Here is a 67,223-nt window from a genome sequence, read left to right as displayed (position 1 = left end):
ACCGCAAGTTGAAGATGAAGAAAGAAAAGAGAAGCAGCGAACCAGAAGAAGGAAGCCATGGATGGAGCGGAAAACGCGAGAAAAAAAACGCACAGCACCAGAGAACGAAGAAGGTAAACCAGAAAAGGAAACTCTCCTTAGGGTTTCAAATTTGGGAATTTTCCCAAATTAGGGTTACAAAGACATTCAAATTGGAAATTCTGGATGTTAATTTTCCTTTTCAAACCGTAGAATTAATGCACAAAATTGATTATAGATTTATAATTCGTAATCAATTTCAAATTCCCAAATTTGGTTTATGCAATTTAATCATAAATTAACATGCTCTGATACCAATTGTTAGAATTTATGATTCAGAGATTCACAATAAAGAGCAATAAACCACATGCATTAAATTCTACAATCAAAGCAGTTCCCAATATTTCTATAATAATAGAACGGAAATTGGATATTGGGAATAATTAATCAACCTGAAAATGGTCTCTGATCTTCCCTCTATAGAGCACCCTTAGTTCCCTCTAAATTTTCTCTTCTGGTGGGGATAAAGAGAAAGAAACAGGAATATATCTTATGCTCTCAGATGGGGACCATGACCCCATAATAAACTTCTAACGGTTTCTTTAGTTTTAATAATTATAAATTGGCCCCTTCAACAAATTATAATTATTACTGGTCTCTACACAATATACCTTTCATAACAAACATACCCTTAGCCATATTTATTTTAATTAGATCACTTTATGAAATTGGCTAATATAATATAATGGCCCTAACACATTTAATAATTACTTATATATATACAAGTGACCCAAATTGCTAACAGTGCTAACCAGGTTTTCAACATTTGTGCTCCAATCACAAATGAACAACAATCTGTATCTGTTGAGCAGATCGTGAATAACATGAATCATGCAAAGGCAGAAGGTGCTGACACAGTAGAGGTTTGCTAACAGGTAATTCATCTCAACTCTCTTATTATTATGTTTGTTTTGTTGGGAATATAAGAAGGAGTCTAATTCACATATTTAGTAGAAATAAAGAAAAATTCTATAAATTTATTAAGATTTTGAATTTGAGATGATGTAGATCCTTTATGTGAGTTTGAGTGGTGGTGCATCTCTTAGAACTCACATAAGCTATAGCCGTTTTTGCTTTTTCTTTTTCTGTTTTCGAATCTGACAATGGGTGAAACAATATGTTTAACGAATATTTGAATAACGAGTGGAACAATGAATGAACAAACAAGAAATTTTTTAGGATAGATCGTAACTTATGATTTTGATATCATGTTAAGAATTTACTTTAAATCTAATTTAATTTCATAAAACCGACTTGTAAGATGATATTTGTATTCACATACTCATATATACTCTAAATTAGTGTTAGTACTTGGAAGAGAGAGTGTATGAATTCCCTTAAAGAACCAATCATCTATTGATAATTTTTTGTCTTAGCATGATAGGATTATCACTGGTGACATAACTCACCTTTGCAGTGCTTAAAGTGATAGTCCAAAATTTAAATTTTAGATTACTGATTAAGTTGAAACATTATCAGTTTCATGTTTAAAATTGAAACTTGAGACAACTGATTAAGTGGGAACAGTCTCACGCTAGATCATTTATTTTCATCGCCTCTTTTTTAACTTCACAACAAACTTATCCTCCTATTATTATATCTTACTCCCTTTGTATTCAATGTGTTTGTTCTATTTACTTAGGAAAAAAAGGGGATGGTAGTTTATCCAAAGGCGATGACAACATGCTACTGGAAGCATTGCAATTAGTTCTGGAATTGGGGGCTGATTTCATAGAGGTTGAGCTGAAGGTATCACTTATAAATTTTTCTTACAATATCTCGTTAATGTAATTCTAATTTTCATCCATATAATCGCAGATATGTATTTATATGTTTGAAGAACTTTCATACATTTGTAAAAAAATATATATATCACGTATTGCATCATGTTATTTTTGAAATAAGCTTATCACATGCATTTGCTTATCATAAATAGCCACTGAATGATGCATTCTTACAGAGTGAAATCCCACTTGGATGCTTATCATTACATTGTATGGTTGTTCAGGAAGCTTCTTGTCTTCCTACATTGCTGGAACATAAGAGAAATCATAACAGTCATGGAAAAATAATCGTTTCTTGCTATGTGGATAAAATCACCCCTCCGCAAGAAGAACTCCTTCAACTTGTTGCACGCACATGATGAAACAATTTCTTCCTTTTGGCGTATTCCACCTCCCTACCTCAAACAAAAGACCAACAAAAGTGATTCAAAGAAAACAACACATTTTAACACTGCAACAACACCAGATTCAAGTTCTAATATTTCTTTGATTCATTATTCAAGTTCTAATATTTCTATCTCTTCATATGTTTAGGATTCAAATTACATCTTTGTTGTATGTAAAACACTAATGATGTCACGTTATAAACATACATCAGAATTTCAGGATTAGCGAAGTCAATAAGGCAGTACACAAAATTGTCGCTCAAACAGTACACAACTTCATTCCTTCACATAATCAAATATAATGAGTACAGTCCTAACAAAACCACCAACACTACTACATTATGGATTTATCATCCATATTGAAATAACAATAACATTAAGTATACAAATCAAAAATACCATTCCTATCAACACCTTCATCCATTTCTCCACAACCTTAACATATTTATACAAATCACTCATCATCTTCGTTCCACCTCCCATTTCTCTTGTCTTTTACACACACTCATGCTTTTCTTCTCACTTCACATTCATATAATTTCTCCTGTCTTTTACACACACTCATGCTTTTCTTCTCACTTCACATTCGTATAGCTTTTCTCACTACCATCGTCACAGTACCATTTGAAGAAATTACAACCACCTTCATGTCCATTCTGCAAAAAAAAAAAAACAAAAAACAAATTAAACGACTTTCTAGTAAAACAAAAAACTACTCATCAATATTTTTTTACCTTGTACATAGGACAATCCCAAAATTGCTTCCCTATATTCTTCACAATTCGAACTGTTCTTACCACTATTTTCTCTCCGCACAAGCAAAGGGATGATCCACCACTACGAAAAACGACATTACAGTTCTCATTGCGCCACCCATTGCATGTTGAAGATGAACAAGAATGAGACTTCTACAATTCATTATCCATCTCTTCAAATCAACAGAATGTGTTTTCCCTTTCAAAGCTTGCAATCGAACAAGGAACGCGATTTCACCTTCGAAGAATTCCTAATAACACCAACCCTAACTTCACCTTCAGAGAGATCCTGACATGAACCCTAACACTATTTCGCCTAATTCATTTCTTTTCCCTCAATTAAAGGTCACAACACAATTATAAAAGACTAACTTTCATTTTTGCCCTTATTTAAATTACGTATCAGCTATGGTCATTTTAAAAAAAATTAATTAAATTTCCACGTGTCAATCTTGCAGGCCACGTAAGCAAATATTTAACTTTCGTCGGTAGTCCTCTAATTGAATCAAATTTACACTAGGGACCCAATTGATACGCGAAAAAGAAAAAGAACCTATTTAAGATTTTGAAAAAAATAAGGATTGCTGATAAGATTAAACCAAATTCTTAATATTCTTTTTAGTTTTTATACTAGAAGTATTTTTCATATAAAACTAAAAGCTCTTAAATAAATGTTCTCAGCGGTTTGTAGTACTAATCTTATCATAATAAAATAAAAATGTCCGCTCGTAGGATAAAATTATGATGAAGTTATTATTGGTTTTATGTTTATGTCTTCAATACTATATTACTGATACAAATGTATTATGTGATTTTAATTTGATTAATTTAAAAAGACAATTTTTGAGAATAAAACTAATGTAAATATTTGATTAAATTTATAACAATTAATGTTTTATTTAGAAATAACAACTACAGTTAAAAAGTAATAGATGATTGTTATACATTTATCATTATATATTATACACAGTATAATAGTAATATACGTAATGAAAATATGTTTTCTTAACTCTTAAACCAACAATAAAATAATAAAATTCTAAATGTTCATTGCTCATCAAATAGTATCTATCCCGCCATAAACAATCGTATTTTTTTTTCTGAACTTTGAATCTAAAGACGTTTACGTCGCAATCTGTGAAATGCCTGGATCATGTTATAGCGCGTGTCTTAGTGGACAATGGCTCCTCTTTGAATGTCATGTCGAAAGCAACTTTGGAAAAGTTACCTTGCGAAGGAATGCATATGAAGTCAAGTTCAATGATTGTGAGGGCGTTTGACGGTAGCAAAAGAGAAGTGATGGGGGAAGTGGAATTACCAGTGCAAGTTGGCCCGTGTGTCTTTCAAATAACATTCCAGGTTATGGATATCCTGCCAGCTTATAGTTGTCTGTTGGGGCGCCCATGGATCCATTCGGCTGGAGTTGTGCCTTCTACGCTACACCAGAAACTGAAATATGTGATGGGGGATAAGCTGGTGATAGTATCAGGAGAAGAGGATCTTCTTGTGAGTGGGCCATCATCCACGCGCTACATAGAGGCGGCTGAAGAAGCTCTTGAGACAGCCTTCCAATCGTTGGAGATTGTAGGAAATGCATGTGTGGAGCCGTTTCCAGTAAACCCTCATTTATCATGTGCTTCCATTATGATGGCCAAAATTATGCTGAAAAAGGGCTATATATATGGGGAAGGTTTGGGCAAATATCGGCAGGGGCGAGCATTCCCTCTAGAAATCGTTGAAAACAAGAACAGATATGGCTTGGGGTACAAGCCTACCAAGGAAGATAGAAAGAGGATGATTGAAGAAAGAAGAGAACGCAGTCTAGCCGGAAGGAAAGACGAGAGCCCAGAGAGAGCAAAATCCACATTGGTGACATCAAGGAAAACTTCTGCAGTGCTGGATGGATCAACACTGGCCAGATAGCAGCCGTGGAGGATGAAGACAAGCCTCAAAGCTCGAGTTTTGTGTGGGCTTGCTCCCCTGATACTCAACTCAGCAATTGGGAAACACTGGATTTACCTGTGATGCTTAATGTGAATAAAATGTAATAGTTTTAATTCAGCCTATAGTTTCGCTTGGGGCTTTAGAACTGAGGTTTTGCAGATTGACTTTTTTTACTTTTCACTCAGCGTGATTATAAAGTTGCATTTCATCATCATTTGGCATTTTTCTTTGTTTTTCTTATTTATTTATACTCTTTCATAAATTTAAATGATGCAGATGTGACAACGATTGTTTTGAAAATAACGATATCAATGTTCCTAATTTTGAGCACCCTATCGATAATACGGAAGATGATTTCGAAGAAGATGTGGAACCCCCTCTAGAATTGTTGAGATTAGTAGAACAAGAATCTAAGGAGATAAAACCCCATCAGGAGGAGATTGAAATACTCAACTTGGGAGAGAAGGATGAGATAAAGGAGGTGAAAATCGATACTAGTATGAAAACAGGAGTGAGAGAAAGATTGCGTGCCTTATTGAAGGAGTTCAAAGATGTGTTTGCGTGGTCTTACAATGACATACCGGGTCTGGATACTGATATTGTGCAGCATAAGCTCCCACTCAAGCCAGAATGCCCTCTAGTCAAGCAAAAATTAAGAAGAATGAAACCGGAAATGTCCCTAAAAGTTAAAGAGGAGGCCCAAAAGCAATTTGACGCAGGATTTTTGGCTGTGGCAAGATACCCACAATGGGTAGCGAATGTTGTACCAGTGCCCAAGAAGGATGGAAAAGTTCGAATGTGTGTTGACTATCGTGATTTGAATCGTGCAAGTCCGAAGGATAATTTCCCGTTACCACACATTGATACTTTAGTTGATAATACGGCCAAATTTTCGTTATTTTCGTTCATGGATGGATTCTCGGGATATAATCAAATTAAAATGGCACCGGAAGATATGGAGAAGACGACCTTTATCACGTTATGGGGAACATTTTGTTATAAGGTGATGTCTTTCGGGCTCAAGAATGCTGGAGCAACGTATCAAAGGGCAATGGTGGCACTTTTTCATGATATGATGCATAAGGAGATTGAAGTTTACGTGGATGACATGATTGCAAAGTCTGAGTCGGAAGAGGAGCATATTTCCAACTTGAGGAAATTATTTGAGAGACTGAGAAAGTACAAGCTCAGGTTAAATCCTGCCAAATGCACGTTTGGAGTAAAGTCTGGAAAATTGTTGGGTTTTATTGTCAGCCAAAGAGGGATAGAGGTTGATCCTGACAAAGTAAGAGCGATAACAGAAATGCCTGCGCCCAGAACAGAAAAAGAGGTTCGAGGTTTTCTGGGTAGATTGAACTACATTGCTAGGTTCATCTCCCAATTAACTGCTACTTGTGAACCAATGTTCAAGTTGTTACGGAAAAATCAGGCTGTAGTCTGGAATGAAGATTGTCAAGCTGCTTTCGAAAAGGTCAAACAGTATCTGCAAGATCCTCCCGTATTGCGTCCACCTGTGCCAGGAAGACCGCTCATTTTGTATTTGACCGTATTGGATAATTCAATGGGTTGTGTATTGGGTCAGCATGATGAAGACGGGAAAAGAGAGCATGCTATATATTACTTGAGCAAGAAATTCACAGATTGCGAACAACGATATTCGTAGTTAAAACGAACTTGTTGTGCATTGGCGTGGGCTACTCATCGTTTAAGACAATACATGTTGAGTCACTCTACATGGTTGATATCTAAAATGGATCCTATCAAGTACATTTTCGAAAAGCCTGCTCTCACTGGAAGAATAGCTCGATGGCAAATGCTACTATCCGAGTACGACATTGTATATGTTACTCAGAAATCTATCAAGGGTAGCGCTTTAGCGAAATATCTAGCCCATCAACCCATTAGTGATTATCAGCCAATGCAACCCGAGTTTCCTGATGAAGATATCATGGCTTTATTTGCTGAGAACAAAGAGGTCAAAAATGAAAAAGCCTGGACGGTATTATTCGATGGAGCCTCGAATGTAATGGGACATGGAATAGGGGCAGTGCTTATCTCTCCTAAGAATCAATATATACCAATGACTGCAAGGTTGTGTTTTAATTGCACGAATAACATCGCAGAATATGAAGCCTGTGCTATGGGTATTTGAGCAGCAATAGAGTCTAAAGCAAAAATTCTGGATGTGTATGGAGATTCAGCTTTGGTTATCCATCAGTTGAAGGGAGAATGGGAGACTAGGGATACAAAATTAATTCCATACCAAGCTTACATCAGGGGATTAACTGAGTATTTCGATTCCATCACGTTTAATCATATACCGCGAGAAGATAATCAATTAGCAGACGCGTTGGCTACTTTGTCGTCGATGTTTGAAGTTGATCAAGATGCAGAGTTGCCAATGATCGAAATGAAGAGCCATGCAAAGCCAGCATATTGTCATTTTATCGAGGAGGAGGTAGATGGTAAACCTTGGTACTTTGATATCAAGTATTATCTTAAGACCCGAGAATATCCAGAGAAGGCATTTGAAAACGATAAAAGGGCGTTAAGGAGGTTGGCTGGTAGCTTCATCTTAAATGGGGATATCCTATACAAGAGAAATCATGACCTGGTCCTTCTCAGATGTGTGGACACCAAGGAAGTTGAATTGATACTAAAAGAAGTGCACGAGGGTACATTTGGCACGCACATGAATGGGCACTCAATGGCCAGGAAGATACTGAGAGCGGGGTATTTTTGGTTGACTATGGAAAATGATTGTTGTACACATGTGAGAAAGTGTGAGAAATGTCAGGTGTACGCAGATAATATCAATGTGCCGCCCACAACCCTGAACGTATTGTCTGCACCATGGCCTTTTTCGATGTGGGGAATAGATGTCATCGGAGCTATAGAGCCAAAGGCGTCAAATGGACACCGTTTCATATTAGTCGCAATTGATTACTTCACCAAGTGGGTTGAGGCTGCTTCTTATGCTAATGTGACTAGAAAAGTGGTGACCAAGTTCATAAAAAGGGAGTTGATTTGCAGATACGGGCTCCCTAACAGGATTATCACTAATAATGCCACTAACTTGAACAACCAGATGATGACAGAGTTATGTGAGGAGTTCAAAATTCATCATATTAATTCTTCTCCTTATCGTCCAAAGATGAATGGGGCAGTAGAAGCTGCTAACAAAAATATTAAGAAGATTGTCCAGAAGATGGTGGTCACATATAAGGATTGGCATGAAATGCTTCCTTTTGCTTTACATGGTTATCGCACTTCGATACGAACGTCGACTGGAGAAACGCCTTTCTCGCTTGTGTATGGAATGGAGGCAGTACTTCCGTTTGAAGTGGAAATTCCGTCTTTACGAGTTTTAATGGAAACCCAATTAGAAGAGGCTGAATGGGTTCAAGCTCGTTTCGACCAGCTTAATCTTATCGATGAAAAAAGATTAACGGCAGTATGCCATGGACAATTGTACCAAAGAAGAATGAAGAAGGCATTTGACAAAAGGGTACGTCCAAGAGAATTTCATGAAGGCGAGCTGGTGTTAAAGAAGATTCTACCTATACAAAAGGATCATATGGGCAAATGGACTCCAAATTATGAAGGGCCATTTGTAGTGAAGAAAGCATTTTCTGGTGGGGCACTAATTCTCACAAGAATGGATGGAGAGGAGTTACCATTGTCAGTTAATTCTGATGTAGTAAAAAAGTTTTACGCATAATGATTCCGTGATAGTGGTTGCCATTAAGGGGATGTTGATATTATCTTTAAAGCTTATTGTACTCTGTGTTTCTTCACTGAATAAAGTCCACATGATTTCATTCATATTTTGGTTGTTTGCATTCCATNTGAAATATTGCATGTCACGCTGAGCTGTTAAGTAAATAAGGAAAAATGAAAATGAAAATAAACGCGTGTTGATAAAAGCATCACAGGCATATCCGGTTGGCGAACTCGGTCCTGGAGGATGTCGTGAAAAAAAAAACGTAAAAAGAAGTGAAAAAGAAAGTCACATGTTGAGTTTGTTGTTAATAAAGTTGTCAAGGGCATAGTATTTTCGAAATGAAAAAAAAAAGAGAAAGAAAATTTTGTTAGTGAGTCCTTTCCTGATTCAAGGTTTTGGGGGGTAACCGGTGTTCTTTTCTTGATAAAGCATATGCATTCACATTACTTGAATCCTAACTTTTTCGTTTCCCTTAAGACAATGGATTGCCATACGTGTAATATTGGGGCATTTTTCATCATGTTATATATCACCAATAATATGTTGATCAGGGAGATATAAAAAAAAAAAAAAGAAGGAAGCAAAGCAAAGGAAAAATGAAGTTGATGTGTCAAACACTACAGAGTTTTGTTTCAGATTTAAAGTCGCAAGAAAGTCAGGCAAACAAGATTCAGAGTGACGTGTGGCCATTTTTCGTTATCCAAACGTCAAAAGAAGTTTATCCAATTGCACCACTTTTGAGCCAAAATTCATAATTGTTTTTCATCACCCTAGACAAGAATCATTGGCATGTCGATGTCAACTTAAAAGGGTACATCATAAGCATCCAAAGTTGAGGAGGAAATTTCTAAAAGAAAGAAAAAATAGAAGTGAAAAAGGAAAGTATCATAAAGGGCCACAACAGGGGCAACGAAAAGAATGATCCAAAATAAAAAAAAAAAAGAGAAAAAAGAAAAAAGGAAAAAACGACAATGATAAAATAAAGGATGCCTGAGGTTCAAATCCCTTAAGACAGTTGACTGGACACCTTGCAAATGATTCTTGTTTAAAGCACTTTAACCGTCAAATACTAATTTGGGCCTTCATTATCCCTTCTTTCAAAACCCTTTGACCTTTAGCCACGGTACAAGCCAATAAAAGTCCACGCTGACTGAAGACTGCTCATCATAATCTTTCTCACGATTTTAACTTTGAAATAGAATGATGTGGTGAATGACACAGTCAGTTTCATTTTTTAAAAAAAAAAAGAAAGAAAGAAAGAAAAAAGATAAAAAGATGTGATGTCTCCCTGTCAATCGAAGATCATCCAATTTGGGGCAATCCTTCTTACCCAAACCTTTTCACTTTTCCAAAGCATACTTATTGTGCAAAATTGGGGTAGTATTGGAGCCCAACATGTTAATAGTACTTTCCCCCAGAGGAGGGACACATATACGTAAATATCTGCTCACAAACAATCATTAGTCATCTGCTTTTCATAATCATTTCCCCATACCCTCCAGGGTTCAAGTTAATTTGGATTGCAAAAAGCGATAAAAAGAATTTTAACTCAGGGTTACTCTTTCTTCCTACTCATCAAAGGGTTCTATACCTCTCAACGTTGTTTTCAAGGAATGTGTTTTGAATGTACATCGTGCCTGATGACAATATTAACAATGGATTCTAAGCATGGAATTTTCAAAAAAAAAAAGAAAAACAAAAAAAAGAAGAAAAAGAGAGGAAAATGAAAAAACGAGAGTAAAAGAAAAGAATGAAGTGAAAGCCTCATGTGTCTATGCATTCATGCACCATCATGGCATAACATCATCTCAGAGAAAGCGAGGAAAATTGTTTGCAAAATCTTCATGTTTTACTCGGTATTTATCAACTTTTCAAAGCTGCAAATCCATGTTTTATTTTTCTGTTATCGACCCTCTGCATGGCAATGGTCAGATTTATTTTTTTTGTTCTGCGAGTTTGGCCCTCTGCGAGGCAATGGTCAAATCCAAGTTTTAGTTTTCTGTTATCGACTCTCTGCGTGGCAATGGTCAGATTTAAATTTCTGTTCTGTGAGTTTGGCCCTCTGCGAGGCAATGGTCAAATCCAGGTTTTATTTTTCTATTATCGACCCTCTGCGTGGCAATGGTCAGATTTAAATTTTTGTTCTGTGAGTTTGGCCCTCTGCGAGGCAATGGTCAAATCCAGGTTTTATTTTTCTGTTATCGNTGGCCCTCTGCGAGGCAATGGTCAAATCCAGGTTTTATTTTTCTGTTATCGACCCTCTGCGTGGCAATGGTCAGATTTAAATTTCTGTTCTGTGATTTTGAGGCCTCAGCTTTGCATTGGTCTTTTGGCATCGCGACTTGATTCATTTTTGTTTGTCTTCTTTCATAATTGAAACCCAGACGAAATTAGTGTTTCTATCTTTACTTAACTTTTATTCAGATAATACGAAAATATCACATTTTCATATTATCCAATAAAATCTAAGTAAAGAGGGACAACTGTCAACACCCAATTTTGTCCGGGTAACTAGATAATAAAACTAGTTTTTATTTTTTAACTCATTTTATTTTTTATTTTTTATTTTTATTTTTTATTATTTTATTTTTGTTTTATTAATTTTTGGTTTTACTATTTGATTTAATTAAAAAAAAAGAAAAAAGAAAAAAAAACGTGTTAAAAACACGTGAGAAAGAAAAAAAAAGGAAAAAAAAACGTGAGAGGGTGTGGGGAATTTGGGGGACAAGCGCGTGTGCTGAGGGGAGACAAAAAACAGAATTTTGTGGGGGGGAAATTGAGAAAACCATTACAGAGAAGATTGTAGAGGGGGTGACGAAAAAGGGGTGACGAAAAAGGGGTGAGCAAAAAAAGGTTTTGAGAGATTAACAATTTTGAGCACAAGAAAAAAAGAGGATAGGAGGATCATCTTCAATCATCCATCTCTAAGGGCATTGGATTTTGGTCTTCAGCTCTCCATCTTCAATCACAGCTCGAAGAAACTTGCTTCCTTAAGAGCAACTCTGCACATCATCAGGTAAACACTTCTTCGCGTTAACAGTATTATTGTGTGTAGTGTTGTATGCTGGATATTGTTTCTCTGCTTGCCATGGTGTCATTGGAAGATATCACATCATCATCGTCGGTCACTATGTTCTCTTTTGAACTTCGTCACTGTTATGCCCACTGTCACAGTTAGCTTTAGCTAGTCTGTCCAGATTCTACTCCACTTTCTCCATTCGAAACCTCAAGGCTAAAGGCCACCAAGCAAAAACCTAAGCATCTTCATATTTCAAACATCCAAATCTCTTTTCCTTCTAAAATCCACCCAAAACCACGAACACCCCAAAATCGTCAAAAAGAAATTGTATCATATCTTCATCTCTACCAGAGCCATCCTATTCATCCACGGCTTTGTCCATTCCCTACTATCAACACAGCAAAATCCCCAATCTCATCCTCCACACTACAACACAGAAAAATCCTCTTTCTCTTTGTTTTACCTGCAAGAAAAGAAATCAACCAAATATCCAAACGTGAACCATAGAAATGGAACCACAACCCAAAACAGGGACCGATTTCCAGCACCCACACACACAGGGAGCAAAACTCAGAAACAATTTCCCTGTTATTATTCATTCTGCATTTTGGAGTACGGTCCATTGTTGTTCCCGGCGACGCCATTAGAGGTGGCACGAACGGGGAGCGAAATTGGTTTTTATTTGGTGGTGTGAGAAGATGAAGAGGATTAACGGCACGCTGATGGAGGGGAAGGAGGAGTCAATGGTGGTCGATTGTGTTTCTGGTGGCGCTTCTTATCGCTGAAGTGGTTATCGGTGATACATCAAAATCAAAACCCAGTACAACGGCGTGAAGGAGACGGCGTCGCTGTCATCAATGGCGGGAGAGAGAGTGTCGCGGTGGTTGAGGTAGTCCTTGGGGCATGAAAGGAGATGCACCGCCGGCGTTACCTCTGGTCACCATATGCGGTGGCTAAAATTGGTGGTTGGAGTTGCTGCAGAGGATGAAGGAGGTGGTTCGTTCTTGCAGAAGAGGATGTTTCCTTAGGTGTGGTTCGAATGAGAACCTCCTAGAGGGTTTGGGGGTTGGAAAACCCTAGGGTTTCTGAAGAAAGATTGGGCTTGGTTTTTTTTTTGTTTTTTTTTATTATTATTTTTTTTTTCATTTTTATGTTTCTGTAATTTTTGTTTTATTCCTTACACCCCCATTTTTTGCTATCATCACACCATCCTTTTCCTTTTTGGCAAACCATAAAAAAAAACCTTGGGCTTGGCTGGTGGGTTGGTTTTGCTTCTTGGCAACGAGAAATCCCTATCTGCACCCCATTCTGTAAAAAAAAAAAAGGATTTGGACCAGGGCATGCTATCTCGGGTTACACCCCTATTTTCGGCCATACACCCCTATGTTATTGGGCCTGGTTGAGTTGCATTTTTGTTTTTTTTTTATTTTTTTACACTCCTATGCTTATTGGGTAGTTCTTTTGCGTTTTTATTTCTTGTTTGATTGTTAATATTTACTACATGTAACCCCTTTACATGATCACCCCACTCCCTTTATCTTGTGTAAAATAAATAAATAAAATAAAATTAAAAAATATTATTTTAAGGGTTCTAGCGCATGTGTGATCGCACGCATCGTCCTTGTGCTAGAAAACCCTTTCTTTTTTATAAATAAAATTACAAAAAAATATTGTTTTAAAGGATCTCAGCACGTGTGTGATCGCACGCATCGTCCTCGTGCTGGGACCTTTCTTCCTTTTATAAAATTACAAAAAATATTGTTTTAAAGGTTCTCGGCACGTGTGTGATCGCACGCATCGTCCTCGTGCTGGGACCTTTCTTCCTTTTATAAGATTACAAAAAATATTGTTTTAAAGGTTCTTGGCACGTGTGTGATCGCACGCATCGTCCTCGTGCTAAGAACCTTTTTCCCTTTTATATCAAAAAACAAAATACAAATTTCTCAAACAAATTTTCCAACCAACTTTACAAAGAACTACGTAACCCTGATTTCTCATTTTGAATGAGAATACGTAGGAGCAAGGTCAATCCTTGTCGGACCCAAAAAAAAAATATTTTTGTTTCTTCATATTGTTGTTTTCGGGATAGTTAAATATTTTGCAAACCACATCTTTATTCGTGCATTTAATTAAAGGTACTGCCTTTGGGCAGGCGTTGTAAGGTGCTAACACCTTCCCTATGCATAACCGACTCCCGAACCCAATCTTTGGTTTTCGTGGACCGTGTCTTCTCTTTATGATTTTTTCCATAGTTTTCCAGAATAAACTATGGTGGCGACTCCAAAACATTTTTTCAAATTGTTTTCTCTTTGGATCGTCGTCCCGTCGCGATATCGGTTGCGACAGCAAGCAAGATGAGGTCGCTCTCCTTCGCTCGTGTAGTACTTGACTTACGAGCTCGTGTAGTACTCGCCCCTATCAAATAAAAAAAGGCTTCAACAAAAATAGAAAATGAAGGTACTATATATAATCAATATTACGTCTCAAATAAAAAATGAAAAAAAAAACTAGAAACAAAAAAACAAAATGACACCCCGGGGCGCTTCGTAGTTTGCCCACAGTTTTCATGAGAGCAAGTAAGCTTTTGATAAAAAGAAAAGGATTTATCATTAAGATGACAGCAGTGGGCGGATTCATAAGAAAAATGAATGAAAGTGGCACAACTATAGAGTACAAACCTTGAAAGAAAGGTGGTTTCCTTCCTTTCTAAAGTTTGTAACCCGGGGTTTTTAGTTATAAAAAAAGAATAGATATTCAAAACTATTAGTTGGAATGTCAAAGTTTGAAGCCATAGGGAGACCCAAAAATAATGAAAATTGATAGAATTCAAAGTCATGGAAAGAAAGACTAATTGACTTATCAAAATCTTTAGTTTTACTTTATTAAAAATACAAGTGAGTGATTCATTCGTAAGGATACTAACTAAATACAAAATCATTTCGATTAAACTTTGGATAGTCACGTAAAGCATGGTACATCGGAAAAAGACCTCTATATCCGCTATGACTGCTCCTATTATAATATTTAGGAAAAGATAGGAAAAAGATGTTATAAGAAGTTCTAAGCTCGTCTCGTGGACAAAAAAACAGAGATAAATGAGCAAGGAACTGGACGCTAACATAAAAATTGTTAGGTGAAATTCCGTTTCCCTCAAATCCAAATCACTTTGAAAATATAGAAAAACGAGAAAGAAAANTAAGTAAAAGAAGAGTGATTTTTGATTGGTAGAACAGGACTCATTCTTTTGACAATCAACGTGAAATTTTGAGAAGTTTAAGAGATTTATAATTGTAAATTTATTTGTTCACAAAACCAAATAATTAAATTTTATATTTTGAGATGTTATGATAAAGTGATAAAGAAAAGGAAAAGACTCGCCCACTAGTGCAAAACATCACACAATTTACATCATAACTAGAAAAAAATAACCAAAAAGTGTGCAATGATATTTTTTTGTTTATGTTGAACTGTTAGGAGTTTGACTTAAAACTCAACACAAACTAACATATAGTTCGACGTAAATGTTGAATTTTACATTAGACCACTAACAATTCGACATAAATTGTTTAAATTAGAGCTCTCGACTTCTTCCTTGTGATATCACCCCTTTCACGTTTCTCTCTTTCTTTAGGATGACGAAGACCATGTTGGTGTTGTTATGTGAGTGTTTGTGGATGTTTTGGAGACCATTTTTGTAGTTTAAATTTGTGGTTGTGGGTGTTCTATGGTGGTGGACGTTTTTTCCCAATTATACTAGAATTTTGTGGGTCTAAGTACATCATTGAAGTATGTTGTTATATCTCTATTGTATTATTGAAATTGAATTATGATTGTTTACGAGGATCTTAGTCACAATGCATAAATGTATCCATTAATTTAGTATTTCTAAATTGTTGTTGATTATCATTTTATTTCTTAATCTTATAATGTTGTTGTATCATTCAAAATATGTTTCATAATATTATGGTTCATTGTATGTAAATTGATATTGGTACTTTTTCATATTTTAAGTTCTTGTTTAAGTCAAAATTACTTAAATTTAAAATGAAAATGTAAAAATTTATATTGAACTTTGTGAGGTTAGACGAAAATTTACATTGGATATTTTATCTAACGTAAAATAGTATAATAAAAATATAACCTTATATTTTGTTGAGACACTTAGACCCACAAAACTCTAATTGAATTACTTTCTCCTCTAGAATTTTTTTTTTTCAAATTTAAGATAATAAGATTTATTGAACATTGATTATGTTATGGATTGAACTAATAGATGTTCAGATTTTGGTAAATATGACTAGAGTGATACTAATATGATAAATACATATGTTATGCAATAAGTAAGGAGTTGTCACTGCGTTATTGACATTTGTGTATTATTAAATTAGGAGGTTCATTGATATTTTTTCTTCTATTTTGAGTCAAATCAAAGCAGGTATAAGATGACGAAAGTTGTGTAAATTTCTAATATTAAGTTGAGGTGAAATATGATTAATTCTTAACAGAGAAAATGTGTCAAAAGAAAACTACTTTATCATATAAAATTGATAATAAAATTTGTACCACAATAGTTAAATGATTAGACAAAACATATATTATGACTATATGTTAGTCTTTTTCAGTTTGAATTTAAAGTTAGTATTTTGGAAATCATCAATTATTATATACATACACATATATTTATCTTAGTAATGTGATAGATAACTTTTGATAGACTTAACTTGTCGTTGTTTCTATAATATTATTATTTACTATATCTTTAATTGAATAGCTAATTGTTCTTGTCTTTATTTATGTTTTACAATCTTTTTATTATAAGTATGTTTTGATGTGTAAGATAGATAGTTTTAAAGTAGATTAAAAAACGCTAACATAGACATTTTATAACATATATATATATATATATATATATATATATATATATATATATATATATATATATCTGTTATTTTTTAGTTTTTATATATATTTTAAAAATATTCAATATAGTCTTTATAATTTAACTATATTATATTTCTTTTATGTGTCAAATGATTAATATTTTCAATCCGAAACATTGTTTAATACATAAAAAAATAAAATCATTAAATTAAAATAACTATATTTTTTTATTTTTAAAATTTTAAAGACTAAAATGTATTAAAATTTACGATGAATTTTAATTTTGTATTTAAATTTATAAATGAAAAATATATTTAATCTTATATTATAAAATATGTATGTTACATTAAACATAAATAATTAATAAAAAGTAATTGCAACACACACTAAGATATACTTAATTTGATAATTTCTAAGAACTTATAGTACTATTGGTAGAGATAATCATATAAAAACAACTTACATGATTTTGTTCTCTTTCTCCTTTTCTTTAAAGTAATTTGTTTTCATAGACAAAACAATTAAAAATGCATTGGAATTTGATATTTATAGAAAAACTTTTAAATTATAATTCATGTTTCTTATTATCAAATTCAAACTCATTGCTAGATTTTTTATGATATTCATCTGTTATACTACTAAAATACACTAATTTAATATATTTATTTTAAAGATACCGTATAGGAATAACACAAAAAATATATAAATAGAATTCAAATTCATTTTTTTCCTTTACAAAACTTTTGACTAATTAATAAGGTATGTATGTAGGGATAACCAACGACACAAGTTCACTCATACCAGAGTCTTCCATAAATATTTGTTTTACATTTTCCCTACATCTATGCATATATCCGTTAAACACATTTTTTAATTTTTCAATATTCAAATGTATAAAAGTATTTAATAAATAGTTTTCAAATACATTTTGACCTTAGTTTCAAATTATTCATTTTTTTTAAATGGTTTAAAGACAAACAAATACGTTAGTGAAATATTCAACACAATCATACTAACCAAAATACAAATTTGAAACTAAATTTAATCAAACTCACTAAATTGGGTAATGACAACTACCTATAGGACAATTGTCTTGATTTAGCAATGATTAAAAAGATATTTAAAAAATGAGTAAAAAGATATTTGCATCTATTTAAATTATTTAGAAGTTAATGTTAACTAAACATGTTTGTGGGTATAAGTGTTTTTTTTATCCTATATGAATGACATCTACTAAACCACAATGTCGATCCTTAGTCAACTTAAAATGATTATAAATTTAATGCATTTTTCAAACTAAAATAATATAATATAATTAATTTTCTCCCAAACTCCAAATTAATAGGAATATTTAATATATCAATTAATTATTACTACAAAGATCAAGCTTAAAAAGTCATGAATTGTTGAGAATTATTTTTTAGACTGTTTGTTATACATTCTTTTACATTAATGAGCTTATTAGTTTTCAATTACTCATTCTGTTTTTGCCAATAAGTAGCTTAAAATAAAACATATCATACTTGTTTTGTTTCTCTAGTCAAAGTATAATTTAATGTTTGCATGAAGGAATGGCTACAAATGAAATGGATTCAAAACATGGATTAGTAATAAAATAAACCTATAAAAATAATTATCAACAATTCAAACTTGACTTTTTATCCCCCAATGCTAGTAATAATTAATTGATTTATTAAATATTCTTATTAATTTAGAATATTGAAAAAAATAATAATTATATTATATTATTTTTAGTTTTAAAAATACATTAAATTTAAAATTTGACTTTTAAAAAGACCTTTTAAATTATATTTTTTTTCTCTCTTATAATTAAATTTATTAATGTGCAATGTTATGTTATTCATTTACCAACACATAAATTTCTTTTTATACAAAATTTAATACTTAATTATCTCTTAATAAATACCTCTTCTTCAAATCACATATAACACCAACAAAAAATTCTTAACAAGTATACATCAAATAGTTCATCAAAATAATGTCAGATGAATTCTTTGATAGAGGTGATGAGAGAAGAAAACTCAAACGTAAGATGGAAGAGATATCTTCTTCTGAAATTGTAGATTCAGAGTTATTGCTATCTATGAGTCTTGGCAATAACAAAATGGTTGGTGAATCTTCATCCATGCCCATTTGCAATTCTTTGAAAAACCCTAATCCAGTTGATTCATCCAACCCTAATAATCAATTGATTGTGCCTAAGCAACGACAATTTTCATGCAAGTTTTGCAACAAAAAGTTTCCAAGCTCTCAAGCCTTAGGAGGGCATCAAAATGCTCATAGACGTGAAAGAGTTCTCTCAAGGATAGATAGAGAATTTGATATGGGAACTTTTGGACTTGGTGTTCATATGTATCCTTATTCAACCATGGCTCATCAACACCCTTTTCGTGCTCAAATACCATTTTTTTATGAGTCTAACATGCACCCTATGACTCAAATGTCAACCATGCCATGGCCATTTGTACCTAGCTATGGAAATCAAGGGCTACACAACACCTCCACTTCAGGGCAACGATTTGGAGGCATAAGTGTTGAAGCTCCACAAAATGTATACCATAGGGGATTAGGGTTTGGTTTTGAACATAACCAAGTTCCTCCATTTGATCCAACCATGCCTCGTCCAAGTCTTAGTGGCCTTATGAGAAATCAGTATAATATTGGGAACCAACCATTTTAAGTTTCAAGGTTAGATTTATCTATCAAATCTTTCATCATAGTTTCAAATTTAGATTATGTATTAATAGTTATGGTAGCAATGTTATTATCTTTCATGTTTATTCACAATAACAAGTGTAACGATAAATACTTTCAATATAAAATTGTAATCACATTTGTTATTGTAATGATTTAAATATCATGTTTACTATAAATAATACATTGGTTAAATATAGTTTTACCCCTTATCATTTACTTTTTTATATTTTCTTTTGTTCTTTGCCTGTTTATTTTAAGAAAATATATCTATTAAATATATTTTATTGTTATTGATCTTTTACTCTTAAAAGTTTATAATCCAAATAATTAATAATGATAAACATAAACAAGTGTTACTTGTGATCATACTAACATTAATACACCGAATTCCATGAGAACTTAGTAACGAAGTTTAAACTACAATTATATTATAAAAAATATCATGTTTCACCTGATTTTTCTTTAAATCCCAAATGATTAATATTAAACTTTTAATGAAAATTTAAAAAAAAAAATTCTAAGTTATTTTATAACAATTATTACTTACAAATCAATTTTTGTACTTAAAAAAAATAGTTTAAAAAACAAAACAAAAATGTGTACTTAATTTTTACAACGAACTAAAATTTATTGCCCTAAATAGACTGTTTTGGAAATTTATTATAATGATATCATTCAAAAAATTATAATTTTTCATATATGTAGAAACAGTTTCATATTTTTAAATTCAGATGTAGATAATTATATTTTATTATTTTCAGTGTTGTAGTTGATATTATTATTAAAAAGTACACTTCTTTTAAAATTTATTTATTTTTTTCAAATAAAAAGTAATAACTTCATTATTTAATAAAAATGCAGATCGATAACCACATATTTAATCTTTTAAAAAAAACTGAGTAATATTTTAAATAAATTTTAAATGATTTAGAGATATATTTAAATGGAGATTTTTATAAATTTATCCACTTTTAAATATATTTAAAAATTATACTATTTTAGTGTAACAGAAAGGTACACATAACATAATTTATTTACAAAATATCATGTCATAAAGGTCATAGGTGATAGGAAATCGACATGTGTATATTAAACCTATAAATATTTCTGGATTCGAGATATGTATTCCAAATATCTAAATGGTTTCCCTAATGTATTTATAATGATCGATGATTTATTAGTGGATTTTATTATAAACAATTAGACAAACTTATTTAATCATTTGGTAAAATTAGTAAATTATTTTTTTATAGTTTTTATAAATCAATATTAAGCAAAGATTGATTAAAAAATTATACTAAAAAACGTAATAATATTTATATTTTCCCAGAAGTTTGTACTAAAATTCGATAATAACATAAATTATATACCAAAGTAGATTTTTTATAATTAATTATAATGATCTTACTAAAACAATTTGTATAAAGTTGTGTATGTACAGTGTATTTAGATTAAAAAAAGAGATATCATGTGTAAAAATACGTTTGTGTTAATGTGCCACTAGAATATTGTACTATACAATTAATACCAATTAAGTATTTATTCACTTAAATTAAATTTTAAATATAACTTTCAATTCAACCAGTTGATTTATATTGAAAATTTCTACCTAGTAAGATTTAAAAAAAAAAAAATCCATGAACTAATTTATAAAAGTTATTCTTATAAATTAATTTAACATTATATTTAAAATTTATAAGCAAATGGTCATATAACGTTATTCATCATATTTGTAAAATGTTTATATTTTTTTTAAACTTATATTGTATTATATTCATAAACATTGGTGGAAATAAATCAAACCAAGTCAGGTTTTTGAAAGTATATGATTGTATATATAATTCGATAATTGATGGAAATAGATCAAACCTTTTATAAATTATATGGTATAACTAATCTGATAAGGGATCAATTATCATAGAAAATCTTTTTTTAATAATCAATAAGATTTTATAAAGATTATCTATAGTTTTTACCATAATAAATAATATTAAATTTTTGAGATTGAATAATTGTCTAAGTATGTTCTTGGAAAATAAAGTTATTATGAAATACTTATATAAATGTAATTGGATAGTTCAAATCATGAATGTTTAAAATATATACAAACTACACATTAACTTTCAGAGTCAACGTTCAATTAGTAGACATTAAAGATACATGTAATCTTAATTGAATTAATTATTTTTTCTACTTTTCACCAAAGTCATAAAAAACCAATTAATTTTAAAATAATAGACTAATTCATGGTGAGATTATAGGCTCACTTGGTGTTATTACTATTATAAGGTATATAATAAAGTTATTTGAAAGTAAAATTGAGTACATTTTTAAGATTCATAAAACGATTAATAAGATAGTAAAGAAAATATTTTATATTTGTAAAACTTTCACTACGTAACTTTATCTCTCTTTAATATTTTTTATTAAGTTTTTCTTATAATTAAACTTGCTTTGACAAGTATGTTTTAAATTACTTTGATGAAGAATATCTACGTTGATTAGACACGAATATGAATATAGATAATATTCAAATATTTGTAAAGAAAATATTTATAAACATTTATTTGTTTAGTAAAACTATTTTTAATTTGAATTGGAGAACGAGATCTAAGAAAAGTTAAATGTGATTTATTATAAAAAGTAAAGTGTTTATTGTCTATTTTTATTACTTATACATTGCTTGTATTAGTTGTCACAAACATTTTTTGAATTTTTTTTTATGAATCTTTTGAAAAACCTTTAGACAATCCCTTACAAGAGTCTAATTGAGTGAATTGCAAAAATTTATAACACAATTTGTTAACTTTATTTAAATTGTCCTTTCTTAAACTAATCTTTAGATATCAATATAAAAGTGTAGGTGAAATCTACATAAAACATTAGACACACACAAGTAGTAGATGTAAATCTACATAAAGCAAGAGATGTTTAGAAATAATAGACACAATGTACATGAAACACCTAATACACACCAAGATTAGGCATAATACACATGAAGTGCCAAATACAATCAACAAATAACTAAACTCCACATAAACTCCAAGATGAAGATTTATAGACGACATCAAGAGAAACACCAGTGGAAGACATACATGAAATGTGGAGGAAAAATCTACATGCAAGATAAATAAAATATGCTTTATTTGGAAAGTATATAAAGCCTTATGAAATACACAATTACATATAAAGTACACAAAGACTACACATGAAAATCACAATACATAATTTTAAATGCAAGAACGTCTACATTTTGTGCAAGTTGACTCGTAAGATTAATGATAAATGTGTCTTGTACTATGCAAATTAAGTGTAACATTAAAGTTGTCAGTAGAATATCATACATGATTTGAAAAGAGTTGACACAAGAAAATAAGAATCTTAAGTTATATGATCTTTCTAGGATGTTAATAAAAAAAACAAGTAAAATAAATAAGTGTCACAAGATTGAATATATAATCTAAAGAAACATTTCATGCAAAGAAAATATTGAGCTTTTAGTATCTAGTTTAAAGATAGTGTATTAAATGACTCATAGATAAGATAAGTATATTTATAAATCTTTCACTTTTTTCAAAGTATTAAATAATACAAATAATGTTTATATTTTATATAATCTCATTTAAAGTTTTCTTAAAAATGCTTTAAATCATTATATTGTAAAAATTAATGTTGTGAAATTACTAAAAATTACATATTGTATTCATACTTTATTTCCAAAGTGACTTTGCATTTTCATTATAAGTCGTAAGTAACACTAAATGATATTTGAAATCTTAATTAACTGATTATTGAAACTCTTTATTCATTACAAAAAAGAACCAAAGGCAATTGAAGTTGGGATGAATAATTGAAGTGAAATACCATTTATACTCTATTCACTTTGGTGGATGATATTGTTGAGAAGGAAAAATGAAGATGGAAATAAGAGATGGTTGGTGTTCGCTTGGCCGATTTGTGAAGATGGAATGGAGGGAATTTACAAGATTCCTATTTTTTCTATCACTCACAGATATGAGATGTTTTGCAGTGAATTGAAGGCAAATGTCATCTTTGCCCTTCTTAGATATCATAATACCATTAAAAAAAAAAGAAAGTTTTTGGTGTATTTGATTCTGGTTTATTGTATTCGGTTCCAGACATTCGTTTCCCCATGGTGTAGGCTTGGATTCGGTTCCGGGTTCCTCTTCTGTTGAAACAAATCTCGACAATTCCAGCCAAGGGCGCTCTGTTGTCTTCTTGTAGTGGTTCTTCCTCGTCTTCTTTAGCAGCAGCATCAGTAGGTGTCGATGGTGTTTGAGTGTAGAAGGCAACGAAAGAGTGGGTAAGGAGGAGAACGGTTGAACGAGTCTCGTGGGGGCGCATGAAGCAGAAGGAGAGGGAGTCAGAGGGGATATCGCGACAGTAAAGGAAGGATTCGAGGGAGGTGAGGCAGCGTAGGTCATCGTCGGTGAGGAAGTCGATGGTTAGAGTGAGGGAGGAAGATTGGGAAGAGGAGAGTTTGAAGGCAAGGAAACATGGTTTGGTGGAGGTGAAGAGAGAGAAGTGAGAAGGCATAGAGAGGGAGAAAGAGAGGTTTTGGAAGGGGAAAGAGAGAAGTTAGAATGTTTGGGTGGTGGTGGTTCTATGATTAATTTTTTTTGTCTTTAAAAATATTTAATTTCACCTTGGTAATAAATAATATTACAAAAATATTATAATTAAAAATAAATTTATTTTACTAAAATAAATTTTGTGTATAATATTAAAATTAATTTTATTAATTAATGTTAATTTTTTATTCTTTATAAGTTTTTTTACAATTAAATATAACATTAACAATTATCATTTTATATTATATTAATAACTAGGAACATTTTAGTAATCTTCAATTTATATTAATCAAACAATTTTTTCATCTATCAAATCAATTAAATCCTACACTAGTCTTCATAAACTTTACTTCTAAATTCATCTTTAAATCTACTTAAATAAACGACAATTAATTCACCTTCAAATCCTATCTTATCCATCCCTCTATTCTCCCCCTCGTGTCAACAAAGCATTTTGAAAACTTTTTAATTTACGTCTATCAAATAATTGAAAATATATATATTAACTTATTTTAAAACTACAAAATGTCCACAATGATCAATGCAATAATAACAAATATTGTAAAAGTAATACTTGTCAAATCAACAAGAATTCAATAAATTATAAGAAAACAAATTTCAAGAAAAAAAATATTTTTAAGTAACTGTTTATTTAAATTTAATATTTTTAAATTAAAATAATCATTTTACAATTTTACCGTTTGATACGATAAATTAAAATAATTATCTACATTAAAAAAATTAAACACGCTTATGTTTTCAGGTTATTTATCTATTTTATCCATAATAATATTTTTAAATTACAGTGTAAAATTTATAAAGACACAAATTAAAAAGACTACTAAATCATAATTAAATAAAGAGACAAGCAATAACTAATTATAAGTGAAAAGAAACTCTCTCATATACTAACGAAATTAACAACTAAAAGTATCCGCACAATTAAATTATAAGTGTTTAAATGTTCAATTTTTTATAATTAGTATTTTTCTATAGCTTCAATATAATACAGAGTAAATAATATATTTAATTGTTTATTTTCATATAGTAAAACACACACACATATATATATATATATTATTTATTTATTTATATAAGAGTATGATAAAAAAATGTGGATATACCCTGGATCCCAATTCTATTTTTATATTTTGATTTGATTTTCATCCTCTCCACTACTTGTAATGGTAGCACGATCACATTAAAAAAAAAATATAGTACAAATTTTATATATTTAAACATTTAATTATTAAAACCAAAGTTGAACAAAACACATTTTCCTTCAATAAAAAAAGGTAACATTTATTTATCATTAGATTTTTGAAAATATGTAAACAAAGACAAATAAAATTATAAAAGTATTTTTTGTCTTAGAAAATGATAAAGATCTAATTAGAAATTTAATAAGATGAGAAAAAAAAAATATATATATATATATATATATATATATATATAAATAAATAAGTATAAACTTGTTTTATACTATTATCCGATCAGAGATTTTCATTTATAATATATTTACTAATTTTATAAAAAATATTTAAAAGTCTTATAATCATTTGTCATGTTCCAGCAGTGAAATGATTTTAAGATGTAGGGTTTTGCCTTTAAACCCTAATGAGATTACATTGATTTACAGATCGATTTAGTAGTTGAACCTATACTTGTTTTTCAGTGTTGGTTCAATTTGAACATGCCGCATAATCAAAGGCGCATGTGAAAGGCTATTAATTGAGGAATCTATAGATAAACGCCGCCATAACCGCACCACAGGTACCCTTCTTCTCCACTGGTAGTAGCAATGGTGAAGGGTGAAGATGCTGTGCTTCGAAAGAAGAACAAGAAGCTTCGAAAGAAGAACAATAGCAGCTCTTCCTCAGTCTCTGCCAAGGTCGCCGCCGTTATCGCCGCCAAGAAGCGCCGCAAGGCCGGCAAACGCCGCATGTGCCAGGTACACAACCTACAACTTCTTTCTCTTCTCTAACATGTTTATACATTTAATTTTTTGTTTGGGGGTTTAGTTTCATATTTTTTGTTTGATCTGTTCATTTGCTTTGTATCATTCTCATTAGAAAAATATCTTTATTCCCTCTCTTTATTTCCGCTGCTGTCGTGTTCACATTTTCCTCATTTTTGGTTATTCTCTTTTGAACTGTCTGGTTTTATATGGTTGCAATGCTTTCCTTGGTCGTGGTTATGTGTTTTATGGAAACATTACAGCTATGGTTTTTGGTAGTTTTATTGGTTCGGTCTTAGTTTAACACATTTGGTGTTTAACGTAAGTTATGTTAGCACGAGCACGTGCGCATTTGGTGTGTGTTATGGTTTCAAAAGTTTGAAATGTGGATGAATTCAAATTTCACTTGAGAACCAAAATCAGAATTACATGCACGAGGTACATGACATTGGCCATAATTCTTGTTATATCTGAGGGACGGTTTATGTATAAGTTAAAAATCTGACTTTGCAGAAGTTAAACTAGAAAACTTCTACAGATCAACTTATATACCAATAAGAAAATAATGATAATATACTGTAGATTGTACCCTTACAGCCCCTCATCATCACCCACCATTTTTGGGGAGTAGAAGTATAATTATTTGTCAGTTACTGTTGGTGCACTGGTTGAAAATTTCTTATTCTCCCCGATTCTAATGGACAACTTAGGATATTGATTGGGCACGTAATATTGGCATTTAGAACTGTGAAGAATTGTTATTTATTGTGATTTTTTCTTGACGTAAGTAAGATGGCATTTTCTAAACCTGATTTTTTCATGATATTAAAGGGCATGTGTTTTAGTCTACCTACTCCGGAGGATCCATTCAATGATCGAGGTGGGAAAGAGGAATTCCAAACAAAGGGTCCTAAAAAGAATACACATTTAAAATCAAAACCAATAGATGAGATGGTTCGTCTTAATGAGAAGAGTGGAGATGGAAAGAAAGGTGCAGTTCATGGGAGGAATATTGCCTTGGAATTGCAAAGGAAAAAGGAGTTTGTCAAAGCCAACAATGATCTGGGTCAGAAACGTATCATTAACTCAGAAAGGAAAAAATTTAAGGTGACTGAGATGGCTCATCACCCCAGCACCCAAAGGCATGATTGTGACATTTCAGAGTTCCCTTCTAAGTTTGTCTTCTGGTGTCTAAGTTCAATTGAAAATGCATTGCGACATGGTGATGCCTACACTGATGGAGAGGGTAATTCGTTCTTTCTGAATCCATGGGGATTAGAGTTTTTAAAGTGTTATTCTACTGGAAAAGATCTGATGGAGACCAGTGGGACCTCTGCTACAACTGAGCAAATTGCATGGACCGTTTCTAGTGCAGCTGATACATTTAGCAGAAAAGAGAGAGAAGGCTTGTCCTTTGCTGGCCCTTTTCTTTTATTCCTTGTACCTTCTCAAGAAAAAGCTGTCCAGGTTAGTTAAATTTCCTCCGTGAGCTTAAATATTCTTGCTGATCTTTTTGGTTTTTGCCCTCCTTAGATAAAAATCATTACTTACACATGGACCAGACTAAGTTATCTTCACTCCTCCCCCGTTTATTCTAAAAAGGAAAATGAATCATGGGACCCCAGATGTCAGTTTGTCTTTAAATTTGATATTATATTCTGTGTTGTTTACATTTGGTGCTTGACCTTGTTTTCAGAGATTTTGGTTTTGATTCTTCTAAATTTAAGGTTATATATTGAGTGATATTGAACTTCAGTTTCCTATAAACAACTAAGTTCTCTATAATGAAAATGGTTGATGCACTTTTTGTTTTGTGATTTAGTCTGAATGTCACCAGCAGGACAGTTCATCGCAGTTTACAATATGACCTTTTTGTTGTCTATTTAATAAAAGTTTATATTAATAAAAGTGAAGAGATTTTCACTAATTTTCTTCCTTGCTTGGTCCTGGTGGGATAAAGGCCTTTGCTGTTGTTGTTGCTATTTTATTCATTTCCGGTTACTGTGGACCTTTACAAACTATTGATCTGTTTTTTACAAACCATTTTTTTCACTAATTTATGCATAGGTTCGGACAGTTTGCAAGCCTTTGAAATCTGTTGGAATACATACAGTGAGTATTCATCCAGGTGCTTCCTTAGATCATCAAATTCAAGGGTAATTGTTGAAACTTCAGTATTTTAGTTGAAAATGAGACTTATTATTATTCTCAAATCATAAGAAATACATTCTCAAACCTTCTATTTGTAATAATCTAGTTCTCCTAAAAAGGGAAATAGGGAAACTAGGAAACCTAGGGAAAAATAAAATAAAATAAAATATTATGTATCAATCTTCCTCTAATTAGGAAGATCCTATAGATATTATCCCATATTACAACAATTTTCATTGCATAAAATATTGATGTGGGTGTGATGAAAAGGCATGCTATACTTCGTAAATAGGGAATCTTTTGTATTGATCATTTTTGGTTTTTAAGACATGCTCCTCATTTATTCAAGTTTATTGGCGAGTAAGTCATATTTGATATTCTGTAAGATTTAGCTTTTTCAGAATAACTTAACTACCCGCCTCTGGAACATGTGATTGACACAATAACTTAACTACTTCTCTGATTTAGGAGAAATCATTTGAATTACTGCAGTTCAAATTAATTAATTTACTTTTGAAAGACCTTTTGATTTGCAAGTGACATTGCACGGAGAAACATGTCTGGAATAAATAGACAGTTATAAGGAGATACAGGAAAAGAAATTTGCTTGGACAAACAATGGGCGTGTTCATGTACATAAGTTTTAAATGTTTTCATAGCCTTTTATGGTATCCATCTCATTGTTATTCGTATCGTTTTCAACAGTATGAAAACTTGCGAGCCTGAGTTTCTTGTTTCTACTCCTGAGAGGCTTTTGGAGCTTGTTTCTGTGAAGGCAATTGATATTTCTGGTATTTCCATGCTGGTAAGCTTTCTTTCTAGTGTTCCATTTATGTAAGTTCACTTTTGTTAAACATTCTCATATGCAAGCTGAGAATGATACATATATCCATTCACCAGCTTGAGGGAGAGTGTTGTTAGTAGGATATTAAGTGTACTACTAGAAGCTGCTAGAATCTCTTTGAAGCTGTTAAAAGATGCTAGAGATCTCTCAGTAATTATTACTATAGGGTTAGAGTTCTCTATATAAAAAAGCTGATGTACTGTTTCAAATTAATCAATTGAATAAAATTATTGTTTCTTTCATATTAATCCTTTAAAGTCATTTGAACCATCCACAGCAACTACACCTCCCTCACTTGTTTTGTATTGTCCTCAAAACACACCCATGCAAACATTCCAAATTGAACATTAAGTCCACCAAATAGGCTCTGACTGACCCCACTTTGTTAGTTGTGCCAACTGAACAGTCAACCCTTCTAGCTCAAAACTCATGGACTCACTTCCATGTACCACTTGGCCGCCAGCCCATACATCGAATGGGTATTTTTCCTCAAAGAAAACTTTGATTGCTTCATAAGGAAGTGTAAAGCCACACTTGTGGACGAGGGGTTTCATTGGCAGTTTGATCATGATTACACTAAGGCATCTGCTCCTGCTATGAAATTCAGGGGTGTGTCTCATACTTCATCTCCTGGCTCCAAAATGTTATTTTATTTTCAATGTGTTGCTTTCATCTAGAGGATATATCTTTGTCTAGGATATATTGTTTCAATCAGAAGAAAGAATGGTGTTGAATCACTATAAATGTTGAAATCCTAACCATGTTAGTACTACGACCTGTACCAATCATATACAGCATTCTTTATCTGGGATATATCTCTGACTCATAAGGATCAGTTATGTAGTTATCCTTTTACATTGGTATTGGTTGTACTTTTGAGCATATATAAGACCTAGTGCCTCAATGCATGCTTTTTCTAATGATATAGTCCCACTCAGAGGGATAGGGAGAGAGAATAAATTGTAAATTGAGGAATGACTATCAGATCACCTACTGCAGGGAAAGGATTGGGGAAATAAATTTCCACAGAATCAACATATTTTTATCCTTAAACAAATTGCTTTATTTGGTTGGTTGAAACATGTTTAATTTTACTCTCAAGTTATGTCCATACTCGTGCTTACTCATTATTACTTTAGCAGAATTGATATGTTTGGGAATTGAGTAAGAAGTTATAAGCATCTTTTGATATGAAAATTAATATATTACTGTTTGTGCTGGCATACATGTTTCTACAAATAAAGTAATCCCTATAAGGGGTACCTTAGTTCCTATCATCTCTTAATATAATTTATTTTATTTATCATGGATTGATTAATTACTGTTTTCATATTAATAGGTTATCGATGGGCTTAATGCAATATGTAATGCTGGCCACACTGATACATTAAAATCCATTAAGAAGTGTATTTCTGGCAATCCCCATATGGTGATTTTCAATGATTGCCACAGCCACTTATCTATCCCAGTGGTTCAGTATCTTCTGACTGGTTCAATTTGTCGACTCTCTCTCAATAATTCAATTACCAGCCTAAGTTCATGCACTATCCAGTCTGTTACAGTGTGTTCATCAGAAGAAGATAAAGTTATTAAGGTAAGTTTATTGGCATGCTGCGGATTAGTACTTAGTACCAGGGACGTTTTACAAATGGAAATTTAACAGTACGATGATATATAATGTAACAATTTCTATATTTTTGCAACTCCTCCATAGAATCAAATTATTTAGCTTAAAACAGGATATATTTTATCTTTCTATGAGGCTACAGTTGCATTACATGTTTAGTTTATCTATGCATCAGTGTTAACCTCATGGACTCCATTACGTTATTTGTTATGTAATTATTACTCTGTTTTAATAATCTACAAGCCTAATTATAGTGTCCTTTCTAGATGTATAAACCTATCGGGAAGTAGTGTTTACTAATTACCGTGCCCATTCTTTTCCAGCCTGTTTGGTTAAGAAATTCAGATTTATTTTCCTAAAATTATATCTTTAACTTAGAATGGTTACAGAGATAAAATATGATTAACATTTTATGCATCAGAGAAATTGGGAGCAACACCTATTTAGGAGATGATAGAGACTTGTCTAATGTAGTTCAGTCATGTGAGAAGACCTCCATGAGTCCCAGTGAGAAAGTAGATAGTCCAGTTGATAAAGATGGAAGCGCAGAAAAACTTATAGAGAAACCGCTAAAAGTCCTTGTTCTAAATGGATTTAGAGATAACTGGGTGTTCAATAGAACCCAATGGTATTTGATTCATATGCACAACCTCACCTAGTGGATAAGGATTGGTTATATTGTAATTTCTAGGAATTACAGGATGAGTTCAACATGAAGCTTGGCTTTGGTTTTTAAATGGTTAGGCTCTATTTGTAGGCTACTAAGCTTTGGTTGTACTTGATAGGTTTAATATTATCTATCGAATCAAATTAAAAACTAGTTTTGAATGGATTTAACTCCATTTGAACAATTCCTTGTTATTTTATTAAGTAACTCCAACTGGCATCTGTTTATTGTGTTTTATGTTCAAAATTGTCAAATAATAACATCTTTTTCAGTAACTTGCATCTTTTTTCACACAATCAGATCTTCGTATCTTTCATTTGTTAGTTTTATTTGTACAGATTTCTATTCCTATGTCTTGTTCTATTTAATTCTTAACGACATCAGGCTTTGAAATTTTTTTGCATGTAGTCAGTCATGCATTTGTTAAGATGACCTAGTTTTAAAGCACTCATGATGCAATTATCTTTAATTCTTACAGAGTGTGAAGGCTCTGGATCAATTTCAGAACAGCCGTACTCAGAATTCTAACATGCTGTATATTTTAAGGAAAGATGTCAAGTGCCATAAATTGCTCAAGATTCTCAAATCCAAGGGTTGTTCCATTTGTATTGATTCTGATTCAGCGAGTTTGGATGATAGGTAAAACACCAGATACTTTTTTCCATATCGTGAGCACCCTTAATGCTAATGCATATATTTCTAGAAAGACAGATTTGTTCTAATAGTTAACAATGGTCCATGTGTTCAATAAGAACCTTTGGTTCTTAATAAGATTCTTACTGAATGCATGGATGTATATGAAGGAATTTTGGTTAGCACTATAGTCTGAAACTAAAATCTATCCTTGGTGAACAAGGGTAACAAAGGTTAACATAGGATCTAGAGGGGAGAAAAGTTTCACTAGCGAGCCCAAGGTGACTTATGTATCCTGAACATTACAGAACAGGATAACTGGCAGCATGTGAATAATATAAAGGGTCCTAGCAAGGAGATATCTAAATGCTTATATAGGTGGGGTATATGAGGTTTTGGGAAGAGGGAGACAACTTTGGTGTAAAATTCATGGGCATTAGCATAGTTAAAGATCTGCTATTGCAGTGTTTTGATCAGAAAATGCCCTGTTTTTTTTTTTTTTTTTTAGCATAACTGATTTTTTGTTTGATAGGAGGAAGGAGAAGATTATGGGAAAAAGACTTTCCGGCTCTTCTTTTTATTTAACTTTCAATTGGAGCTTATTCACTTGATTTTTTTTAATACAGTGTGGATTCAGACAAGAAAGAAGTGGTTTCTGCCATTGCTCTGGAGCATATCTCTACCACAGATATAGGGACATATGATGTAGTAATCCTACCTAGTTTTGTACCTTCCATTGACACTTATGTGCATATTTTAACTAACATGGCTCGCCAAAGTGCCAAGGGTGTATTGTACAGTTTCTTAACTAAAAGAGATAGAGAACTTGCTTCAGCCCTCATTACAGTTCTTGAACAATGTGGTCAGGAAGTCCCTCAGACCCTTTTGGATCTGCATCATTCATCAAACATGGTTGAAGATTGAATATAGAAGGTGTTTGGAACATCATTTCGTATGTTCATTCTGTCTCTGTGGCTTGTGAGGTCAAACTTCAATTTCTTCTACTTTGTTGGAATTTAGGCTCGAAGCTTTGAATGGAAGAGGTGATAGGTGTCCTAAGTTTGGAATTAGGAAATCTTGCAGTACATGAAGAATCCTATTCAGAAAATTTTGCAATATTTTGCATGGTTGTTTTTAAAATGTATTTTTTATACAGTTGAATAATGGACAACAATATTGTCGACAAAGAGTTAAGCTCGGTAATTGATGAGACTGAAACTAACATGACTTTATTATTATTATTAAAGATTGTTTGATAGACCTTCAATTAATTTTCAAGTTAGAGAAAAATTTTGAAGTTTGGCATTGGTATTTTGTGTCCCATGCTTATCTGTTTGTCCAAAACAGGGGAAGTTTTAATTTTAAAATATTTCGTTTGCACTTTTTTCACTTCTCCATGCAAACTTCAGATTACTTGTGGAATGCTTATAAAACTTCAATTACATTTTAAAGCAATCTTTTATTAAAATTACAGTTATAATTAAAATTAGATGTACCTTTTAAAGTGAAGCTTCAATTACATTTTAAAGTGAAACTTCAATTATAATTAAAATGTCCTAAAACTCACTTTTAATTTGTATGAGATTTGTTATTGGTGTTTGAAAGAGTCACTGAAATCATCTTGTCCGATTGTGGTGTACCTACTTGGAGATTAAAATATTGTTTGTGTAATTCTTATAAGTAAAGCTCTCAACATGATCCATGGGTTAGTCTTACTTTACTTATGAAGAAGCTTTCTTTTAGAGGATTCTAATTGGGGAGACAAAAAAAAGAATCTTGGTCTCTAAGGTCCCCTTTTAAGTGGATCCCTTTTAAGTGGATTGGAATCGGAATAAAAAGTGGGTTTGATTTGACAACAGAACTTTAATAAACTCTTAAAAATAATACATCTAACTTGAGTAATATATTGACGAGCTAACTTAGATTGACAATCGATGAGTTATTTCGGATGAAAATTTGAGAAGATTTTTTCGAACCAAAGATTGGGAAGAATCAATTTGGGCTAAAAGTTCAGATAGGTTCGCCATGACCAAAGAATGAGATAGACTAGCCTAGGTTGATGGGCCACATAAAATAAATGTCAAAATGGATGACTCAAGTCAAAGGTTGAAATAAATCAATTTAGGTCAGAAGTTGAGATAGATTGGCTTGGATCAAAGGTTTATATAGGTTTGTTCAGCTTGAAGATTGAGATAGGTTGGTCTTGACCAATGGTCGAGACGAGTTGGCCTAAAATAAAATTCAATCGAACCGAACCCACGTCGATTGAAATTCAATCGAATTTGGTCTTGTACGCTATAGTCAAAATTTGGTCGAATTCAGTCGAGTCATCCACAATAAAAATTCCTCTAAATTTGACTTAGTCGGTCCTAGCAGGATTTTGCTTGAATTTGCCTAAGTCGGGCTTGATCGAATTTTGGCCACTTCAGTTGAATTTTGGCCAATTCAACTGAATCAACCTAGACAAATTTTGGTCGAGTCAATTTTGGCCAAATTTGGTGGATTTGGTTGAGTCTATCTTTGTCAAAATTCTCCAGAGTTCTAGTTAAGTTGGTCTCAACCGAATTTAGGCCGAGTCAACCTCGACTGAAATTTTGCTGAGTCCACCTTATCAAAATTTAGTCCTCGACTAAATTATACTAAATTTGACCAAGCTGGCTTTGACCGTATTTTAGACTAGTTGTCCTTAACCCAAATTTGGTCGAACTAGGTTGAGTGAAATTTGGCCGAGACAAGTTCGATAAAAATTTGGTCGAGTCTCTCCTAACCCAAGTTTGGTTCCACCCTTAGCCAAAGGTTGAGATGGATCGGATTTGGTTAATAATAATTTAGATGGACTGGTCTGAGTTGAAGGTCGAGATGACTGACCCGAGACGAAGGTCGAGAATAGTGCGACTCAAGCCAATGTCAAGATAGGTGGATGAAGGTTGAGATGGACCGACCTTGAAGGTCAACCTAGACTAAAGGTTAACACTAATAATTAATTTGGTTGAATGTAAAGACATGTAAATCTAAATCAAAAGGTTAACCCTAATTAATTTGGTTGAAAGTAAAGGCATGTAAATCTAAATCGAAAGTTTAATAATATATTTAAATAGAGTTAATATTTTTTTTCATGTTTAAGAAGAAAGCTCATGAATTAATTATAATATTATGACTTTTGTGAGTTTTTTGACTCTAGGTTTTTTTTTAGTCTGAGGCCACATGGACCATAACCAAACCTATGAACTATGAACTACATCAAATTAACAACTCTATTTATAGGTGAAAACATATACACTTGTACAAAATTAAAGTATTATCAAAATAAAAATATTATTGTTATAATTTTAAACAAAAAAATATAAAAACTAATAATTTTTATAACTTCATCCATAGATGTTTTTTAATTATAAATTATTATTTTAATTTTAAAAAACAATTATTTTTCGAATAAAATGGTAAAAAATTGTGGATAGGGAAAATCTCTCTATTAATACTGAAAATATATTTTTAATAATTTAAGCAACTTTAAAAATACCTTGGTTATTTGTGTTAGGTAATAGTGAATTATTTTAAAGTTTCTAATTAATATGACGCTTACTATGTCCAAATATATTATTTTTCTAACCTGTCTTTTAAACATTTTTTTACAACTGATTCCTCTTCAGCCTTACATAGCTTGTGATAAGAATCCATTAGAGTTGAGAATGATTTGCACACAACTTTCCCAGTTTCTGCCAATAAATCAGTTATATATTTTTGCTGAGATATGCCACTTCAATCCCTAAAACATTCTTTAATCGTCTTAGTTCTTTTAGTTCAAAATCTTGGACTAGTCTTCTTTTTCAATTATTTATTCTCTTTTTCATTATTTCTAATCACTATAATATGACGAACATAAATCCATCTCATTTTCACTCTATGGTGCCGCCACACCCCATCCCACTTTTTCCAAATCCATTTGACATACTTCCTAACATTATCCTCTTTAAAAAGATTGAGTAGATTTTAGATTTTGTCCAGGTGAGAGTATCCTTATGACAAAGGTTTTACCAGAAACCCAAGCAATATAGGTTGCAATACCCCTAGGAGGGATGGTCCATACCATATCCCCAAATCCTTATCCCCATCCTTTGCTCAAGAATTTGTAAAAACACTTAAAAAACCATAAATAATCAAAAAACAATGATAAAGGTGTCAAATTATTAACACTTTCTTTTCAGTTTTCCTCACGCGTGCCACGTCTTGTTCCATGGAAGTAACTAGAATACTAGTACAAAAGTCATATTTTATGACGTACAAAAACGAACTATGACGTACACAGTTTTGTACGTTATAATAGGTCTACATATTTCATAACGTAGCAAAAATTTACGTTATCTGAACATATTATGACTGTTTCTAAAAGAAACAACTCTAATGAATGTGAACATAAATAATTTTACTCAATACCAATTCGAAACAATTTTTTCCAATATTCATATAAAAAAAATGGACTGAGCAATTCCACACTTTCCTAATCTGCTGTTACCCAGATTTCTTTCCATTCTCATGTATCCTCCATCTCCCCAATCAGCACCCTATGAATTCCTCACAATCAAATAATCATGACCGTTTTCTGTACCATATCCAACAGCCACAACACCATGATCTAGATATGTTCCACATCTTCCGCTGGAGACACCCTGACAAATATGAAATATACTGATTAAAAAATTATGTCAACATTGCAAAACCAATTTTGTTTAAAATTGAATAGAGAGAGTGGAAGTTTTTATGTTCTAATCAAAAGCAAAAAATAAACCACATGTTTTTCACTTAGACTTTGGATCTTCCCATTCTAATTCTTTCTATGCAATAGGCACACCTTCTTTTCCCAGGTCATGAATAAAATCAGATTGGAAACTTAGATGAATAAAGTTGAAATTCCCTTCCTCCTCCTTCAATAGGAAGGCTCACGGGCTGATTTGCAACGACCTTTTTCAATGCTAACTCATCATAGGAATTAACATCTTCATAAGAATCAATAGAAACAACTTTGGCATTTTTCTACACATTAGCAAAATAAACAAACAAAACAAAGGAACATAAGAATTTGATTGATAACAATGTTTTAGAAGCAATTATTTTCTTAAAAGATCAAGACCAAGTTACTAACCCTATACTGGTCACATGTACCATCAACAGCACGGTAAGGGTAATCCTCCTCGGAATCGATGCCTCCATTGTTGATGATGAACTCAAATGCATAGTCCATAAGTCCTCCTCCATTGCATCCCATGTTATATCGTGTATCACAATCGTTCTGATAATGAAATCAGTTCGCCAGTCACTATCTTATTAATTCCTTCCACAGGACCAATTGCTGAGAATGACGCTCCCTACATTAAAGAAAATAGTCATTAAACAAAAATGTCAAACTAACCTTAAAAAATTACAGGTTGTTAAGACAAAGATCACTCAAGAAATTCATTTGTCAGAATAAACTACAAACACCGAAGCACTTTCCTAAGCTAAAATAACTTTCTTTAAATTATTATTTTGACCTTTTTACTCAGGTTAAAATGTAGAGAATATTAAATATTCTTGGACAACAGAAGATAAAAAAAATTGGTATGGTGCACAGAGACAAAGAACTATAAAAGTGATTGGTAGGTTTTAAGTATCATAATATGTTTAGATAACGTAAATTTTTGCTACGTCATAAAATATGTAGACCTATTATAACGTACAAAACTATGTACGTCATAGTTCGTTTTTGTACGTCATAAAATATGATTTTTGTACTAGTGAAGGAAAAAAAATGAAAACAATAGGAGAAGAGAGGGAAGAAAACGAAACTATAACACCAAAAGAGAGAAATAAAAATGGAGAAAAGAAGGAATGAGAGAGAGAGTTGTGGGGGTGGATGACAAAAACGGAAATGAGAAAAAAAAGAGAAAAGAGAGAAGTCTGAAGGAGGTGGGGTGTGCGGTGCCGCAAGGATTTTAATAAAAGTATAAAAAGTTAAGGGTGAAAGTAAAAATATATTAACCTGAAAAAAAAATGAAGAGGTTTATGGAGAAGGTTGTGGTGGTGTAGGGATAACTCTTACAATTAAACGGATTTCAACATTGATGTTGATATTCGTTTCTCCTCCAACGGATAATGTTATAAGTTATATTCATATTGGTTCAAATATTACTAAAGGACAAAAATGGAACGGGGAGGTGGAAGAAGCATTATGTAGAGGTAGAGGGAGTATCGTCCTAAATTTTAAAGTAAAATTTGAATTTATCGTTGTTTAAAACTTTGATACATTTTGGTTTTCCAACTTTAAAAATAAATAGATATAATAAATTCTTGGTTTAATTGCTTCTTTTGTCCCCAGTTTGATTGAAGTGTGTCAAATTCGTCCCCCTTTTAGAAAAATGTCAATTTTGTCCCCATATAGAAAAAAATTGTGTCAATCAAGTCATCTCCGTTAAATACAAACTAATGGTGTTAAAAACTTAACATGAGTTTTGAATAATAACCACTTCATGGGTCCGATTCCTGATATTGCAGTAGATAAAGTGAGTTTTGAAAGCAATGATTTTTAACGGAGATGACTTGATTGACACAAATTTTTTCTATATGGGGACAAAGTTGACATTTTTCTAAAAGGGGGACGAATTTGACACACTTCAACCAAACTGGGGACAAAAGAAACAATTAAACCTAAATTCTTTGAACCCAATTATATTATTTTTTTTGTGTCAAACGGTGCAAACAACGTATTTAACATGTTTTTGTTTCAATATCAGCTGAAAAACGTATTTGTATGTCAAAAAAAATTTAACGTTATTAAATTAAAAAGACTATCAATTTATTTTTAAATTTTAAAAATTAAAATGTATCAAAGTTTTGAGTATGGATAAATTCTAATTTCAAGTCAAAATTTTATAACAAAATAAATTTAACCTAATTTTTTTTGTATTCTTTATAAGATATTGTAGATTATTTAATTAGTAGATTTAGTCACATGAACAATTTTGTTTCAAAATTGAATATCAGTTATCTTGGTATAACCCATTATCCTACCATATTACTAATAAGGATGTCCACTTCAGCCACCATGCCTCCTTAATCGCTACGACTTCGATGTTACTATTGTTGATGTTTCAGAAACATTAACTGGATTTTCATTTTTAAAAAGGTAAGCACATGAAGAAGTCTAGTGATTAAGTTGTCCGTTGAAAGCATATGATCATTAGATAAGATTTTCTCATGTTCATTATCAAATTTGAAGCAACTTTATCTTGAAATCAATACAAGGAATAACAATTTTCTTGGATATAACCCATTCTTCAATATGATATGAGCATTGAGGACAATCACTTCAGCCACCATGTTCTTTTAGGTTGCCATGACTTCTTCCTTGTGATACTACCATTGCTAATATTTCAAAAACATCACATGGATTTTCATATTTTAGTAAGGTAAGCACCTAAAGAAGTCTATCAAAATTCGAGTGCAGCTTTCTCAAAATCAGGACTATGTATAGCTTAAATCCGCTAAAAACTTATGCATAATGTAGATTTTCATCTTCCATGTACTCTTGCTTCTTTATGAGTGAGTTTATCCTTCAAACAACTTAGATATATTATTCTTTGTGCATATTAAAGATGTCAAAATACATATTATACCTAAATTAAGGTTTAAAAAAAGTGAAAGAACAAACATAAAAAGGAATAAAAGGGGACGAGGTGATCAATTCACAGGAGACATGCCAGAAATGACACAGACAAGACTTGAAAACAAAAGAAAGCAATCATGGCTTCATGTCCTCAACAACCATTCTTCCACCATTGAAACAAGTTTCATTTTTTCCTTTCTTTCCCTACCAGTTAGTGAAACAATTTTAATCCATAATTGAGTACAGTTTTAATTAAATATATGATTATAGATTGTTATATGAATTGTAATTGTTAATAGATATTCTTATTTTTATTTTAAGAAAATGAGAGATTAAGCCAAAAAAAAGAGATTGCAAAAAAGCTTACACTAAAAGCACCGAATCCTGCAATATAATTAATACATTAATTTACTTTTAGGATTTACAAGTTTTAAAAGAAAGTTGCTTATATCAATAATTAATTCTTGAGTTATTTAACCGATGTATTAATTATTATTAGTCAGAATATAAATTATTAGTGAGAAAGAGAAAATATTTGTGAATCAAATATTTTGCTGACAAAATTATAATTGGAATAAAAAATTAGTTATATTGCTTAAAACCTAATGCAATACTTTATGTGAAAATAATTAGAGATGCCATACCCCCAATCATATCAGATCTTTTGCCTAATAATCTCTTTCAGGTATTAAGTTAACATCTCAACCATTTTAATTAGTAGTTTAGCTCTTCTGAAGTTAGAGAAATAATTTTAGATAATAAAGTACAGTTATATATATTGATTAGTTCTAATCAAGAATTAAAGTTATAATAAAAATATATAAACATTGATAATAAAACTATATATAAAATCGAAGTAACATTTTAGTTTTTAATCAACAATTAAATAAAAACACTATTTCCTAAATTTTACAAATCTTTTCAAAAGAATCAAATTCATCTTAATATATTACATGATAGAAATTAAAAATGAAGTATAATTATTATAATTTATTTTATCTTTAAGGTAATTTTAAACTCTTTAGCACTTTTGTCATGTTAAAGACTAAAGTAAAATTTAAATGTAACTTCTCTCATGTTGAAGATTAAAGAAAAATTTAAATGTAACTTAAAGGTTTAAGGTTTCAGTAAGTCTTTATTTTCGTCCGGAATCTCAAATAGGTCTCCTACTTGTTCGGTGACTCTGTTGGGTCCTTATTTTTGTAAAATTGAAAAAAAAAAATGGAAGCTTAAGGTCAAATTAGACAAACAAAGTTTAAGATGGCCTTACGTGGCATGCTGAGGGTAGTGTTTAATGTGACGTGGCATTAAAAACGTGTGTGAAGTACATTTTGTATTAAAAATGGAGTGCAAAGAGGGGAAATCAAATTTAATTAAGGGTAAAGTGAGCAAAACAAATTAAATTAAGTGTAACCCTTTCTCTAGAATTGACAAATCGAAATCAGATTGGGGAAAGAAGATTAAGGCTTCATATTAGGGTTCTTGGAAGAAAAAAAAGATTGTTTTTATTCATATTAGGGTTCCTGGGTGAAGAACATCAGCTTGAAATAAGGGTGCATGTGTGACGTTTGGAACAAGTTAAAGCACAAGGTGAGGTGTGGGACCTTGTGTCGTTGGAAGCACGAGGCTGAAGCACGTGGTGAGTGGAGGTTAATCTTAACGATGGTCAGTGTTTGTGCTTTATTGTCTTAGTTTTTATAGTTGAGAAACTACAATATTTGGTGGTGGTCCCCCATTGATGTATGGTTTGGTCTGCATTGTTGATTGCCATATGGTAGTTCCCCATGTATGTTTAAAGTTAGGCTTAATAACACTTTTGGTCCCTCCAAAGAGGGGTTGTGTTCTAAATAGTTCTACATTTTTTAAAAAGTAACAATTGATCCCAAATTTTGAAAAAACAGTTCAAATTAATCCTTTTTGCTTACGGTGTTAAAAATTAAATGGTACAATTGCCCCTGGACAAAACTTAATAACGTGTTAATGTTATGTGATTGCATGACAATAATAGGTTTATTGACATGTAAAACTAAAATTGGGAGAAAATAAATTGACTACGTGACAATATATTGTGAAAGAGGTTAAAAAAAAGAGGAATTAGGGATAGAAGCAAAATCGCGATTTGAAATTAAACGTTCTGGTAAAAGCTTTATTGAAATTGGAGTCTCGTTGAAGGTGAAATTTCAACAGCGAATTTAAAAGTGTAAATGAGGTCAGTGTTTATGTTGTTATAATTTTGTGAATTTGTGTAATTGTTGGTTTAGGATTGTTGTAGCGTCTTTGTTAAAGGATTAACCTATTTGAAATTTTGAACAAAAATAAAAACCTACCAAAACATTAAACCTTAATTCTAATATGTCATGTTTTCATGTTTGCTAATTATACTTTCGATCCTAAATACAAATTCCTACAGAAGAAGTGTCACAAATTTTAAAATTGAAGCTCGTAATTATCAGTTTCATATGTAATGCTTTCCAAAATTTCCTAAACAGAGGAATATAAGTTAACTAAACTGTATGTTTTCACATTCTATTTTGATCTGTAATTATAAAAATATAGCTGTTTTAAAATAATTGTAAAGAAAATTATTAAAACCCGTTAACTGCTTTTCTTTCTGTCATTATTATTCCTTGCACACTTAAGAAAACAGATAACAGTGCAAATAAATTGATGTTACAATTAAATGTAGTGTACGCAACATGCAATTTGCTTAGAATATAATATAAATATATTTCAGATATATTAACTAGAATAAATTACATTAAAATCCTCTTCAGACGGAACACAATTCTCTAATTTTTTTTAAATGTCTACCCCTTTGTGTATGTTTTTCAATCAATTAAGAAAATTAATGTAATTCATAAGTATGTCAGTGTTTTTCCAAAAATATAAGATTGGTGTACAAATAGAAAAAAAGAGGAAGTTAAACCTTAGAATATGAAAAACATTTAAGATCAGTGTATGCAATATGAACAAGTCTTAGAATGTCAGGTTTATTCTATCAACTAAGATATTATTTAGACATCTTTTATTTATTTTTAATACAATTCTGCAGCTATGGTCCTAATATAATTTGAAGTTAAACATATTTATATTTCATCTTACTTTCAGAATGTCCCCCAAATATCTACAACAAAGAAAAGTTTAAACCAATGCATAATGGCCTGGACAATACTTTTCCGAAAGACTTATTTCAAACAAAAATCTCTTAACAGGAAGTGGTTTGCTACATTCTATTTGTTTACCTTTTTACCAGACACTTCTATATGTTCCTCCACACCACAGCCACAAGTCCCCAAAACACTTGGCATAGCACTTCTATTACTCTTAACACAATTTCTCTTTAGAATACATTCCTCCTCTGGTTGAAATTTATTGAAAATAATATGGAATTATTAAACGAGGCAAACACACAATTTTTATTATTTTTAATAAATTTCAACCAATAGAAGATGAATAATTAAAAGAGTGTGTCAGAGAATGTGTTACTGGCATTTCTTGCAAGAGAAAAACGCTAGTTCAAGCTCAGACAACTTATCAAATTTGAATGCATTCTGCCAGCCAACTTTGACAAATTCACGAAATAATTACTTCTGAGATGTATCAAGCTACTGACAATAGCTGCAATCTTTTAGTGACCCAATCTATAGGCAATAATTCCATGTTTTTGGAAGTTGCTCCCTTCTCATTTCAAGTCCAAAGCCTAAAAATGTGTATGCGGTTATAAATTATTCATCCTTTGAACTGAACTTCTTAAATTAACACAAAAATTTCTAAGCTTAATTAACTTTTTATTCCCCATAATATACACCTCATTCCACTTTAGCTCAGAAAAAATTCCGTATTATTTTAGTTTTTGGATTTTAGTCCAACTAGTATTGATTGATAACCAGGCTGACAGATTAGAAAACGAATATTATGTTTTCTAAATAACATGGATTAAAACGAAAACCTTTCAATATAAGAGGGACCTATATCAAATTTACAAATTTATAGGGGCTAAAACAGTAACAGCTGGAAAAAAAATTAAGAATCAAAACCGACCAGAAATATTTCTAGGAACCAGAACCGCAAGAGGTGTATATTATGGGAGTTAAAATGTCAATGAAGTCAAGCAATACTTACTAATTATGCTTCCCATCATGGAATTGAGCATTTTTGGAGGATTTAAAAGTCTCCAAAAATTCTTTAGCTTTCTGCATCTCTTGTTTCTGCCTTGTCTTGTCCCATTTGTGCTCAGATCCCAATATTTGAATGACACGAGGTAAGGCCCGTCCTGCAGCATCAGTGTCAAGGAAAGCTAGACGAGACCTCCTCGAAATGAAGTCAATTGCTGATTCACAATACTCATGACGAGCACAGTAGGCCACCTCAGCCTCCAAAAAAGGGTAACCATGGGCAAGTCGCTTACCCAAATTTTCATTCTGCATAAGAAATATATATTTTTGAACCTTGGTATCGACCATACCATAAAACTGACCAAAACTTGTACAAACTGCATAAGCATACTTTACATCTGTTGGTGGCACATTCTATTGGATTAGATCTGTCAAACTAAAATAGAAGCATGAGGTGAGAGTTTGAAATTGTTAGATGTAACGGGCTTAGGCCCATCTCTTTATATTTTTCTGTTCATAAATGCATAATGCTATGGGCTCATACACATTAGGGATTCATCTTATGTTTCTCTTTCTTTTATTTCAACAGAAAAGAATTACCATGTAATGGATTATATTACCTTTTAGAACCAGTAAGGTCAAAACTATGTTCAACAGTTTGAAATAATTTCAGTATGCAACTGCACTTAACCACGAATTACCTTCTACCAACAGTTTGACGTCATACCTTCTCCAATTGATTTCTTTCAGCATATCTTGGGTTTTTCAGCATATCATACTTTCTTACTTTTGTTATCTAGTTGTAATGGTGGATATTTATAATTTTATAGTATTATATTTTGTTTGGATACCCTCATAAGACTTTCTTATTATTATTTTTGCATTAAGTCAAATCTATGGACCATCCACAAATGTATGTAAACTCTCGATTTAGCAACTCTTCATGCAAGACCGCTTTGTGTGATAAAAACTGGATAGAATTATAAAAGGAAAACTTTTTATTAACAAAAAATGTACAAATGATTCCTAGGAGTTAAGAAGCTTGAATTCTCCCACACCAATTCAAATTTCCTCCCAAATCACAAGATATAACTATCCTCTGAACCCCTTTTCTTATTGTCGGCAACATGACTTATTTCTTAATGATCCCAATCCCCACCTAACCTAACTAACTCTATAACTAACTAATGGGCATCTATCATTGTGCTCAAAGCATGGACAAATAGGTAAACTGTTATGAATTTAAGAGTCAAGCCAGTGAACTCTTGAGCTAACATAAGTTAAACAACCTTGCATGCAAGACTCCTTTGAGCTCAAAGTACGGACAATGATCAAATCTACTTTTCCGTATCCCAAAGTTCAATTAAATTATAAAAAATGGAAACAACAAAGATCCTACTCTTGACCACTTAAATATAGAGACTTTGACATTGTTAAGAATCAGTTATCCTGAAATCTTAAACTAAATAGTTAGCCAGCCAATAAATAATTTTTATATCTTTAACAAGATTCATCACCAGTATTTCATATTCATTCACGTTCATGGTTTACAACAAACAATGAAGCCATATGCCACCAGGTGAGTCAGTCACATGCATCAAATGAAGCCACTAGGCTGTATCAAAAACCAATTTTTCAGTAAAATCAATCAACAAGACATTTCAAAAGTTTTTGTGCTAATACTGCTACTATATACAATATGAAATATATACAAGCTAACCTGAGCAATGGAAGCAACACGTTCAGCCAATGTTCCATATGCATGAGACAAGTGCTTTGCTGCAGCAGTGTCCATCACACCGGGAACAACTTTACCCTTGTATGTTACTTTCATGCGCACATACTGCTGAGAAAGAATGGTAAAAGATGCAGGATCCCACCCTTCACCACCAACAATCCTTAGATTGTTGGTGACACATTCATTGGTGGGGGTCAACTTCCCAGACTTTATAGCTGCATCGACAGCATCTTCTGCCATGCTGAAACACTTTGGAATCAGAATAATATCTCGTACAAAAGGAGTATTGCATGCCAGAAGGGAATCAAGAAGGAAAGCAACAACAAATGGTGCAGAAGTTGGAAAGAAATTAAACACCAGTTAAATGGACTAACTGAATAGTTAACATGATTAAAAAAATACCTAACTGCAGAAACAGCATCTGAGCAAATCACAATTTTCAGTTTGAACCATTAAATAATTACCTTCTATAGGTAGTCCACTTGCCACCGGTAATGGTGACCAAACCAGGGAGATCCTCAAAGACAACATGATCCCTAGAGATACTCTCGGTATTTTTAGCTGATGGGTCCATGGCTAATGGACGAATGCCACTCCAGGCAGAAAGAACATCAGTGCGGCGGACCTAAATTTTTAAAAGCATTATTTAAAGTTTGAAGAGAAGGGATAAAGGAAAAGGACATATAGATTGTGTGATAGCTCAATCGGATCATTGTCCTTCAATTTATCAGAGATTGACAGGCCCAGTTAATTTAAAAGAGGGAACCCGCAAATGGAAAGGTTTAATTATAGCAATGGAGCTAACAGATATAAGATGCAATTTACTGTTTTGTTTTTTCTTCTGCCTACGATTATCCAAAACATTTCCAAACATGTAATAAGCATGGAATCATTTCATTTCTGCAAAGAACATCAGAAAGAAACGGAAAGTTAATGAGCTTAAAAATTGCTTGTATTGGCAGGAATGACATACTTTAACATTAAGGTAATCAGATATGGCATCTAATATAAATTGTATTTCGTCTTCATGTGGTTCTGGAAGAAAGGTAATGCTGGTATTAGAATCTGTAGTTCCGGCAACTGTCCTTCCCAACCATGGTAGCATGAAAACAACACGTCCATCCTTAGTTTTCGGAACAATCAAGCCCATTCCCTCGGGGGAATAATAATCAGGGAGTATAATATGTACACCACTGCTTGGAGAAATCAAGTCACGTGCACTTTTGTCAGCCATTTTCCTTACAGAATCACAAAAAGGCCCAGCCGCATTCACAATTACTTTTGCATATGTATCAAACTCTTTGCCTACAACATGCAAAATAAGGAATAGAATTAATTAACTGTAGAACTGTTAAAAGACATTATTCTTCAAGATTGAGGTGTGTTATAATGGACACGCAGGGAGAGTACTAGGAGAACAGCACAGTAAAGGTAATTGAGTCATGACTTAAGTTTTTGTGAAGTCTATTATCAGGTGGGCGTTGCAACACAACCAATTTTATACTTTGTTGTTTCATGTGCATAAGGATATCGCAAATGCAAATTTCTTAATCTACTATAACAAATAAGCAAAAGTTATCCATTGAGGGCCATTTGCTGTGGAAGGATGAATAGTTGAACATATTTAGTGAACTATAAAGATGGTTGCACTGTTGGAAAGTACAATTGCTAAAGTTACATAAAATTAAAGAAGAAAAAAAGATGTCATGACATGACCCTGCATAAAAAAACTAAACAACACAGTTCAACAACTTTTATGAATGGTTCCATTAGGGATGCCCTTTGTACCTGAATACCATTTGTGCTGTATGACATGTACTTTACATTAGGACAAGGCACAAAGCCATCGTTCTCATATTCTTATACTCAATCAATTATTTTTACGTTCTAAATAATTACATAATGTTAACTCTTTTACACAGATAATCAGATGTCTGCCGATGAACACAGTTTGTGAATACATCATGTTAAAATGTTTCCAAGAAAACTCATTCTATTTTTAACTCTTCATTATGTGCACATGGATACAAAACAAAAAAATCCCTTATAAACACATAATGAGTTTTTGAACAATGAAAATATGAAATGTCAATGAAATTATGCATTTATTATAACATTGATGTGATATATACTGAGCTGATTGGAAATTTTAAAATGCTTTAATACTTATTCTGTTTGTAGAATGAAATACCAACAATGTTTTGGTGTGGCAGTGAAAGTGCCGGTTTACAGCTTCGAGGGAAAAGTAATTTGGAGTTTTTCATAACATTGTACTGAACAAAAAATATGTCTAATGTTTTGGTATAATAAAACATTTAGATCTTGTGCTGCACTTCATTCTTTCTTTTTTTGTTGTCCTATGATCAATTTAAAAGTCAAACATGGGAAAAGTGCTACTGTGCTATCTCGTTCATAATTTTTTTTTTTTTGCAAATTAAAGGCACCCCCTAAAAGTCAGAAATCAACAGCTGAAGAATTAATGATTGATTTCCACCAAATGGTTTTTCACATTATGCCTGTTGCTCACAATATCTCAGGTTCATGTTTAATCAGTACACCATGCCAACTTACCATCCCCGATAGTCCAAAATAGTAAAAAATGTAAACCGTGAAAGTCTACAGTAACATAAATTAATAAAAGAAAGTATTACCAGTTAAATTATCCCTAATTCGTGCACCAATTATCCGTTCACCAGCATCATCCTTCAGTAAAGATACAACTTCTGCATGATTCAGAACTGCAGCACCAGCTAATGCTGCAGTGCAAGCCAGTCCAACATTAAGACGTGCATCATTCATCTGTCCATCATAATAAACAACCGTGCCCCTCAGACTTCTACCTTTCCCCTCCTTTGCAAGAGTGGGAAAAAGTTCAACAGACTCCTTTGCTGAATAATATCTCGATAAGTGTAATAATCGTGCTCCTGCGACCAAATCGTACATTTTCAAGCCAATCCAGTAGTACAGTACTTCAAACCACTCAAAGCATGGTGTCATGCAAGGCAAAGCTTGGCATAGGTGTGGTGCATTGTCAATAACCTGTTTACGTTCCTCAAGTGCATGGAATACTAGCTTTAGCTGGCCATAGTCAAGTTTAAAGACAGCTTTCTCTAGGTATCGAACACCTAAGAGTTTACATAAACACTGAAATGTTAGACCAACAAATACTTACGACTTATAACATAAGGACACATAAAATGACTAGCATTTCCCAGTAGGAATGAAAATTTCGGTCAGTCAAAATCAACAATCTACAGTGTTAAGATGCATATTAGTTTTATCAATCATATTTGAAAACCTAAACCAAAGCAAACTTCACAACCTCAAATGGAAAGAGGCTCCTTTACTCGATTTCTTCCTGTAAATTTCAAATCCCAAATGTATTGGAAAGTTGTAGGTTTTTAGCTTTGTAAGTTAATGTTGCATTCTTTGAAAGAGTATGAAAAACACTTTAAAAATAGTAATTTTACAGAAAACCATTTATAAACACATCAATATTAATTATGAAAACAAATTGATTGGCTACCAGATTCTCACAAGGTTTTCTACATTTATAAGCATGGTATATTTATCCGAGCTTTAGTGAATATCTCAGTAAATAATGAGAATGATGAAAAGTGCCAAGATACAAATAAGAATAGAGATACAAATACAAATAAATAAAATTGATACATCAGTCATTTTTTTCCCTTCCTTTTTTACCCTTTCATTCAATTATTTGAGAAACCAAGGTTCTCCCTCCCAATCTCTAGTCCAAGTCTAAAATTAACCCTTATTCCCCGCCAGTGATTTAAACCCTGTCTTCTTCCCCTCTCTAACTAATCATCTAATCAACTAAATATTCCAACTGTCCAAATATCCCCTTTCTTTGTTTAAGATCCACTTTTTCTTACCAATTTCTGCATGATTCATCCTCTCTGGTAAAGATTTTATTGAGTACTGCCCTAACTTCTTCTATCAACCCAATTCAAAAAAATACCTGAGTTATTCCCACCAGTGCACATCAGGGGACTGGCATATGACACAACTAAAATTTCACCGAAAGTTCATCTACAATTGATATTTGGATGTTTGTTTCATTTCATCCCCAATAATAAATGCTTAAAGTTTTGAAGCCTTTCAAAGATAGATAGAACATACCAAACTACCACCATTGGAACCAACTAAAATATCTGCCTTTTAGTGACACCAACTCCACTTAGAACTTGTACCCTTTCTCTCCCACGACTTTACTTACCTGGAAATATCATTCCAACCTGTTCACCCAACCAAACATATCCCCCAAAGTCATTTGCCACTTCAGACCATCCCTTCCTTCTCATATTCATTTTCCATTGCACCCAAACTGCCCCATTCATTGGAGCTCTCATCACCATACAAGTTACAGTTTCCAAAAGTTCCTCAGTTCTTAATCACTCTGTCCTTGTTCTTGCATCTCCCTTTCAGACTCTTGAATTTTTCCACTCTGCCACTGGTTCCCTTTCGAACAAAACATAGCAGAGTTTCTGCCGATCCTTATAATCAATTAAATAATATACGCATGATGTTATTTTCAATAATAGACATACATTAGCAGAAATTAAAATGAATATCCATCGTCATCATTTGAATGAAACAGCCTTCTGCAAAGCCCCATTTCTTCAATCTACTTTCAGTAATAGAAAAATATTAAAGAAATCATTATTATTTTAAGTTAGGTTATTTTAGTAGCAGTTTGTGATTAAAGTATAAGAATTCTTCCGATGGTTAAAGTATAAAATCACTTTTAGGGCAAAAAGACTATTTACTGTTTTCTATCAGGAAGATATAGGACTCTTGCAAGATAAACAGTTCCTGAAAATATAAAACCTGATCATATTACTCCTTTCAAAATAAATGTCATTAGAAGTAATCAATTTCTATCACTTTGGTAGTTGAGCAGACATAATGACTTTTGAACTAAAGTTATTGACAAATTACATTTTCGGATCCTAATGAAAAGGTACTGCACACTTTTTCGATTTTTTTCCAGATTATTTTATTGAAAAGCATAAACAGCGCACTATCTTACGATTATCGGATATTCAATAGATAAAGTATCTTTAGTCATTTATTAAAAAGATAAAAGAACACATAACCGAGCACGCACACTTGTACCTCCATGAATGAGCTTGGTGGAGCGAGAGGAAGTTCCGGAAGAGAAATCCTCTCTCTCGACGAGGCCAACGCGGAGTCCTCGAGTGACGGCGTCCAACGCCACGCCGGAGCCGGTGGCGCCACCGCCGATAACGAGAACATCCAGAGGACTGGCGGCACCCGCGCCGATGAGCGCCGACCGCTGGACCTCTCTCGACGGCACGGCAGCAAATGGATCGTGGATCTTCTCTCGGACAGCGGCGAGATGCGATCCCCCGTCGCTAACGGATACAGGAGGCGAGATGAGGATGGAGCCGCCGTATGCGATGGCCACGGCGGCTCCGACGGCGGTGCCAAGTCGCCTGAGGCCAGTCATGAAAAGGAATAAAAGCAGAAAAGTGAGAAGGAAGAGAGAAAGAAGTGTGTTTGAGTCGCGAGTCACGAGGAGAGTGGCGTTGTCTTAATTTCACGTTTACTACTTAAAAAGTATCATAATTTTTTGTTATATAAATTTATGACTGTAGAGATTTTTTTTGGAAGTTGTGTTGGTAATGAAAGATCCATGATTTTGATTAAAAATCTAACAGACAAATTTTTACATTTATTAAATATAAAATACAAGGATAAAATAATCTAAAAAAATATAAAATTTTATAATTTTTTAAGAAAAAAAAGTAAAAAATAAACAAAAATAATATCAAATAAATGTAAAAAATATAAATGTCTAAAAAAAAAATGGTATTCAATAAATTCAAAGGTTGTAATAATTGAGTTAATATTTCTTTTGACTTTCTCTCTAATGTTTTCTTTCACACTTTTATAAGAATTAACGTCTTATTCTCTTTTAGTTTAAAAATAATAAAGATGTTGACTTTTTATAGAAAAATCGTTATTTTGTTCTAAGGGATTTTTTAAAAAAAAATATAAGAATAGGTGCAATGAATTGATCATGGAGAGCATTAAATTTCCAAGATTTCACTAAATAATGTAATAAAGTATCAGTTTTAATGTAGTATATTACTGTAAAACAAGGTGGTTTTGAAATATGTTTTAGTAGATATTCTAAAAACTTTTTAAAAAATCTTGAATATAGATCTCGGTTATTGGATAAAAAAAGCAAACAAAAACATTTCTTTGATCTAAAACCGCAGCCGGAACTGTAAGTTTTTTTTTTTTATTTATTAACTGAAGCATTCATTTGTCAGTTTTTGTTAAATTTGTCTGAATTACTTTAACTCTTTGATGATATGACATTATACTTTAAGTAGACACACATTTTCTGGGAAATCCAAATTCAGAAAAGATTTTACATCATTCAACAAAATATTAATTTGAAAACTCAATTGTAAAATACAGATTCAATTAAATTAATGCCATGCTATATAGTTAACAAACTAAAACTAAAGATACCACACAAGGAATACCCATAGCTCTAAACAAAGAATATCACTAGATAAAACAGATTTTTAAATGTAATGCAAAATTTAACTATATGAATGCATATGCAGTTCTAAAATATTTAATATGAATCGATTAAGACGTTCAATCTTAATATGGTGTTTATGAGTGGATGATGCAGCTGAAGAAGTGAAACATATGCAGAATTAAAAGCTAATTGCTGAAACCTATATATACATATAAAAAAAGTTATCAAATTTAAGTTAAGAGTTTACGTAAATTTGTGAGAATAGAGTGAACTCAACTGCAAACTCGACTCGTAATATAAGATAAAAAAATTATATGAATAATATTTCAATTTAAATAAGTCTACAAAATTATATAATTTAAAATAAATAAAATTTATAAATATATTTTTCATAACAATATTGTAAAACATAAATACTTAGATTAGTATAATTAATTTTGATGCATTTCGAGACATAATGTTATAAGTTTTTTATTAAAAAAACTCGCAAAGTCGCTCCAAACTCACGATTTTATACGATTTTACCGATTACACAGTCAATTCCACCGATTTTACCTAGAAAATGAGTTTACTTCCGAATTAACTAGGAAGCCAGGTGTGAGAATGTAAACTCATCCAAGTTAAAACTCGATAGTTTAATAACCGTGGATACAAAAGGTTGTGACTACAATTTGAGGAAAATTTGAGAATGTAGATTTTACGCATATGTGAGTTTTATGCATGATTAAAAATGTTTGTAGTAGTTGGATAAAGCTACAAACTTATGATGCAAAATGACTTGGGATCATAATTCATGGAATCTAAAAATAGATTTTGAGATGATGCAACGAAATTAAGAAATACATTTTGCCTAAGGACGTTAGAACATAACAGAAGCAACAACACTATAGGCCAAACTTGTAATATTGCAAAAGTTACATTTGTTTTGGAACATTTTACAACTTTGATATTCTTTTATTAATTGGCAAACCATAATGTTAACATGCCAATGTTCAAATTTTTAATGTGAATTAATTTTGTAACGTTAAAATTATTAATTGGTTTTAATTTCTTTTATTCTTTCTTATATGTATAAATAGACTTTATTCCAAAAAATTTGTCTGAAAAGTTACATACCAGGGGACTTACACCACTGATAAGTCAGTGCACGTTTTAGAACTGTTTTGTCAGTTTTTCGACAACAATCTTAAGGACTTACAACTGACATCAACAATATCTCTTAGGAGAGCCAAACTTTTACCGATTTTACAGATTTTGGAAAAAGGAAAAAAAATATATATATTTGAAAAAAACAAAACTTTTATATTCTAAATTAGTTTTCTGAAAATCAATATAAAAATGCAATTTGTTTTAATGACTTTCGTTAAAAAAATTATACAAAAAAACAATTTTTGAACCATCTTTAAGACAAACGATTTAAAAACTAACTATTTTTAAACAAGTTAACCCAATAATCATAACTTTTTGAATTAATAAATATTATGTTTAAAACAATTTTCTTATTTTTTTTTAAAAAAAAAATGGTTATAAAAACTTATCTAAAAGCTCTTAAATAAACGATGTAAAATTAAAGGGTATCGTTCGAAGTTTCTTTTCTCTCCCAATGTTGATATCTTCAGCCAGGGATTGAATAAACATTAAAAGACACGTATTCAATACTTGATGTATACACTACTACTATCAAATATTAGCTTACCAGAACTTTATTTTGTATAAAAGAAAAGCATTGTTTCAAAAGTTCAGAAGTGAGAAAAAACGAATAAATTTATAGAAAATACATAGGAGATAGATTGCATACCTTCATGATTGATTAGTCTCGGATGAGGTGAAGAGACCGAGAAAATAGTATAACCTGTGAGAAGAAGAAAATCCTGTCTTTTAAAATTAGAAAAAGGAATTTGATGAAAAATAATAATATAAAAAAAAAGTTAAATGGTTGGAATTAGTATACCTTCAACTTTTGTCTGTTAATTCTTCTTCACTTTCTGATTGATAATCATTACAAACAAGATTGACATGAGATATTTTGTGCCAATCCTGTCCAACATCTGGCTTGTATCTTTTCCATAATTCATAAGAACCAGTGACATTAATCTCTTTTAGATTTGTGAGACGATGCATATTATCAGGGAGCGATAATAGGTTTGGACAATAGAGAAAGGAAAACGATATTTTAACATCATTTTTTGACACCATTTTGACACTGCACACGTGTCAAAATGTGATTGGACGATTTCAAATTAAAAAAACAAATTTTGGTTTTTCTCTTCCAAATATACCCCTGCCTCAACTTTTTTAATTTGAAATCGTCCAATCATATTTTAACACGTGTGCAGTGTCAAAATGGTGTCAAAAAATGATGTTAAAATATCATTTTCCATAAAGAAAGGAAATGCAAGTCCTTGGAGACAATTTAGAGTTGGTAGCCAATCAGGAAGCTCATAAATATTTATGCAATGTTGAATATATAAGGATTGTAAAGAGTTGGCAGATCCTTGAAGCCACCGAGGCAATGTGACTAGACGTGGCAAGTCAGAAAGAATGAGAAGCTTCAACCTTAAATCAAGGATTTGGTTGTTAAGGCCCATTGACAATTCCAACTTGTTGCAATTGGAAATCATTAAAACCTCTAAATTTTTTATGGCATGGAACGACACCGTTTTTAGACTTTTACAATCACTTAAAGAAAATTCTTTAAGAGTGGGTAGTAGTATTTCTTTGAACAAGGACTCAAAATTATCACAACGATAAAAGCCTAATTTTTCTAAAGAAGTCAAACTTGCAATATCCTTTTCTGGACAAGCAGGTTCTATGGTGGTTATACCTAGGTAACGAAGGCTTACTAGATTTGCTAGTCCTTTGGGTAACTTTTGTAGCTTCATGCACCAAACAAGGAGCAAAGTTTCCAAATTTTGAAGTTTGCAAATTGAATCAGGGAGTTCCGTAAGGTTTTCATTTTCCATAAGGCTGAGAGATCTTAAATGTTTCAACTTTCCGATGCAGCGAGGCAAACTTGCGTATTCAGAAAAATTTAAGTTTAAAACCCTCAAGAATTTGCACCTTGACACCAATGTATTCAAGAAATCTTCATTATTAGCTCCTCTAGGAAAAATGATAGTTCTTAGACTTGAGGGAAGAAGAGCTTGATCAAGCAAATTATTTTCCACAAATCTCAAATGATGGGCATTTTTGTATAATTTGGGATTGTGGTTATCTATTATTTCAAATTCACCTTTTGCAATATATACAGCAAGATCAATCACCAAATCATGTAATTTAAACCTGCACTCACCTCCGTAGTCTTCATATTCTGAAAGAAAAGATCTTGACCATAGCTCATGCAACAATTGAGTGGCAACATCCATCATTGATTCACTTGCCTTTGGTGTTGGAAGAAAACCAAGTGCTCCCCATAACGTGCAAACTTGCGTACCAAAAACACTTGTGTCTTTTGTGTAAAGGGAGAAAGAAGCAAAACAGGGTTTTAAATATGAAGGCAGTTGATCGTAACTTAGTTTGAGAGCAGGCAAAATGTCCTTTTCATTTTGTTCTAAATTCCAAATCTCATTGTCTCTTACACTCTTCCACTCTTTCTCATCAACCTTTGAGAACAGTGAACTCCCCACCGTTTTCACCGCCAATGGTAACCCTCCACATTTTTTTACTATTTCTTCCCCAATTTTCAATAGTTGAGGATGTTTCATCTCATCTCCATCTTTAAAAGCATATTTCACAAATAGAGAAAGAGAATCCTCTTCAGAGAGACATCCTAGAAGGTACAAATTTGAGGATTTAATGTGCATAATGGTAGCTACTTTATGGCTACGAGTAGTCACTAGGATTTTACTCCCTTCAACACCCACGTCTATTATTTCTCTCAACTCATCCCATCTTGTAGGATCCTCGTTCCACACGTTATCCAATACAAGCAAGGACTTCTGCCCTTGAAGTGTATTTCTCAAATGAATTTGAAGTTGCTCTGTCTCAAAATTATTGAAGTTTTCCCTAGTTGGGTTTGGAGTAGAATTGAGGATTTTAATGAGCACATTCCTAAGTTCAAATTCATTAGAGACACACACCCACATCCTCAAGGGAAAACATGCATGGATTATGGGGTCATTGAAAACCAATTTAGCAAGTGTGGTTTTTCCCAAGCCTCCCATTCCCACAATGGAAATAACAGAGAGACTTTGGCCATGATCATCTTGCAACAAAAGTTTTATTATTTCTTGTTTATCATGTTCCCTTCCTGTAACATTGGAAGGGTTTACATGAGAATGAGTCATTTCCCTCACGTGCACGACACGTGTGTCTTTGTGAATGACTTGAAGGTCGAACATGCTTCTTTGAGATGCAAGTTTGGTCAACCTGGTGTTGATATCTTGAATGTGATGCGCCATTCTAAGACGATAAACAACAGGATTACTTGATGAGAAGAAACGGCTTACCTTTCTTGAGCAGCTACCATAGGTGTTGACAACATGCTTCCGCAAGGTTTCACACTCAAAATCATCGACTATGTCTTCAGCATCAGAAAACACGCGCTTGATCTGAATTAGCCATTCGCTCAGTGCACTGCTTTGTGGATTTTTTTTCTCGGCATCTAAGAGCACACCTCTTATGAGTTCCATAGTTTCTTTCATCTGTTGAAGATCGCGGTGCACACCAAACGCTAGAGAAGCTTCTTGAAAGGCACGAGAAGCAAGCTTGCCTAGGAGCGATTCTGCGGAGCTGAAAAGAAGCGATTCAGCCATGAGTTTTAAAAGTGGAAGAAAGAGGAATGCAATGGGAAGGGGTGTTTGAAGTTGAATCATATCACATAGTTATGATATTTATACTGTGACCGAGCTATAGAAATGGCTCTCATGTGCATTCCTTGCTCTTCGGGGAAGGTATTACTTTAAATTAGAGAGTTGTTTTCTTTATTCTGCATGACTTGTATGCAACTTCTGGAAGGTAGTTTTTGCTGCAGAGATGAATCTGTTGAAGAAACGTAGCATTAAACAGAAGCTTAATTAGAGAATCTTGTTCCTTTCTTTGCCTAATTTGAGACGTTTGGTTTTGGATAAATCATGCCTTTTCTCAAGTTCCAATCCTTACACACGCAAAGTTTATTCCTGTAAAATTGCATGAACGTTTTTAAAAAAATGTTGTGAACTAAATCTGTAAGCATATTTTGAAGTGTGGCCATTATCATCAATAGAAATCATTACAAAGAAGGAAAGAAAAGAGTGTTAGAAAGTCGTCCTTAACCAACTATCCTACGTATTTAGACAGACATTGATCAAATTCAAGCAATAGGAAGAAAAATGTTTTGAACCCCATGAGACTGTTCCTTTCTCGGAGATCTATGACAAAAGAAAACAATTAGGTTTCTTGCGTTTCAAGATAAATCTATACTTATAAAATATTGTAACAAAACAATTTTTATCGTTAATATTTTTATTAAAAGTTTCTAGATATCCATGTTATACGAAATTAATTACATTGAGAAAAGATTATTCAGACAAAAAAATTAAATAAATTAAAATTATTGTAAAATATATATTTCTTGTTAAATTCGGAATATATTTATCTCAATCTTTGTTATTTTTATCTTTCTAAATCTAAAAACATTTATAGGACATATTAGTAATAAGGATAAACAAAGAAAACTAGATAAAGATAATAGCGTGTTTTGGAATGATTATGTTTGTTTATGTAAAAAAAAAAAATATGATAAATAATATATTTTTCTCCAACACGTAAATAAGGTATTTTTAATCAATTTCAGCATAGCAAAGCTTGCTGTTCATGTGAAGACAAACTTTTTCTCTAAAAATTGCTGTTCGAGGTAGGATGTCACCTCGGAATGTGGAATCTATTTCTGTTTTGAACTCTTGGATTTCTGCGTTAGCTCAATTTCGGACTCATGGTTAGACTTGTAATTTGATTCTATCATATGACTTTGTTCTGATTTATATGAATTGGAATTAGAAAAGTTCCTAAGACTAAAAAGTTCTTCATTAGAAAAGTTGATAAAATCAAAATATTTTCAAAAGCTTTAACACAGTGTTCGCTTGAAGTGATTTAACTGTACGTGACTGTGAGCGAAGAAAAGAAACAACAGTGTTGTTCACTTTCATCGATTTGCGATGAAAGAATTGAAGAGATTTGCAGGATACCTCCTTTTATATCAATACTTCCTTTTATATCACTGGCAGAACTGAGAAGATTTGCGGTGAATCGAAGGCAAATAATACATATCATAATACCAGCTGAGAAAAAGAAAGATATAGATTCCTTAACTGGACAATCCATTCCAAGCATGGTTAATAAATAATCTCGCACAACAGTTGATCTGAGACATTATTGCAATGGAATGTGCATCTTTGAAGGTGAAGAAGATGATGAATAGTGTTTCACCACTGAAATTGAACGAAGCGTATTCGGTTCCAATCATCCAGTATTTGGTTCCAGGTCTGCAAAGGATTCACAAAGAAGATGTATTCGATTCCAGGCCTAGGGGTATTCGGTTCCCCATTCTCACAACAGTATTCAGTTCTAACCTCCGTATTCGGTTCCATGTTTGTGTGCCCTCAGTTTCAGCATTGCAGGCAAGCTGGGCGTGGAGGTGGAGGCGGCCTAAAGTTTCACGAAGGTGGAGTTTCGTTGGTGGTGGACGACCGATATGCCACCAAGGTGGACGATCAACCTTGGTCCATGATCCGTGATGGTGGAGGATGCAGAGAGCTCCATCCCATGCTACTTCAAGCAGTCATCGAAGCTGGAGAAGGAGATCAAGCTGAACAGGTGCGCGTCGATGCCGTAGAAGAAGACCTTGTCAGCGAGCTCTTGTTTGGAGAAGCGACGCACAGTGGATGGAAGGTGAGAGGTGTGGAGGAGAGAGGAAGACGGAGAAGAAAAAATGATTTTATTTAATTAATTAAACTATATCAGGTTTCTATTTAAACTTTTATCATCAAAAGTAAAAGTACATTTTAATTTTTAATCTTAAAATTATAATAAGCTAAAATATGGTATTGTTTAAATAATTATTAATTTTTTTATATTTTAAAAATTATTTTTATTAATTATTTTTAATTTTTTACTTTTTATGAACAATTTTTACAATAAAATATAATATTAACAGTTACAATTTTATATATTTTGATAATCTTTAATTTTTATTAATTAAATAAATTTTAAATATATTACATCAATTAAATCTTATATTAATTTTCACAAATTTTACTTTTTCCTCTCAATTATCTCCAAATTTACTCAAACAAACAACAAAAATCCATTCCATGATTCCCTCTCCTCAAATCATTAAGTGAACAAAGCATAAGAGTCAAAACCTAGTATCTTCGTTTAAAAAAAAAAATATTTGTTTTGAATACAAGAAAAAATATATAATTAATTTCTAATTTGTTGTAAATTTAATTACTTTTAATTTTTCAGTGAATATATACAAACAATCACCTCATACATGATACTTTGATATATATAAATTTTGTACATTTATTTAATATTATCATTTTATGTTTTTTTCTAAAATTATACAATTTCTTTTAAGATTATTTTACCTTTATAAAGTAAATATATTAAAATCAACATAAAAAATTAATATAAATATTCATCAACATAAAAAGTTAATCAAAATAAACTTTAAAAATGAATAATTTAATTAACTTTAAAAAATACTAAAAGTAAATAGTTAGTGTTAGTTTAAACATTACTTAAAATAAATATTGAAAATAAATAGAGTTATTAAACAGAGATTACAAAGTCAATATTAAAATAAGATTATAAATCTCAAATATAGATACTAGTATCGTTTATATAAATATAATAGATAAAATGACTATTTTATAATTAATTGTTCATCAAATAAGTGTGATCACGACACGATATAATATAAAATTATTATATTTTATAGCAACATTTATTAAGATAAGATAATTATTCTTAACATAAAATCATATTTTATAACATTTATTAAAATATGACAGTTATTCTTAACACCCTGTTAATAAAAACATATATTTCTAGTTGATTTCCCTTTTCGTTTCATCTTTTTATAATAATATTAAATAAACGTTACCATATTTATTTTTCATTTTAAGATGTTTATATTAAAAAAATTGAAGAATAATCTAAATGCTTAATAAGTTTTGAACTCTATCCTTACAAAAATTGACTCCGATGTATATATATTGTTTATAACACATATTTCGTCATTGTAAATTAATAAATAAATTATAATCAATATTAAATTATATATTTTTTTTAATAATAAATACGATATAAAAAAATTATAATATATTAAATTATCTAATAAAATATATAATTTTATATGTGTACATAAACCATATTGTTTCGTTTATAAAAGTTAATTAAAATTTTGTAATAAAATCAAACTCACCTTAACAATGTTTTTAATCCACTTGAGAGGAGACTTTATTGATTAAGGCTTTCTTTTTTTTTTTTTTACCTCAGAAGGGAACTTCTTAAAATGGAGTCTTTCCAAATATGAGTTAAGGTTGGACCATAGGCCATAGGTCAATTTGACACCTTTATTAATGACCCTACAAAAACCATGGAGACATTTAAATCCTTCAAAGGTTTACAATAATGCTTTTGATTTAGCTAATTTCTAGAATAGTGGATAAGATAGATAGAATAAGAGAATACACTTTGAGCAACTTGATCTATCCTCATAGTATGTCCTATTTGGGCAGGTCATGGTGTCCTTGGTGGAGTTGGAGTTTCATAGGAGGTGTTACTCCTTCAACTATCACCAAATGCTCCCTGTACCTTCTCAAAATTTTTTAAGAGTGTTGCTCCCTTCACCACCACCAAATGCTCCCTACACCACCTACCTAATTTGCCCTTCAATATCATTTAATTACCACAGTAAATTTTCACCCACACCCACCTACTTCATTAATTACATATTAATGGTCCTCCTTTATAAGAATACACCTCCACACCCGAACTTGCACATGAAAATCAGCTCTCCCTTTCTTATTCCTTTATAACTATTTCATTTTACTTTATGTGAGTGTGGTGGTGGTGTGAGTGTGCGTGTGTGTGTGCGCGCCTTGACAGTGGGTTGTGCTTGGTGGGAGGTTGCAAGGAACCAATGGTGGCAGAGCTCGATGATTGTGGTGGTGCTTATCAGAGGCAGCAGAGGAAACTTCGTCTTAGGTGCGCGAAAGGAGTTATAGTAATCCTTCAATGGATGTGATAAGTCGTCAACGAATATCAACTTTTGTCTCCCCTTCAACAGACGTTGATATTCATTTCCCCTTCAACGGATGTTGATATCCATTAACGTATTATCACATCCGTTGAAGGATTATCATAACTTCTATTTTATTATTTTAGTTTATTATTTATAATTTTAGATTTAATAATGTATTTTATTTGTAGATATATATTTATATTTTTTAATTGTTTAATACTGGTAAATAGATTTAAAAAATTTAAAAGATGTAACCTTTTATAGATGTGAAAATCCGTTGAAAGTTACATCTTTTAACTTTTTTTTTGTTATTTTAGTTTATTGTTTTTATTTTAATAATTTATTTTATTTGTATATATGTTTTTGTAATTTTTATATATTTAATAATGTTATAAATATATAGTTAAGTTGGAAAGCGAATGTGAAAATCCTTCAACGGATATCAACATTCTTTGAAGGTAAACAGATGTTGATATCCCTTGAAGGATTTCCACATTTGTTTCCAAGTTAATTATATGTTTTTAAATATGGTTGAATGGTGCGAATATGTCTTTATACTAAATAAGTTTAATGTAGATAAATATTTTTTATTGTTTAACAATCTTATAATTATATAAAAAATAATGAATTATATTAATATTTTTATATTTATTTGATTAATTATCTTAATGACGCTTATTATAATTTTATAGATGATTATTGTTTAGAGTGTATAAATATCTTCATATGGATTCTGAAATTGATTCTAGTTTTATATCTGAATTCTCTTTGTTCATCAACAAAGTTGTAGACAAATAAATTTATCACAAATGAAATCTTTTATACTCGGGAGCACTTAATTGAATGGGTAAGAGGGATTGTTTATGATTTTCTGTGATAATAGTAAGATCTGACATAACTACTGTATATGAGAAAGAAAAACCTTCGTCATACTTGGATGTAAAAGAGGGGGAAAAATATCGAAAATACAAACTCGTTGCAGTGGCTAGTGTATACGACACTTGTAAATGTGAGTGTCCGTTTAGGTTGAAGGGTAAATCATGTTCAGATGGGGATGGATAGGTGTTGAAGGTTATGCGTGGACATCACAACCATGAGTTGGCTGAAACTTTAGTAGGTCACCCTTATGCTGGCAGGATAAATATGTCTGAGCAGTCATTACTCATTGATATGACAAAAAGTAAAGTTACATCTACAAATATTTTACTAACCCTCAAAGAAAATAATCATCGAAATGTGACAACGATAAACAAATCTACAACATAAGATAAGCATATAAACAATCATTGAGAGGCTCCAAAACTAAACTATAACAGTTTATGATGTTGTTGAACCGAGATAAGTATATTCATTGGAGCAGGTGTGCCGACAATTCAGAGGGCCTCTTTTGGACACATCCAGATGTGGTGAAATTGTTGAACACATTTAATATTGTATTCTTGATGAATTCAACTATAAAACAAATAAATATAGACTTCCTTTGCTTGAGATTGTCAGCATGACGTCCACGGGCTTAACCTTCTCAGTTGCATTTGCATTTTGGGGAAGTGAAAGACAAAATTATTTCACTTGGGCTTTGAAAAAGCTTAAAGGTCTATTTTTGATGAATGACATTGCAAATGTTTTCTTTGAGTCATATAAGATATTATGTAGATTCCATATCCTTAAAAATGTTAAAGCCAAATGCAAAATGTTAGTTGATTCTACCGAGGCTTAAAATGTGTTGATGGAGGCATGGGAAAACGTGATGGATTGTGCTGATCAGAGCTTGTTTCCTGACTATGTGAATAGTCTTCAATACGTCTCCAATGCTTGGTCTCTGTTATTTGAATTATTGAATAAATATCTTCCATCTTTGAACATGGAAAGAAGTACATCAAATAAATGCGCAAGGTATGTGTGTACCTGAAATAGAGTCAGATATCCAGCCATCTGCCTCGTGGAAGCCAGACTCGCATCACCAAACTGCTCGTACAAATGGGCGAGTGCAGCAATGTCCCAGACATATTTGTCACACACGTGTATGTCTCTAAATAACAATAAGACACGTGTATAGAAGTGACATTCTTATTTGCAAAAATCGTGCATCTTACTAGATTCAAAAAATATGCTCTGGTAGCATAATCCCAATGATGTGATTGACACCTCTGAACATATATCTCTCTAAGCCAGCTAAGTCTGACTTTCGGACCATATGCCTCCTCATCTTAGCACCACTTGTGCCACCATTAACGCCAAGCAGGTCCACAAGGGTTGTACGAGCCTCCTCAAACTCCAACTCCTCTAAATCACATAAATGTCCCAGCACTGGGAAGTGAAGTAAAGTCGAGACATCGTCAAGAGTGATCAACATATCCCCTATAAGGAGATGAAAACTACTAGTCTCAAAATGTCATCTCTCAATGAAACCGAGCAACAAACCCTTATCTATGTAATCATAGAAAATCTAAGTGAGAGACATCAAAGAGGAATTCAACACAATGTTGAATTCCCTCGACACACGATCCTAACTCATTAACTTTTTTATCGTGGGAGATCAATTTTAGCATCTCCCCTCGATCCTACACAACAATATTTAATATAAATTGTATTAAAAAAATTAATAATTAAAATTTAAGTCTAAACTATTAAAATTTAAGTTTACACTCATCCGACTCTACAAAATGCCATAAGTGACGTGCTAAACATAGTGCATCAACAAGGAATCATCACGTTTCCACCGACATCCTCCTGTATGTCAAGAACATCCGGATGCTCCTCCTCCTCATCGTTGTCAGGGGCCTTAAATTCCTCCTCGTGAACATGACCCTCATAGGCCTGATATGTCTGCTCATCAAACACTCGGTCCCTGACCATCTTGAATAGGAGTTGCATGTCTTCTCCGAGCTGAAGATGTAGGTCGTCTCCTAGCTTTGCCCTACGTAGAATTCTCTCCTCAAGAACTCTCTACATCGATTGAAGGTTTATTTGTTTTTTTTAGTTTATTAATTTTATTGTATTTTAAATTAATTTATAAAGTATTTAAATTTTTTGTTTTTTTATAATTTGTTACGTAATTATATGTAAATTAATTTTATTTTATTTAATGAAATAATTATTAATTTAATTAAATTAGTTTTGTCATAAATGGCAAGAACACACAATGCATCTTATAGTTCTTGTGGAGAGAGTTTTGCGCAGGGTGAAACTAGGAGACGACCTACAGCTTCGGCTCGGAGAAGGTGTGCAACTCCTATTCAGGATGACCCTATAGTTGAGGACCGGGCATTTGAGAAGCAGACATATCAGGCCTATGAGGGTCATGTTCATGAGGAGGCATTTGAGGCCCCTGACGACGATGAGGAGGAGCATGCGGATGTTCCTTATATACAGGAGGATGTCAGTGGATTTCCTAGAGGTCCACGTGATGTTTCATTGTTGACGTACTATGTTCAACATGTTGCTTATGGTATTTCGTAGGATCAAGTGAATGCAAAACTTAAATTTCAATTATTAATTTTCTTTTAATAGAATTTATATTAAATATTGTTTTATAGGATCGAGAGAAGATGCTGAAGTTGATCTCCCACGGTAAAAAAGTTAATAAGTTAGGACCGTGCGCCGAGAGAATTCAACACATTATGTTGAATTCCTCTTTGATGCCACTCACAAAGACTTGTTATGATTACGTTGATAAGAGCTTGTTGCTCGGTTTCATAAAGAGATGGCATTTTGAGACGAGTACTTTCCATCTCCCTGTAGGGAAGATGTCGATCACTCTTGACGATGTTTCGACTTTACTTCATCTCCCGATGCTAGGACAATTATGTGATTTAGAGGTGTTGGAGTTTGAGGAGGCTCGTACAACCCTTGTTGACTTGCTCAGCGTTGATGGTGGCACAATTAATGCTGAGATGGAGGAGGCACGTGGTCCGAAAGTTAAACTCAACTGCCTCAAAAAGATATATGTTCAAAGGTGTCAGTCATAACACTGAAAGTATGCTACCAGAGCATATATGTTGCATCTAGTAAGATGCGCGATTTTTTCAAATAAGAGTGCAACTTATATATGCATGTCTTACTTACTGTTATTTAGATACGTACACGCGTGTGGCAAATATGCATGGGGCGTTGCTGCACTCGCCCATTTGTACGGGCAGCTCGAGGATGCGAGTCTGGCTTCCACGAGGTGGATGGCTAGATATCTAACTCTGTTTCAGGTACACATATACCTTGCACATTTATTTGATGTATTTCTTCCCATGCTTGAAGATGAAAGATATTTAATTCAACAATTCAAAGAATAGAGGCTAAGCACTGGAGGCGTATTGAAGACCATTCACATAGTCAAGAAACAAACTCTGATCAGCATAATTCCTCATGTTTTCCCATGCCTCCATCAACACATCTCATGCCTCAATAGAATCAACTAACATTTTGCATTTGGCTTTAACATTTTTAAGGATATGGAACCGACATAATATCTTATGAGTCAGTGAAAACATTTGCAATGACATTCATCAAAGCCAAGTCACAGTTACTGACAATGACTTTAGGTCCACCCTCAGATGTCAAAAATAGACCTTTAAGCTTTTCCAAAACCCAAGTGAAATTGTTTTGCCTTTCAATTGACCAAAATACAAATGCGGCTAAGAAGGTTAAGCTCGTGGATGTCATGCCAACAATCTCAAGCAAAGTAAGTTTGTATTAGTTTGTTTTATATGTTGAATCCATTAAGAATACAATATTAAATGCATTCAACAATTTCACCGCATCCAGATGTGTCCAAAAGAGGTCACTAACAACCTCTAAATCGTTGACACACCTTCTCCAATAAATGTACTTATTCCAGTCCAACAACATCATAAACTGTTGTAGTTCAGTTCTGGAGCTTCTCAATGATCGTTTATATGCATGTCTTGCGTTGTAGATTTGTTTAATCGTTGTCACATTTCGATCATTATTTTCTTTGAGGGTTAGTAAAATATTTGCAAGTGTAACTATACTCTTTGTCATATCAACAAGTAATGACTGCTCAGACATATTTAACCTACCAGCATAAAGGTGACCAACTAAAGTTTCAACCAACTCATTGTTGTAATGTCCACACATAACCTTCAACACTCATTCATCCCCATCTGAACATAGTTCACTTTAACCTAAACGGACACTCACATTTACGAGTGTCGTATACACTAGCCATCATATCGGGTTTGTATTTTCGATATTTCCCCCTTCTTTCACATTCAAATATGGCGAATGTTTTTTTTTCCCGTACACCAATAGCTTGTCAAATCTTACTATTACCACAACAAACCCTAAATCATAAGTAATCCCTCTTACTCATTCAATTAGGTGCTGTCAAGAAAGAAATATTTCATTTGTGATAAATTTATTTGTCAAATCTCTCTCCATAACTCCGATGATGAACGAAGAGAAATCAAATATAAAACTAGAATCAATTTGAGAATCCATACAAAGATATTTATCCACTTTAAACAATAATCACTTATAAAATTATCATAAGTATCATTAAAATAATTAATAATTAATCAAATAAATATAATAATATTAATATTTCATTATTTTTTATATAATTATAAGATTTTTAAACACAAAAAAAATATATTTATCTACATTAAACTAATTTAATATGAAGACATACTCGCACCATTCAACTATATTTAAAAACATATAGTTAAGTTGGAAACAAATGTGAAAATCCTTCAACGAATATCAACATTCGTTGAAGGTAAAACAGAATAGATGTTGATATCCGTTTTCCAACTTAACTATATGTTTTTAATTATATACAAATAAAATAAAAAATACAAAAACATAAATATATACAAATAAAAACATTATTAAAAATAAAATCCAAAATAAAAACAATAAACTAAAATAACAAAAAAAAGTTAAAAGATGTAACCTTTTGCGGATGTGAAAATTCGTTCACGGATGTTGACTTTCGTTTTACCTTCAACGGATATAGATATCCGTGAACGGATTTTCACATCCGTAGAAGGTTACATCTTTTAACTTTTTCAAATCTATTTATCAATATTACACAATTAAAAAATACAAATATATATATATATATATATATATATATATATATATATATATATACAAATAAAATACATTATTAAATCCAAAATAATCTAAAATTATAAACAATAAACTAAAATCATCTAAAATTATAAACAATAAACTAAAATAATA

At 32.1% G+C, this 67,223-nt stretch overlaps 4 protein-coding genes and 1 pseudogene across 6 annotated transcripts; 2 read left to right on the top strand and 3 right to left on the bottom strand.

Annotated features, from left to right (window-relative positions):
• The first annotated feature begins 5,630 nt into the window (after positions 1 to 5,630).
• Positions 5,631 to 9,189, top strand: LOC106770125 (annotated as a pseudogene).
• A 16,253-nt stretch (positions 9,190 to 25,442) lies between these two features.
• On the top strand, positions 25,443 to 33,057 carry LOC106769694 (pre-mRNA-processing ATP-dependent RNA helicase prp5). Its single transcript, XM_014655417.2, has 7 exons — positions 25,443 to 25,832; positions 26,670 to 27,305; positions 27,906 to 27,994; positions 28,695 to 28,794; positions 30,173 to 30,427; positions 31,606 to 31,766; positions 32,387 to 33,057. Exons 1-7 carry the CDS (start codon positions 25,683 to 25,685, stop codon positions 32,682 to 32,684), a joined length of 1,689 nt encoding a protein of 562 aa, XP_014510903.1. The 5' UTR covers positions 25,443 to 25,682; the 3' UTR covers positions 32,685 to 33,057.
• A 3,250-nt stretch (positions 33,058 to 36,307) lies between these two features.
• Positions 36,308 to 37,077, bottom strand: LOC106770124 (cysteine proteinase RD21A-like). Of its 2 annotated transcripts, none has more exons than XM_022785283.1 (2): positions 36,901 to 37,069; positions 36,308 to 36,427 (listed from the first exon to the last, which is right to left on the bottom strand). In XM_022785283.1, the coding sequence occupies exons 1-2, from the start codon at positions 37,021 to 37,023 to the stop codon at positions 36,323 to 36,325; spliced, it is 228 nt and encodes a 75-aa protein (XP_022641004.1). In that variant the 5' UTR covers positions 37,024 to 37,069; the 3' UTR covers positions 36,308 to 36,322. The 2 variants fall into 2 exon arrangements, with proteins under 2 accessions (XP_022641004.1, XP_022641003.1); XM_022785282.1 differs by lacking the exon at positions 36,308 to 36,427 and adding an exon at positions 36,621 to 36,791 and having other exon boundaries at positions 36,901 to 37,077.
• Positions 37,078 to 42,468: 5,391 nt separating this feature from the next.
• On the bottom strand, positions 42,469 to 50,859 carry LOC106772404 (glycerol-3-phosphate dehydrogenase SDP6, mitochondrial). 2 transcript variants are annotated; one of them, XM_014658794.2, is made up of 7 exons: positions 50,389 to 50,858; positions 47,904 to 48,377; positions 46,226 to 46,557; positions 45,717 to 45,877; positions 45,235 to 45,493; positions 43,522 to 43,820; positions 42,469 to 43,099 (listed from the first exon to the last, which is right to left on the bottom strand). In XM_014658794.2, coding segments are annotated over exons 1-7 (1,881 nt in total). In that variant the 5' UTR covers positions 50,744 to 50,858; the 3' UTR covers positions 42,469 to 43,098. The 2 variants fall into 2 exon arrangements, with proteins under 2 accessions (XP_014514280.1, XP_014514281.1); XM_014658795.2 differs by lacking the exon at positions 42,469 to 43,099 and having other exon boundaries at positions 43,334 to 43,820; positions 50,389 to 50,859.
• A 2,461-nt stretch (positions 50,860 to 53,320) lies between these two features.
• LOC106771654 (putative disease resistance protein RGA3) lies at positions 53,321 to 56,885 on the bottom strand. Its single transcript, XM_022785582.1, has 3 exons — positions 54,192 to 56,885; positions 53,745 to 53,958; positions 53,321 to 53,664 (listed from the first exon to the last, which is right to left on the bottom strand). Exons 1-2 carry the CDS (start codon positions 56,605 to 56,607, stop codon positions 53,747 to 53,749), a joined length of 2,628 nt encoding a protein of 875 aa, XP_022641303.1. The 5' UTR covers positions 56,608 to 56,885; the 3' UTR covers positions 53,321 to 53,664; positions 53,745 to 53,746.
• Positions 56,886 to 67,223: the final 10,338 nt, after the last annotated feature.

This window comes from Vigna radiata, chromosome 8, assembly GCF_000741045.1.
Source record: "Vigna radiata var. radiata cultivar VC1973A chromosome 8, Vradiata_ver6, whole genome shotgun sequence".
Lineage (NCBI taxonomy): Eukaryota > Viridiplantae > Streptophyta > Magnoliopsida > Fabales > Fabaceae > Vigna > Vigna radiata.
The sequence above is the reverse complement of the archived record's forward strand: the minus strand, read 5'-3'. Positions and strand labels throughout refer to the sequence as shown.

Bases quoted from the DNA above. Each gene is read 5' to 3' on its own strand.
- LOC106769694 (XM_014655417.2), top strand. From the start codon at position 25,683: ATGGTGAAGGGTGAAGATGCTGTGCTTCGAAAGAAGAACAAGAAGCTT. The intron at 27,995-28,694 runs GTAATTGTTGAA...CGTTTTCAACAG, and splicing joins TTAGATCATCAAATTCAAGG to TATGAAAACTTGCGAGCCTG. The intron at 30,428-31,605 runs GTAAGTTTATTG...TAATTCTTACAG, and splicing joins AAGAAGATAAAGTTATTAAG to AGTGTGAAGGCTCTGGATCA.
- LOC106770124 (XM_022785282.1), bottom strand. From the start codon at position 37,023: ATGGGATGCAATGGAGGAGGACTTATGGACTATGCATTTGAGTTCATC. The intron at 36,792-36,900 runs GTTAGTAACTTG...GCTAATGTGTAG, and splicing joins GTACATGTGACCAGTATAGG to AAAAATGCCAAAGTTGTTTC.
- LOC106772404 (XM_014658795.2), bottom strand. From the start codon at position 50,743: ATGACTGGCCTCAGGCGACTTGGCACCGCCGTCGGAGCCGCCGTGGCC. The intron at 48,378-50,388 runs GTACAAGTGTGC...GTAAACTCTTAG, and splicing joins CACCAAGCTCATTCATGGAG to GTGTTCGATACCTAGAGAAA. The intron at 43,821-45,234 runs GTTAGCTTGTAT...TTTCTTATGCAG, and splicing joins GTGTTGCTTCCATTGCTCAG to AATGAAAATTTGGGTAAGCG.
- LOC106771654 (XM_022785582.1), bottom strand. From the start codon at position 56,607: ATGATTCAACTTCAAACACCCCTTCCCATTGCATTCCTCTTTCTTCCA. The intron at 53,959-54,191 runs TTGCATTTCCTT...TTAAAATATCGT, and splicing joins TCTAAATTGTCTCCAAGGAC to TTTCCTTTCTCTATTGTCCA.